The 67797-nt window shown below is 41.3% G+C and overlaps 1 protein-coding gene and 1 pseudogene across 2 annotated transcripts; both read left to right on the top strand.

Annotated features, from left to right (window-relative positions):
* Positions 21423–25754, top strand: Gm14400 (predicted gene 14400; annotated as a pseudogene).
* Positions 43889–59811, top strand: Gm14410 (predicted gene 14410). Of its 2 annotated transcripts, NM_001374129.1 has the most exons (5): positions 43890–44046; positions 47505–47559; positions 54558–54684; positions 54890–54950; positions 56108–59811. In NM_001374129.1, the coding sequence occupies exons 2-5, from the start codon at positions 47557–47559 to the stop codon at positions 57027–57029; spliced, it is 1113 nt and encodes a 370-aa protein (NP_001361058.1). In that variant the 5' UTR covers positions 43890–44046; positions 47505–47556; the 3' UTR covers positions 57030–59811. The 2 variants fall into 2 exon arrangements, with proteins under 2 accessions (XP_030108183.1, NP_001361058.1); XM_030252323.1 differs by lacking the exon at positions 47505–47559 and having other exon boundaries at positions 43889–44046.
* Positions 59812–67797: the final 7986 nt, after the last annotated feature.

The raw sequence follows: 67797 nt of genomic DNA, 5'->3' as shown, positions 1-67797 counted from the left end.
CGTTGCTTCCTGGTTCTTGACAGTGTAACTGTATCTGCCATTTAAAGAAACTAAGCCTATTTGAGATGGTTTATATTATGGAAGAGACTATGTAGAGGAGTGTGGCCTCAAATTCATGAATATGAATTTGTCTCCACACTACTGCAATTGATAGCACATACTGGCATGCTTGGCAATATTCATTTTGAAAATGATTGTAAGGCACTGACTCTAAACATCTGGAATGACTTTAAGAGTTATTGTATTGTCCCAATTCTTCAGTGCTGTCTTTAAATGTCTCTCTCTCTCTCTCTCCCTCTCCCTCTCCCTCTCCCTCTCTCTCTAAGAAATTAAGCTATTATTTTATTTGTATGGTTGTTTTGCCTCTGTATTTTTGTTTTTGTCATTGTCTGATGATCACATAGGCCAGGAAAGCCAGGAAGTGGGTGCACCATGTCTTTCATGAGTTTCCTGCTCTGTTCTGAAGCTTGACAAATAACCATCATGTGGAACATACTTGCAGTGACCTAAACCCAGCCAGAAGACAGACCAAAATCTTGTTTCTTAAAATCTCTCTTTAATTGCTAATATTCTGACATCTGTCCACTTGTGGGGCACATCAGTAACTCCAATGTAAGCTGATTCAAGAGCTATATAAGCTATCCAGCTTGATTCTAGGAGGAAGAAGGAGATGTGCCTTTGGAGTGCTGTGGTTGGAGTTCAGATGAGCTCCAAATTTGCAAAACAGTGAACACAGAGACACTGCCCACAAAGGGAAGTAACAGACAATTAAGCAGCATGGATCTGGAATCTTAGTTACTCCCAGGGGCTTGGCAGGAGGACCCAAGTAAGTTACTGGAATGGAGGCATTAGTGCTACTGTACCATGAATCTCTAGATCTGGAAAAGGATTGGCCCAGGTTAGAACTGAGTTCCTTCAGTACACCATCACCCTAAGGGTAGTTAACATGTCACTCAATATGCTCCAGCCAATCAGAATCTCGACCTGGAGCTACCAGTTAGAAGAGGAGGCGGCCCTTCCAGGTTGCAAGCCAGCAACTTCCTTCTCCATGTAATTCAGCAGACCTTTGCATTTCTATGTGATGTGTTTTGTGTGCCTCTACTGAGTGATGTGAGAAGACCTAGCAAGCTTAGAACTCCAAACATGGTCAGTGCAAGATCATCTCCCACAGAGAGGAGGAGCAAGCAGCTTAGCAGAAAACGCATGTGTAGTCGACTTACCATCAGCTGGATGGTAAGTAGCAGGCAGCTAGATGAGGCCACCTGTGGACCTAGTCTCCTCTTGGACCCGGCTTTGGCCTCTGAATAAATTTATTATTGGGCTGCATCTGCACAAAACATTTGCAGGAAGGCGGGCGTGGTGACACACGCCTTTAATCCCAGAACTCGGGAGTCAGAGGCAGGCAGATTTCTGACTTCCAGACCAGCCTGGTCTACAAGGTGAGTTCCAGGACAGCCAGGGCAGAGAAACCCTGTATCGAGAGAAAAAAACCAAAAACCAAAAAACCCAAAAAAACAGAAGAAGTAGAAAAAAAATTTGCAGGAGGGGCTACTCTGGAGAAATGGAGAAATGTACTTGCCAGGATGACAAACTTGACAGCCCTTGTTTCTATATTATCTTCTATGAATTCTGCCCTTAGCAGTTAACATGTAGGTGCAGGCTGTAGAAGACATATTATGTGTTGGGTAGCACTCCAATATTAAGCTCTGATGTACAAGAGTAGAGTTGATGATGTTACGGATTTACCAATGCTTAGGAAATATTAAGTGACACTAAGTAGGATGTAGCTGAGGTAGGGCTGCCTGTAAAACACCTGACAGGTATGTAGTATGCTAAGCAGCCCTCTTGAAGGTTAGTATAGCCATATGCATGTTTATTTACCACGGTTATCAGAAATTTGTCTCCAAATCTTAACAAAAGGGACAAATCTGCTATACAGTCAGGCATTAGACCTATGGTGATATCAAAGAACAGGCCCCTAACAAGCTACACAAAATGGCATTACAGGGTCACAACCAACCTTAAGGCCTGGTGTGCCATAAAGATCTATTTTCCTTCCCAGAATTAAGATGTCATCCCAGAAAATAATAGCTCCATATACAACTAAAATATTAATTAGGAAAAATTTCTTTTTTTAAAAAATTTTTTGATTTATTTATTTATATGTAAGTACACTGTAGCTGTCTTCAGACACACCAGAAGAGGGCGTCAGATCTCGTTACAGTTGGTTGTGAGCCACCCATGTGGTTGCTGGGATTTGAACTCCAGACCTTTGGAAGAGCAGTCGGTTACTCTTACCCACTGAGCCATCTCACCAGCCCCAGGAAAAATTTCTTAATGACAGCATGGATTCAGCTGTGAATATTGCTCAAAGACCAGCCAGCCAAAGACAGATTTTGGATTCTACATATGCTCTCATCCATAATTTTCTTTTCCTTCATGGAAAAAGCATAGTTTTTCCTCCAAGGCAGGACGACAGCAGGTGACAGCTCTTTGAAAGGAAAAATACTATTGTGTTGAGGGCTGGTCCACTCAAGTAAAGCTTGATCCTAATGTGTGGAGAATTGCATACCTGAATCCTAAATTCCAGACCTTTAAGAGCCTGGAGCCTTAAGCCTTAGGAGCTTGACTTAAGGCCCTTGTGTATTGAATACAAAACAGTGCTCTTTCTCTTAAGCCAGGATTAGCTTTAGGAGAGGTGGCAATGGTCTGTGGCTAGGGCTTCTGGGAGGAGAAGGTTCAGATCCTGCGATTCCAACTTTCTCCACAATATGGCGATATGGTTCTCAGTCCCAAGTCCACTGGGGGTTTGGTTGGTCATGATTTTTTAGATACTTGGCAGTTCTTATGTGCAGTGTTGTTTTGTTAGACTTCTGAGTTTGTCCCAGGGTATGCAAGTTTCTAAAGACTTCATAGAGGTCTCCATTTCTTTCCACTTATCCCCTGTGAGAAGGATACAAGATGCTACTCTTGTTTTGTTTTTGTTTTTTGAGACAGGGTTTCTCTGTGTAGCCATGGCTGTCCTGGAACTCACTTTGTAGACCAGGCTGGCCTTGAACTCAGAAATTCACCTGCCTCTGCCTCCCCCCGAGTGCTGGGATTAAAGGCGTGAGCCACCACACCTGGCACAAGATGCTACTCTTAAAAAGTTTACTTGGCATAAGACATAGCTTGTGTAAGCTCTCACCACTACAGCTATTGTAAATTCTACCTTCTACTTTTGCTATTTTTCTCATCTTCTGGGACCTCCAACTCAGGAATCCACCACTGAGAAATGGCTTGCTATTTCAGGGCTCTGAGGCACTTAATAAGTGATTCTGGGGGTCTTTGCTGTGTAAATCTTTTAGCAGTCTTAAGTAGGACTTGTAATCTCTAGTCCATATTTAAATTGTTCAAAATAACCTGGGGACTGAACTGGAAAGAAACTTATGGATGAGAGCATGTGTGGAATCCAAAACCTGTCTTTGGCTGGCTGGTCTTTGAGCATTAGCCACAGCTGAATCCATGCTGCCATTAAGAAAATTTTCCTAATTAATATTTTAGTTGTATATAGAGCGATTTCTTTCTGGGATGACATGTTAGTTCTGAGAGAGCTGTCTCTTCTTCCCCTTATAGAGATGTTCTAAGACAAGCTATGTTGACTCAGGTAGCCTTGATCCTGGTCTGCTGCTCTCCAGGACAATGACCTTGCTTTCCTCTTGATATAAATTCCTAAATTCTTGAGTTAAAGAATGTAGCAAAATGGTGTTTTATAATTGCTCATTTCAGTCATATAATGAACTGTTAATTTCTTCCACCTTTAGATAAGAACAGGAGCAATGGTTTACTGTTATCTCTGTCAGATGAAACAGGGCAGGAGATAGTTAGATCATAGATAAAACCATAAGAGAATCTGCTCCAGGTGTCACCATTCTAGCGAAGGATAAGAGTTAGGCAGGGTTAATAATTTTGTAATTTAACAACACGTATTAAATAATGCATGTGATTAAATAAAACTAGATTGGTGTGTACTTAATTTGTAAGGGTTAGCTTGAGCCAGTGATAATGAATTTCTGTTTTAGGATCATATATAGATATCATGTGTCAGAAATGTAAAACACATGCCATTAGCTCTAGCTGTGTGTGTCACATTATAGATCTCAGTAGTTAACAAAGCATATAGTGGCAAGGTCAAACACTGTTTTATTAATATCATTCCTTCAATCAAGAAAGGCCTGATATTTTTCAAATCAGTACAGTGATATTTTTTACCAATATAGGTGTGGGTTTGTTGTTATTATGTTTGTTTTGACAAACCACTGAGGACAGTGTGCTGATTAACAAGAGTGCTCCACAGTGTCAGACATGTGTCCTAATTGCTCTGAGCCTTTTCTCATAACCATTGGGTGGAAAGTACTTGCAGTTTACCAGCCTGAAGCCACAAAACAAAATCTTGTGTCCTAAAAATCTCTCTTCAGTTGCTAATATTCTGGCACTGACCACCTCTGGGCAGTTTGGTAACTCCAGTGTCAGCTGATTGATGGGGAATGCAAGCTATCCAGCTTGATTCCAGAAGGGAGAAGGGGAAATGCCTCGTGAGTGCTGAAAGTGGAGCTCAGGCAAGCTCCAAACTTTCAAAGCAGTGAACCCAGGGGCACTGTCCAGAAAGTGGGAGAGGCAGGCAGGTAAGCAGCAGGGATCAGGAATCTTAGCCCCTCCCAAGGGCTTGTTGTGAAAACAGACAAGTAGGCTATTGGAAGAGTCACAGTGGTGCTACTGAACTGCAAATCTGCAGATCTGGAAAAGGATTGGCCCAGGCTGAGACCTCTCTGCTGTGTCCCTTCAGCACACTCTAACCCTAAGGGTGCTGCTCATGTCACTCAAGACTCACTAGCAAATCAAAACATCCACATGGGGATGCCAGTTAGAAGAGGTAGTGAATTTTCAGGGTACCCAGCCTGCAAGTTCCTCTGTAACTCAGCTGATCTCAGTGTTTCTGTGGATGCTGCGAGGTAGCTCAAGCAACCTCAGAACTTCAGACATGGTAAGGGCAACTTCATCTCCCTCAAAGAGGGGGTGGGTAAGCATCTTAGCAAAGGATGCTTGTGTAATAGGTCTTCCCAGAGGCAGGATGGTAAGCATCAGCCAGACAGATGGGGCCACCTGTGAGGTATTTTGTGGACCAACTGTCTCCTTTTGGACTAGGCTTTGGCCTCTGAGTAACTTATTATAAGAAAGCATCTGGACAAACCTTTGTGGCTGGAGCTTGTGTGTGGAAATATACTTGGCAGGATTAGAACAAGAGAAACAGTTTACTGTGTACACTGTCTGGTAATACAGTGCAGACAAGAACTAGGTCACAGAACAAAGGAAAGGGGAGTATGCTGCAGGGGTCATCATTATGGAGAAGGGCCTGATACAGGCAGTGAAAGTGATTTTGCAATTTCACAAATTGTAATACTACTAGATTAGCAATACTAGACTGGTGGGCTTTATTTGGGTAGGTTAGCTTGAGCCAGTGGGAATGAATTCCCATTTTGGATCTGTATTATGAGATATGTGCAATTCTTGGTGACATATTTAAGTGAGCTCAGAAATGTAAAACAAATGCCATTAGCTGTAGCTGTGTGTGTCAGATTATAGATCTCAGTAGTTAACAAAGCACATAGGAGCAAGTTCAAATACTATCTTATTAATGCCATTTTTTCTACGAGGAAGGGCATGATCTTTTTCAAATCAGTACAGTAATATATATTTTTCAGTTATTTTTATCTTTTTAAAAAGTTATTTTTTGGTACTACTTTTTAAATTTCATTTTCACTATCCATACGTGACCTCTTACATGTTTCTGTTCTCCAATATTGACCCCAAATTAAGAATTTCATTCCTATTTTTAAAGAGATTTCATATCTGTCTGCTTAGAGAAACATCTCCTGTAGCTTTTTCTTTATGCCATGTAGTTAAGAGTTGCTTTGAACTCTGAATCCTGCCTCTGCTGCCCAGGGCTTGGAAAACATTCCTACAACTGCTTTCAGGCTGGGTTCTGACTGATCAGTGAGCCAAAAGACACCAGGGAATGAGTGTTGTCTAACCTCCCTGGGTGACAGGGTTACAAATTAGGGGATTACAAATAAAGAGGGACAGGTATAAGGTTGAGTTCAGTGTCCAACTTTGAAGCTGGTCTACTTGCGGCACAGAAGAGGAGGAGGAATAAGGTAGGTGAGGCCTTTCTGCTTTGGCAGTGGTTGACATTCACCGTGAGGAGTCAAGGAATCAATTTTACATAATCAGTAAAATTCCATACTGGCCATCTTGTGGCATTTCCCAGATTAGGGCAGTGACAAATGAGATCACAGGCCCTGCCCATTACAACATATTGCTGGCTTACCTCACCATCTACCCCAGGAGTAGGACAGCCAATCTCCCAGCTGTCATTCTGTATGCAATCCAATCATTTGGGAACTGGCCTTTTCATCTATCATTAATCCTCCTGACCTGGCTCTTGCTTCTCCCCTCCTTCCTGTCTTCACAAGGTCCAAGGTCATGTCTACTCTATATTTTCCCAGGTACAAATGGGTCTGGCTATGTTCTCACTTTGTGTATAATATACTTTCTACTCCAACATACCTAGGAGCAGTGATGTCTTTTTTTTTAAAATATCTTCTTTTTCTACCTTTTTCTCACCCAATGGCTGCTTGTAGTTTTCAAATTCAAACCCACTTTCACTTTGAAATTTTTGTTAATATATGAATTTGATTGCAGGTTGGCTGCAGGACTTCCCCAGTAAGTAGTATAGATGACTGTAGTGCGTATTGCATGCATAATTGAATATACAAAGAAAGGACCCTGGGCCTTTAAAATGGAAATTACTTGGTTTGCTGGACTAGAACGTTCTTTTAAATGTAAATATTCCACAGGATGGACCATTGTCCCCTTTCAGACAAGGGAAGTCCTTGTCACCTCATTCCCTAAAGACCAGTTTAAAGTGTGCACTGTTCCACCAATCATATTGTGCCTAGTTGCTGATGCTCTTTTCTGCCCCTGGAAACCATATAAAAACTTGGTTAGTACAGAATGGCATGGTTTCTGCCCCTTGCACAGTATTGCCCGCGCTTTTGTTCCACCGGCAAGAAAGACGCAACAAACCGGAATCTTCTGCGGCAAAAGCTTTATTGCTTACATCTTCAGGAGCAAGAGAGAGAATGGTGAAACCCCGTCCCTTTTAAGGAGAATTATCCTCCGCCTAGGACGTGTCACTCCCTGATTGGCTGCAGCCCATTGTCCGAGTTGTCGTCACGGGGAAGGCAGAGCACATGGAGTGAAGAACTACCCTTGGCACATGCGCAGATTATTTGTTTACCACTTAGAACACAGGATGTCAGCGCCATCTTGTAACGGCGAATGTGAGGGCCGCTCCCCACATCTCCCCCTTTATTTGGGAGCAATAGGCCACCCATATTAATGAGAGTGGAGATAGAGGTCAAATCCCCAGTGTGCAGGTAAAGGAGCCGTACACAAAACCCCCTCCCAGGCTCATCACCCACAGGGGTCCTGGTCTGGTCCCGTGTTGTTTTTTCCTGGGGGAAGGACACTTGAACACTCAACCTTCTTGAAAGATGACATGTCTCCCTAGAATAGGCTCATACATGCCGCAGAGCCCTTCTACTGCAGTGCTTAGCCATGCAACTCTCTCGGGCTGCTGAAGTGCACTCACTCTATCTCGTGCAATGAGACTAGCCTCGTGGGGTGCAAGAGCTGAATGGCCAGCAACCTATTGCTTAAGCATAGATAACCATATATCAGGGGAAGCACCATGTTCTAGTGCTGCAAGCGCCTGGGCAATAACCACCTTGTCTCTCCTAGTTTGGGCCTTAAGCTTACAGACCAACCAGAGAAGCAACACTAATCCACAGCAAAGTGTATCTCCAAATAATCCCACTCCCACCCATTCTTTAAAGAAGAAAAATGCTGAGGAGATCCAATTGGGTAATCCTTTGGTCAGGGACAGGTCCAAGCGTGTGGAGTTGACCTGAATGATGGCAAGTCTCAATTCCTGAAGGGTCTGTTCAAATTCAGCCATCCAATTCTGTAACATATACTGAGAAAGTCTTTTTGACAAATTAGCTGCCCTAGTAAATTTCTCATACTGAATGGAAGTAACACACAATCTCGGAAACTTTTGTTCACATCCCAGCTGAGCTATTTGCCATAATACATCTAGTTTTTCCTGGACAAGATCTATGCGTTGATTAACCAGCATGAGACCTCCCTGTATCTTGACATTAGCTGAGGCCTGTTTATCCATGGCTGTGGTTACCGAGGCTGACAATGTGTTAATGGTGTCAGTCGTCTGGACCTGTCCAGACAGAGCCAAGGCTGTCTGAACAAGGCCAAACCCAGTTCCTTGTTAGTGGTAAAAAGTCGGGAGAATACTTGAGCATTATACATCACCGGCATTGGGAGTGGAAATGTTGACATTATCCCCCAACGCTGCTCTCTCTTCATTATTGTCGCCCTGGACATCACCAAGACGAGGGACATCAGTATTCCCTTGGTCAGTCTGGATTTTTCGGGTGAGTCTTTCTGGTATTCAAAATGGGTTGTCTTCATTCTGTGGAAAAACACAAACAGCTCCCCTGGATCTTATCAAAATAGGATCCGGGCCATACCATTTATTATCTAGGACATTTTTCCATTTAACCATCTCATTGGGCCTATCTGGCTCTGAACAATGACGTTCAGCCGCAGTATGGCCATGAGCATCAAGATTTAAAAAATTGAGTGTAAAGAGTGCCATAGACAGACACTCTTGGTACTCGGGGTAGAGCCTCGACTCCCCCTTTCTGTTTTTTTTTTTTTTTAAAGATTTATTTATTATTATATGTAAGTACACTGTAGCTGTCTTCAGACACACCAGAAGAGGGAGTCAGATCTTGTTACGGATGGTTGTGAGCCACCATGTGGTTGCTGGGATTTGAACTCTGGACCTTCGGAAGAGCAGTCGGGTGCTCTTACCCACTGAGCCATCTCACCAGCCCCCCTTTCTGTTTTAGTAGATAGGATTTGAGGGTGCAATGCGCACGCTCAACAATACCCTGTCCTTGAGGGTTGTATGGAAGTCCAGTCAGGTGGGTCACATCCATCTGACGGCAGAACTGCTGGAATTTTTGAGATGTATAAGTTGGTCCATTATCAGTCTTAAGGAGTTTGGGTTTCCCCCAAGCACTCCATGCCTCAAGGCAATGTTGAATCACATGTGAGGCTTTTTCTCCAGTTAAAGGAGAAGCAAACATGATGCCAGAGCAGGTGTCAATAGAGACATGTAAATATTGATTTCTCCCAAAGGAGGAAATATGCGTGACATCCATTTGTCAGACCTGTAATGGTCGAATACCACGTGGGTTAATTCCCACATGAGGAACTGGCAAGAACTCACAGCAGCTTTGACATTGAGTAACAATGTCATGGGCTTCTTTTCTGGTCTAGGAGAAACGATGGCGTAATGTTTCAGCCGTCACATGAAAATTGTTATGAAAATTTCTTGCAGCCTCTACTGGGGATGATAGGGCAGCAGCCACCACTTTAGTGGCCTTATCTGCCAAGTCATTTTCCAGAGTCATGGGGCCAGGTCGGCCTGAATGGGCTCTAACATGAGTAATATAAACAGGAAATCTTTTAGATAACAAAACTAATTGTATCTGCTGAAAAATATTGGCAACTTTACTGGAAGGCTTAATCACTCCAGCCACTTCTAAAAGATTTACTGCATTAACCACATAACAGGAATCTGACACAATATTAAGGGGTTTTAAAAAGGTTTTTAAAACTTCTAAAACCACTAAACATTCTACCACTTGAGGTGAATTTTCATTATATTGTTTGGATACCACTTTACCATTAGCTACATAGGCACCTATGCCAGTTTTTGATCCATCAGTATATACCACAATCTCATTTTCAAGTGGGTTTCTTACTGTTATTTGTGGAAACACAACAGATTGATTTTGGGCAAACTGTAAAATTGGATGTTTTGGATAATGGTTATCTATTTGTCCTGAAAAGGAGGTAACTAAAACTGCCCAATCATTAGATGTGGCTGCCAAGGTTTGAACCTGTGCAGCGGTATAAGGTACAATTAAAAGATAGGGACTTCGTCCAAAATGGGTGATTGCTGCTTTTAGGCCTTTAAGGGTAAGCTGTGCAATTGCATCAGGATACCAATCTATTATTTTAGCTGGGGATACATTTGGATGGATCCACAACAATGGCCCATTTTGCCACAAAACTGCGGTTGGCAATTGTGCTGTCTTAAAGACACACAAACTAAAAGGCTGCGAATCCTCAATACGTTGTAATTGTGCATTCTGTAAGGCATTTTCCACCTTTTGTAAGGCCTGGTTAGCAGCTAGAGTAAGAGCCCTAGGGGAGGAGATATGAGGATCTCCTTCTAAAATATCAAACAAAGGCCTTAACTCAGCGGAAGGAATCTTCAAAAAAGGTCTGAGCCAATTAATATCTCCCAACAGCTTCTGAAAATCATTTAAGGTATGGAGGTGATCTCTTCTTATCTCTACCTTTTGGGGCACAATCTTATCTGGGGACACCACAGAGCCCAAGAATTGCCCTGTATCAGAAATTTGGACCTTTTCTGTGGCTATCTGTAAACCCCACTGACTTAAAGTTTTAAGTAGATAAGGATATGCCTTTTGCAGCATGGTAAGTTTTTTATGGCACAGGAGGATGTCATCCATGTAATGGAGCAAAATTAAAGAGGGGAATTGTTCCCTCACTGGCAAAAGAGCTTCTTGCACATAAAGTTGGCACATTGTAGGACTATTGGACATTCCCTGTGGTAAGACCTTCCACTGATACCTCTTTTCGGGTTCCATGTGATTAATAGAGGGGATGGTAAAGGCAAATCTGGGCCTATCCCTTGGACACAAAGGTATAGACAAGAAACAATCTTTAATATCTATAATAATTAAATTCCAGCCACGTGGTAAGGCAGACAGTACAGGGAGACCCCTCTGTACCGGGCCAAATAAGTTCATTTGCTCATTGATGGCTCTGAGGTCATGGAGCAGTCTCCACTTTCCTGACTTTTTCTTAATTACAAAAATTGGAGTATTCCAAGGTGAGGTAGATGGTTCAATATGGCCTAGTTTCAATTGTTCCTCTACCAGTTGAATCACAGCTTCCAGTTTTTCAGAGGATAGGGGCCACTGAGGAACCCATACTGGATCCCCTGTTTTCCATGGTATGGGTCGTGCTGCCCCAATGGCCCCTAGAGAAAACCCAGACCTTGTCTGTCTTGGTTTCCATTAGGTGAGATGGGCTCTATCCTTCCTTGCTCTTGATGTCCTAACCCTTTTCCTTCTTTATAACCCATCTTTGCCATGATATTTTTTGTTTTAGCTGAATACCCTCTCGATGGGGCATTCTCATTGGACAAAATAAGGCCCAAATGCTGCATAATATCCCTTCCCCAGAGGTTAACCGGGAGTGGGAGCACATAAGGTATGAATTTCCCTTGCTGCCCTTCAGAGGATTCCCATGTCAAGGCAACGGAGCTTATAGTGGGACATGATTGATATCCTAGGCCCTGTAATGAATGAGATGACTCTGTGGTGGGCCATGCTTTGGGCCACCAATGTGTAGAGATTATACTTTTATCTGCTCCGGTATCAAGGATGCCTTCAAACTCTTTTCTGTTGATCTTAAGGCGGAGCTTAGGTCTATCATTCAAAGATACAACCAAATAGGCAGAATCATTTCCGGAGGAGCCCATTTTCTTTATCTCAGGTCCTGCAGATTTCTCCCTGGTATTATCAGGGAGGAGCAGCAGCTGAACTATCCTATCTCCTTTGCTAATAGAAAAAAAGCCCTTAGGGCTTGAGCACAGGACCTGTATTTCAGGGGAATGTTGACAATCCATAACTCCAGGGTGGACTTCTAAGCCTTGCAAGGTGAGTGAACCCCGGCCGAGAATAAGGCCCATGGTTCCAGGGGGCAAGGATTTTATAGGCTCCACCGGCACCGGCTGAATACTCATTTGAGGCATTAGTAGGAAGTCGGAGGCGGCACGCAGGTCCACCCTTGTGGGTCTTCCTGGGTCGCCTCTCTGACTGCTTCCTGGGTCCTGACAAACCGGTTCCCATATCTTTGAGGGCCCTGGGACCGAGGGCCCGATGGCCCGTTTTTTGACACATCAGCTGATTGGTTATCAGGCGGGGGAAGGAGTCTGCCCTTTATATCCCTCACAGAGCGACACTGGTCGGCTCTATGATAACCCTTGCCACACTTAGAGCAAAGAGTGAGGGTCCCCCCCCCCTTTTTATCTGCAGCTCTGCAATCTTTCTTAAGATGCCCAGGCTTCACGCAGTTAAAACATGTCCTCTGATCATTTCTGCCCATGGAGTGTTTTTGGGATTGGAGGATGGCGGCCGCTAAGCCTGCATTGGTGAGAGGTCCCCCGAGCTTCCGACAAACGCTGAGCCAGTCTTGTAAGCCTTTGTTCTTTCTTGGGGCTATGGCCGCTCGGCACTCCTGTGTGGCTTGCTCATAAATGAGCTGTTCTATCAGAGGTGCGGCTTGCTCTGAATCTCCAAAAATACGCTCTGCTGCCTCTGTCATTCTGGCCACAAAATCTGAGAAGGACTCCTGAGGTCCCTGGACGATCTTTGTTAGTTGTCCAGTGGCTTCGCCTGTTCGGGAGAGCGCCTTCCAGGCCTTAACAGCCATGGAGGAAATTTGGGCATAAGCTCCCCAGTGATAGTTTGTTTGATCAGCGGTATAAGCTCCCTGACCCGTTAACAAGTCAAAAGTCCAATCTCTCTGCTCTGGAGTCAAAGCACCAGTGTTTGCTCGGGCCTGCGCTTGTGCAGCCTCTTGCCATAGAGCTCTCCATTCCATATATTTGCCCATACTAGGGAGAGCGGCTTTTGCAATCATTTGCCAGTCGGCAGGAGTTAGTGCCATGCTGGCAAGCCTGTCTAACTGCACCAAGGTAAAATTAGCATTGGTTCCATATTTACAGACTGACTCGGCAAGCTCTTTAATCTGCATATACTCTACCAGAGCGTGGACACGCCCACTCTCGGCTCCTTCAAAGACCGGAAATGCCTGTTGCATTTTCCTTTGTTCCTCTCTAGGAATGAACGAGTCTGCGCATTGCCTCTCTGTCCATTGCCTCTCTGCGCAGGACTGACGCGTTACGCAGGGTGAGGGCTCCGCATAGGGCAGAGGTGTACTATGACCTTGAAGCGGACTGCCTGGAGGCCGAGCAGCACGCTGGCCTTCACCAGCCACTTTTGGCTTTTTCCTTGACTGATTAGCTAGCATTTTATCTGGCTGGTACTTTTCTCTCTCATAACAAGCTGCTTCCTCCTCCAAGTCTGTTTCTTCAGAGGAGCTAAATTTTTCATCTGATTCAGAGCTACTCGGGTATAGGCTCCTTCTCCTAGAAACCTCTTCTGATTGATCTTTTTTCTTTTTTTTTTTCTCCTCTTTCCTTCTAATCTCTCTCCCCCCCCCAGTTATTTTTACCTGACCTTAACTTTTCCTCAGGTTCAAGACCCGTGGAAAGGCCTGTATACTTAATTGGTGCACCATGTTTCCTCTTTGCTCTTACTCTCTCTCCCCGCTTTACTTCTGATAGACTGTCTTGAATTTTGTCCAGAATTCCTACCCTACCTTAACCACTTGATAACATGTGAAAAGGAACAAAAAGGACCCCATTCGGTGGATGGTGGACAAGGGCAGCTCTAGGCACCAGGTTCCCAGCCTCCAGCATCCCACGCTGGATACCACGGAAGAGCTTAAGACAGAATGGGGCCCCCGGGGTGGAACTGGGCTTCGGGACCAAAAGGAGGAGAAGTCGGGGAGAGGGGTCACTGAATGCTTCCCACGCGAGCGAGAGTCCTTGGTCAGGTCCGGGGCTGGAGCACAGGATGGCCTTCTGGCGGGAGGTTTTTTTTTTTTTTTAATTTTTGTTATTGTGTGAATTTGATTGCAGTTTGGCTGCAGGGCTTCCCAAGTATGAAGCAGAGATGGCTGCATTGGACATTGCCTGTATAATTTAATAATGTTCTTTAATTGCAAAGAAAGGCTCTGTGACTTTAAAAAGGAAAATAAGTGATCTGGGAGTCTGGAATAGTCTATCGAATTTAAATTTCCCAGACTAGGGCTCTGTCTGCAACTGTGGCGGAATTGCTGAGCCAGGAAATCTTCAGCTGTCTGAATCATTTGCTCTGTGATCTTACATTCAAGGAACTGCTGTTGTCCCAGTCCCAGCTGTGTTTTCCAGGCTAATGAGGGACTCTGTCCATGCCTCTCTATCAGGAACCCTAGTGGAAGGTAGCTTGCGGTTCTTTATGGGAGTCTCTTCAGAGCCATCTCTTGCAAACTGTGAAGAAGGCCAAAAGCCATGTCATGGTGATTGTAAGTGTCTCCTTTGCCAGGCCAGGACGAGCAAGTTTGCAGAGCTATCAGAGTCAGATCTGCTGGTACCAAGGACTGTGGTTTTGTTGGTCCATGTGGTGATAATAGCAGAGGCCCTTGTTTCTTGACCCTTCCTGAGTGTGGATTAATGGGGGTGTGGGAAGCTCAGTAGCCCTAGTAGCATATGGGCCTGGGTTCCAAAGGTTTTTCACGGAAATCTCTGGCCAGCCTTGGTGAGAGGGTTCCAGCAAGTAGAAAAAATGCAGGCAAGGAGAAGTTGCAAACCTGCTTCTGCTGTGCCAGTCAACTCCACCTCCATCTCTGCTGTGCTATGCCATAATTCTGTCCCACCCTGCACTGAGTAGGGTCCCCACATGCACTGGGGGCTTGGTCAGTAATGTTTTTTTTCAGATACTTGGCAGTTTCCTTGTGCAGGGTAGTTTTATTAGACTTCTCCTGAGTTTGTCCCAGTGTATGCTAGTTTCTCCAGACTTCATAGAGGTCTCCATTTCTTTCCACTTATCCCTGTAAGTAGGATACAAGATGCTACTCTTAAAAAGTTTACTTGGCATAAGACATAGCTTGTGTATGCTCTCCCCACTGCAGCTGTTGTAAATTCTACCTTCTACTTTTGCTATTTTTCTCATCTCCTGGGAACTCCAACTCAGAAACTCATCACTGGAAAATGGCTTGCTATTTCAGGGCTCTGAGGCACTTAATAAATGATTCTGGGTATCTTTGCTGTGCAAATCTCCTAGCTGTCTCAAGTAGGATTTGTAATCTCTAGTCCATATTTAAATTGTTCAAAATAACCTGGGGACTGAACTGGAAAGAAACTTATGGATGAGAGCATATGTGGAATCCAAAAAACCTGTTTTTGGCTAGCAGGTCTTTGAGCATTAGCCGCAGCTGAATTCATGATGCCATTAAGAATTTTTACTAATTAATATTTTTGTTGTGTATGCAGTGATTACTTTCTGGGATGACATGTTAATTCTGGGAGAGCTGTCTCTTCTTCCCCTTATAGAGATGTTTCTAAGACAAGCTATGTCGACTCAGGTAGCCTTGATCCTGGTCTGCTGCTCCCCAGGGCAATGACCTTGCTTTCCTCTTGATATAAATTCCTAAATTCTTGAGTTAAAGAATGTAGCAAAGTAGTGTTTTATAGTTGCTCATTTGAGTCATATAATGAACTGTTCATTTCTTCCACCTTCAGTAGAGAACAGGAGCAATGGTTTACTGTGATCTCTGTCAGGTGAAGTAGGGCAGGAGACGGCTAGATCATAGATGAAAGCTTAAGGGAATCTGCTCCAGGTGTCACCATTCTAGGGAAGGATGAGAGTCAGGCAGGATGAATACTTTTGTAATTTCACTAAATATATTAAATAATGCTTGTGATTTAATAAAACTAGATTGTTGGGTGCTTAATTTGTGCAGGTTAGCTTGAGCCAGTGATAATGAATTTCTCTTTTAGGATCTGTACTATATAGATATAATATATCAGAAATGGAAAACACATGCCATTAGCTATAGCTGTGTGTGTCACATTATAGATCTCAGTAGTTAACAAAGCACATGGGGCAAGGTCAAACACTATCTTATTAATATCATTCCTTCTACTAAGATAGGCCTGATCTTTTTCAAATCAGTACAGTGATATATATTTTACCAATAGAGGTGTGGGTTTGTTGTTGTTATGTTTGTTTTACCAACCCACTGAGGACAATGTGCTGATTAACAAGAGTGCTCCACAGTGTCTGACATGTGTTCTGCATTGCTCTGAGCCTTGTCTCATAGCCATTGGATGGAAAGTACTTGCAGTTTACCTGAACCCAGCCTGAAGCCACAAAACAAAATCTTATATCCTAAAATCTCTCTTTAGTTACTAATATTCGGGCACTGACCACCTGTGGACAGTTTGGTAACTCCAATTTCAGCTGATTGATGGGGAATGTAAGTTATCCACCTTGATTCGAGGAGGAAGAAGGGGAATTGCCTCCTGAGCGCTGGAATTGGAGCTCAGGCAAGCTCCAAACTTTCAAAGCAGTGTACCCAGGGGCACTGCCCAGAAAGGGGAGAGGCAGGCACTTAGGCAGCAAGGATCAGGAATCTTAGCCTCTCCCAAGGGCTAGCGAGAGAATAGACTATTGGATGAGACACACTGGTGCTACTGAACTGCAAATCTGCAGATCTGGAAAAGGATTGGCCCAGACTGGAACCACTTGGCTGCATCTCTACAGTACACTCTAACCCTAAGCCTGGTGTTCACTTCACTCAAGACTCAATAGCGAATTAGAGCCTCCACATGGAGCTGCCAGTCAGAAGAGGAGGTGACTCTTCCAGGTACTAAGCCTGCATGTTCCTCTGTGTAACTCAGCTGATCTCAGTGTTTCTGTGGAATCGGTACTTATTATTTTTGCTGGTTGCTGTGAGGTTAGCTCAGGCAAACTTAGAACTTCAGACGTGGTAAGTGCAATGTCATCTCCCACAAAGAGGAGGAGCAAGCATCTTAGCAAAGGATGCTTGTGTAATATCTCTTCCCAGAGGCTGGATTGTCAGCATCAGCCAGACAGATGGGGACATCTATGAGGTCCTTTGTGGACCTACTCTCTCCTTTTGGTCCCAGCTGTGGCCTCTGAGTAACTTTATTATAAGACTGCATCTGGACAAACCTTTGTGGCAGGGGCTTGTGTGTGGAAATACACTTGGCAGGATGAGAACCAGAGGAACAGCTTACTGTGTACACTGTCAGGTAAAACAGTGCAGACAAGAGCTAGGTCACAGACCAAAGTGAAAGGGAGTGTGCTGCAGGGGTCACTGTTATGGAGAAGGTCCTGGTTAGGGCAGTGTGAATGATTTTGTAACTTCACAGACTGTATCCATGTATGGATGTAATTTAGTAAACCTAGATTGAAGGGTGTTTTATTTGATCAGGTTAGCTTGAGCCAGTGGGTAATGAATTCCCATTTTAGGATCTGTATTATGTAGATTTGTGCAATCCTTGTTGACATATTTAATTGAGCTCAGAAATGTAAAACACATGCCATTCTCTGTAGCTGTGTGTGTTAGATTATAGATCTTACTAGTTAACAAAGCACTTAGGGACAAGGTCAAACACTATCTCATAAATGCCTTTCCTTCTACCAAGATAGGCCTGATCTTTTTCAAATCAGTATAGTGACATATTTTTCAATTATATATATCTTTTTAAAAAGCCAATATTTGGTATTATTTTTTAAAATTTTATATTCTTTATGTATAGTTGCTCTGACCTCTTACTTCTTCCTATTCTCCAATATTTCCCAGAAATCAATAATTTAATTCCTATTTTTAAAGAGATTACATATCTTTCTGTTTACAGCAACATCGGTAGCTCAGGCTTTCCTTATGCCATGTAGTTAAGCCTTGCTTTGAGAACCTGAGCCTAAAACCTTCCTTACTCTTTCTGAGGGTAGAAGACTGATGGCTTCGTTGATTAACACCTGTAGCCTAACAGCAGAGGATTAAGCAGTGTGGCCTTTGCTCTATCTCAGAAGGAACTGCTGGTCTTTAACTTTTAGCCTGCAGGTCAGAAGTCACAGGAAGAAAATGGGACACTCAAAGAAGTGGTTATGGAGTTTTTACTAAGTTGTCAAAAGTTACCTATGAAAGCTATCTAAGAGGAAAAGCGAAAAGATCCTAAGTGGGGAAGGGCAAAAACACTTCTTTCTCTTTTCCATATCTCCTTGTCCTCTGTACTTATAAATCTTTCAGAATACCTGATCACATGTTACAGAGTACACTACAAGTTCACACAAAAAATCAAATCATAAATTGAGAGAGAAGTTTACAACAGAGAATGGTTATTAGTAAAACTAGATTGGTGGGTGTTAATTTTGGGCAGGTTAGCTTGAGCCAGTGAGTGATGAATTCCCATTTTATGATCTGTATTATGAGACATGTGCTAACCTTGGTGACATATTTAAGTGATCTCAGAAATATAAATACATGCCATTAACTGTAGCTGTGTGTGTCACATTATAGATCTTAGTAGTTAACAAAGATCATAGGGGCAAGGTCAAACACTATCTTATTATTGCCATTCCTTCTACCAGGAAGGGCATGATCTTTTTCAAATCAGTACAGTAATATATTTTTTCATTTATTTTTTTTCTTTTTAAAAAGTTCATTTTTGGTATTAGATTTTAAATTTCATTTTCACTATCCATGGGTGATCTCTTAAGTGTTTCTGTTCTCCAATATTGCCCCAAAATTAAGAATTTCATTCCTGTTTTTAAAGAGATTTCATATCTGTCTGTTTAGAGAAACATCTCCTGTAGCTCCTACTTTCTTTATGCCATGTAGTTAAGACTTGCTTTGAACTACTAAATCCAGCCTCTGCTGCCCAGGGCTTGTAAAACATTCCTACAACTGCTTTCAGGCTGGGTTCTGACTGATCAGTGAGACAAAAGACACCAGGGAATGAGTGCTGTCTAACCTCCCTGGTTTACAGGGTTACAAATTAGGGGATTACAAATAAAGAGGGACAGGTATAAGGTTGAGTTCACTGACCAACTTTGAAGCTGGTCTACTTGCAGCACCGAAGAGGAGGAGGAATAAGGTAGGTGAGGCCTTTATGCTTTGGTTGACATTCACCATGAGGAGTCAAGTAATCAATTTTGCACAATCAGTAAAATTCCATACTGGCCATCTTGTGGCATTTCCCAGATTAGAGCAATGACAAATGAGATCACAGGCCCTGCCTGTTACAGCATATTGCTGGCATACCTCACCATCTACCCCAGGAATAGGACAGCCAATCTCCCAGCTGCCATTCTGTATGCAATCCAATCATTTGGGAACTGGCCTTTCCATCTATCATTAATCCTCCTGACCTGGCTCTTGCTTCTGCCCTCCTTCCTCTCTTCACAAGGTCCAAGGTCATGTCTATATTTTCCCAGGTACAAATGGGTCTGGCTATGTTCTCACTTTGTGTATAATATACTTTCTACTCCAACATACCTAGGAGCAGTGATGTCTTTTTTTTTTAAAAATCTTCTTTTTCTACCTTTTTCTGGCCCAATGGCTGCTTTTAGTTTTAAAATTCAAACCCACTTTCACTTTGAAATTTTTGTTAATATATGAATTTGACTGCAGGTTGGCTGCAGGACTTCCCCAGTAAGTAGTATAGATGACTGTAGTGTGTATTGCATGCATAATTGAATATACAAAGAAAGGACCCTGGGCCTTTAAAATGGAAATTACTTGGTTTGTGGGACTAGAACGTTCTTTTAAATGTAAATATGCCGGACTGGGGCTCTGTCTGCTTGTAGGGTGTAACTGCAGAGTTTGGGAGGTTTTAGCTATCTAAATCTTTTGCTCTGTGATCCCATAGTGAAGGAGCTGCTGCTGCCCTGAAGCCCAGCTGACTTTTCCATGCTAATGAGGGACTATGGGCAGGACTAACAATCAGGAACACTAGGGGAAGGTAGCTTGCAGATTCTCTACAGGATTCTCCTCAGATGCATGTGTTATAAGCTGCCTGGAAGACCACAAACCATCCCCTGGTTATTATAGTAATCTCCATTGACAGTACAGGAGAAGCAAGTCTGCAGAGCTATTTGAGTCCGATCTGCTGGTTCTAAATGGACTGTGGGTCAGAGTGTGGTTCTGTTGGTCCATGTGGTGATCATAACAGAGGCCCTTGTCCTTTGACTCTTCCTGACTGTGGATTTACAGGGGTGGGGGTGGCTCGGTAGCCCTGAGAGTGGCAAGGTATGGAACTTAAATGTCACTCTGCAGTGTGCATATACAGGCATTGCCTTTGGTGTGCCATAGGACAACATTGGAAAAGTAATGGTTTGATTTCTAGAATTCATGACCCTTCTGTATTCAGTTTTGTGTGACTAGTTTTATAAATAGTTTAGAAGGTAGTAGTAAAGAGCTGATCACGATCGTCCTTCAGAAATATTTGCTTAGATTCCTTTTACCTTTCTGTTACCTATTGTCAAAATGGCATGATTCACAGAACTTCAATTCTTGGTTACAAAAGGAGCTTCTGACATGAAGAAGTTTCTCAGGTATTGATGGTGCTGGGTGGGTGGATAGGACAGATTGGAGCATAATGCATATGGCAGGAAGCAGACATTAAGTTATCATTCAGCATTGTTTTGTATATGGGCTCCCAGGGCCTGGTTTAGCCTGAAAGTACAAAGGGTCATGAACAGCTATAGAACAGTAGCTCAACTTTCTGATCATCTACAATGACAGAGAGAACTCTGGAGCATGGGGCCTCTCTGTTTGGAAGACAGATCAGTAGTAACTGTAGGGTCAGATTTATAACAGTTTAGGGGTGACTTTGAGTTATTTTTATTGGAGTCAGGAAATATGATTTTATTTTATTTCTATACACATACTAGCACAGGTAATGTTAGTCAAGTTCACATTGTTCCTGGTGTAGTTGCCTTAGTTATTGAAGAAAAGTTGAAAATTGGTCACATGGAAATGGGCAGAGGAAGCTTTCCCTGATATTGTGCGGCAGTTCTGTGGGCTACTATGAGAATTATGTCTAGGAAAACTGATAGTGGGCTTGTTCTTTAGACAGACTGCTTGGCCTTTGGGAGAATTGGCTATGGTTGAGAAGGGGGTGTCTGTCCATACTTGGGGGCTAAGAAGGGAAGGGGACATGTGGCAAGAAGGGAAGGGGAGATGGAAATGGTCTTTTGTGACATGGATAGGTGAGAGGAAACTGCAGTTTTAAGGGAACTCTTGCATATTTGATCTCAATAACAAAAATGTGGAAGGTCTACCAGCATTCTACATGGTTCCATACAGAACATCTTAAAACTAAGGCATCAGGTTCCCAGAGATCATTTATTTACTTAAGTTTTTGTTGTCCAACTGTAAAAGACTGGATAAAAAGTACTATGTGTGTGGGCAGGGCAGTCAGCGAATATTCATTTTGAAATAAACCTTATACTCTTGTCTGTATATTTTGTTTTGTGCACTCTTATCAAATCCTACAGGATTTAGTCACCTATGATGACATGCATGTGAACTTCACTCAGGAAGAGTAGGTTTTGCTGGATGCTTCTCAGAAGAGTCTCTACAAAAGTGTGATTGTAGAGACTTATAGGAATCTCACAGCTATAGGTAATATTGGATTTTTTAATTTACTTTATAACATGTATTCTTTGTTTCTTTGTTATTGTTTTTTGTTTTTGTAATTTTAATTGAGAATGAGGAATAATATGGTGAATAAATCACTCATGGTTTTAAAGTTCAATGGAGTTAGTAACTTAAATGTTGCCTAATTGCCAATAATGTAACATACTTTCTCTGGTACTGGGTTTAGGTTACATTTGGGAAGAACATACAATTGAAGACCATTTCCAAACTTCTAGAAGTCATGGAAGGTAATTTTCCTCTGCAAGCTGAGGAGAAAATGCCTATGAAGAAAGTTTAACGTGTGCTACAAGTAGTAAAGAAAACCAATAGGGTACAATAAGCACTGCTTTCAGTTATGGAAGTTTATTGAATTTCATAAAATCATATATGTCTATGGCAGATATGTAATTATTGTTTGCAAGACTTTCCATTAGTTCAAAGACAGAGAAATAATGGCTTAACAGATATGTTACTGTTTAAATCAAGCCTAGTAGAGCCATGCTGTACAAGTGCGAGTGTCTTCAGTCTCATATCGCTTAGCTATTGCAAAAGGAACACACAGTGATTAGGTGACAAGTATATGTCTAAAACCTAGTAATAAGCAAATAATCCATAGTATATCTGAGCTCAATGATATACTTGTAATATCATTGCTAAATTTAGTGAGATGGACAGTTCATAAGATTCAAAAATGGTTTGGTGGAAAAACCTTAATCGCTATACTACATCTCTATGAGGAAAAACGTCACGTGTGTGAATGTAATATGGAACCTTTACACTTGTTATTCTCTTTTAATATGGTTGCCATACGTAACTATGGATACAGACATTGTGAGCATAGGGGTATTGAAAGATGCCACATACCTTTCACTTTTTCAGAACAACAAGGGGATATGCAGTATAACATACTTTGAGTGACATTCTAAATGTGCTGTAAGTTTATAAGTACTTAGTTTCCCAACATTATTGGGGACATTTACCAACTCAAACTGCTGAAAATCATAATGAGAATTAGGGTAGTAGAAATTATATTCTGTTTGCATTTGTTCATGTTCCAAATGTGGTGTTACTCTCATGATAACAATATTTGTGAATGCAATCAGTGTGCAAAGACTTTGAGTTCTTCCTTTTTTTTTTCAAATATGTGAATAACCTTTTATACAAAAAGTATGCTATAAATGTGAGCCAGATAATCAATACTGTTCCCATTTCATGTTTCCTCAAAGATGTAAAACAATCCATAATGAGGAGAACACCTTTGAATGCAAACAAAGGCATATTACATTAACATTAGATTGCTCTTTCGAATGAAGCCAATTTTTAAAAGAATTCATACAGATAAAAAGACTCATCAGTATAATCAATGCGAGAACAATTTCACGTGTGCCAATTGTATTTGCAGGCATGAAAGAAGTTGTTCAGCAGAGCAACACTCTGAGTTTATTCAATGTGGTAAAGCCTTTGCATGTCAGAGTCATAGTCAAAGGCATGAAAGAATACACAATGGAGAGAAACACTATGACTGTAACCAATGTGGTAAAGACTTTGGAACAAGGAGTATCCTCTAAAGACTTAAACGAACACATACAGGAGAGAAACCCTATGAATGTAAACAATGTGATAAAGCCTTTGCACATAGCAGTACTCTCCAAATCCATAAGCGAACACATAGAGGAGAGAAACCCTATGAATGTAACCAATGTGATAAAGCTTTTGTAAAAAGGGGAGAGAGAACTCCAAATCCATAAGCGAACACATAGAGGAGAGAAACCCTATGAATGTAACCAATGTGGTAAAGCCTTTGCACATAGCAGTACTCTCCAAATCCATAAGCAAACACATAGAGGAGAGAAACCCTATGAATGTAAACAATGTGATAAAGCTTTTGTAAAAAGGGGAGAGAGAACTCCAAATACATAAGCGAACACATACAGGAGAGAAACCCTTTGAATTTAACCAATGTGGTAAAGCCCTTGTACAATGCATTGCTCTCCGAATACATGAACAAACACATACAGGAGAGAAACCCTATGAATGTAAACAATGTGGTAAAGCCTTTGCACATAGCAGTACTCTCCAAATACATAAGCGAACACATACAGGAGAGAAACCCTATGAATGTAACCAATGTGGTAAAGCTTTTAAAAGAAGTGGTGACCTTCTAATACATAAGCGAATACATACATGAAAGAAACCCTGTGAATGTAAGCAATGTGGTAAAGCTTTTATAAGAAGTGTTGACCTTCAAATTCATAAGCGAACACATACAGGAGATAAACCCTATGAATGTAAACAATGTGGTAAAGCTTTGCAGAAAGCAGTACTCTCCAGATATATAAGCGAACACGTACAGGAGAGAGATTCTATGAATGTAACTAGTGTGGTTAAGCCTTTGCAGGAAGCAGTGGTCTCCAATGTCATAAAAGAACACATACAGGAGAAACACCCCATGAATGGAACCAAGGTAGTAAACCCTTTGCAGGAAGCAGTGGTTTTGAATATCATCGAATACATACAGCTGAAAAACCCTATGTATTTAACCAATGTGGTAAAGCCTTTGCAGGAAGGAGTGACCTCCAAAGGCAAAAGATCATACAGAAGAGAAAGTCTATGAAGGCATCTAATGTTATAAAGCCTTTGAAGCAAGCATTGATCTCCACGTATGTAAATGAACACATACCAGAGAGGAACCTTTTAAATGTAACCAACATGGTAAAGCTTTTTCAAAAACCAATAGTCTTTACATACATAAAAGAATATATACTTGAGAGAAATGCTTTGACTTTAACCAATGTGGTTAAACTTTTTCAAAAAGTAGTCATCAACAAAATCATAAAAGAATACATATAGGAGAGAGATTTTTGAATGTTAGCAATGTGCTTTTACACCTTTTTTCACAAAGCAGTGGCCTCAAAATATATAAGGAAACACGTACTGGAGAGAAACCCTATGAATATCGGCAATGTCCTGAAACCCTTCTACATCACAATCATCTTCAAATCCATAAAGAACATGTAGTGGAGAAAAATCCTCTGAATATCACTAATTAGGTAAAGCAGTTATAAAGAGTCATCTCCTAACACAAAAGTATACACACTGGATAGAAACCCTATGAATATAAGCAATGTGGTAAATGTTTTATAAGACACAGTAGTCTCTAAGTAAATAAAAGAAGACACACTTGAGAGAAACCCTATGAAAGTTATTAAAGGTACAAACCTTGTACATTACAATCTTCAAATACATAAAAGAAGACATAGAAGTGAGAAACCCTATGTCTGCAAGCCATGTGGTATTGCCTTCACTTGTCAATCATATTCAAAGACACAAAAGAAATCATAATGTAGACAAAATCCTGTGAGAGTAGTTAATATGGTGAAGCTTTTTGAATATTTCTAGAGTCTTCACAATGAAACAATCCATACTGCCAAGAAATTTAGGAATATAATATGGTGAAACCTTTTCAGATTCTCAAATCTTCATCATTATGAAAGAGAGACCCTATGAATGCATTAAATATGAATAAGCCTTTAAACATTTCTAATTCATCATCATGAAAATAATCATACAAAGAATTCAAGAGGATACAGGGGTGTTTCTTACTGTATTGCTTGAGTTACAGTCCTGACATACTTTGGTGATCAACAGCAATTTGGAAAGTGTAAGCTGAAGAAACCCTTTCCTCCCCTCTGCTTCTTGCTCATCATGTTTGTGAAGGAATAGAAACCCTGACTAAGACAAATTGGTATGAGGAGTGGGTATTCCTGTGACAACCTGACCATGTTTTGGGAGGACTGTGGAAGGACTTTGGAACTTTGGGCCAAAAGACACATTCAGTTTTAAGAACTCTGTGGGATGTTGTGTAGGAGCTTGGAAGATAATGTTGAGAACAGTGCAGAAGATGGAGGCCTGGCTTGTGAAATTTCAGAGGGAAAACTAAAGACTCTTTTCAGGGCCATTGCTATTTTGGATTGTGAAGATTCTGTAGTTCTGACTAGCTAGGGCTGAAGAATCAGCTGTGATTAACAAGATACCAGAACTACTAGAGTGAAAACTTGGCATTACTGGGACTATTGATGCTGGTTAGCTGGAGCTAAGAAATTAGCAGTAATTAAGAAGAGACCAGCATCATTGGGGTGACATCTTCTGGGAAGTGTTTTCTGAGAGCACAGAGGCTGTGTTCCAGAGATAGCCAAGGTTTACCTTGTGCTATGGCTGGACTTGGTAACGTTTAAGAGTTACCCAGGTGGTACTGGTTTTGCTGGCATAAAGGTATCAGACAGAGCAGCTGAGGCTCAGCACTATGAGAGGCCATGGAAGGCCATTGGTGAAGGTGCAGCCTCAGATGCAATTGATGACCCAGGACTGTGGTGTCATGCAGTGTTTGGAGAAGCCAGGACCATGAATGACCAAAAACAGCAGCAGCAGTAAAGTACAGGCATCTGGAGCCTAGAGGACAAGCTGTGTGCTACAAAGGACAGGGCTGGAGAAGTGACCCAAGCCCTTGGAGGAGCCCAGAAGATCGTGAGTTGGATCCCAGACGTTGGACAGTTGGAGTTTAATTTTTGCTTTTGATTGTGACTGTGCCCTCATATTTTTCTCTCTTGAAGGAAGAAATTATTTTAGTAGATTCCACAGTTAAGAGACTTTTAATTGTAAAAGACTTTGGATTTAAAAGGATATTGAATATTTTAAAAGGATTGAACTTTTAATATGTAAAGACTATGGGACATTTAAAGTTGTTTAGATCTTGGGGATGAACAAGAAACTAAGGTTTGAGGCTTACTAGTGATATGTTTGTGTGTCAAGTTGACATGGGGTCAATTGTACTGACAAGTTTGTGTCAACTTGACACAAACTGGAGTTATCACAAAGAAAGCAGCTTCAGTTGGGGAAATGTCTCCATGAGATCCAGCTGTAAGGCATTTTCTCTCTTTCTTCCCCCCTCCCCCCCTTTGGTTTTTTGAGACAGGGTTTTTCTGTGTAGCCCTGGCTATCCTGGAACTCACTTTGTAGTCCAGGCTTACCTCAAACTCAGAAATCCACCTGCCTCTGCTTCCTGAGTGCTGGGATTAAAGGTGTGTGCCCCCACACCTGGCTCTTTCCTTTTATTGGGGGGGGGTGCATTTTCTCAATTAGTGATCAAGGGGGAAAGGCCGCTTGTGGGTGGGACCATCTCTGGGCTGGTATTCTTGGGTTCTATAAGAGAGCAGGCTGAGCTAGCCAGGGGAAGCAAGCCAGTAAAGAAACATCCCTCCATGGCCTCTACTTAAGCTCCTGCTTCTTGACCTGCTTGAGTTCCTGTCCTGACTTCCATGGTGATGAACAGCAGTATGAAAGTATAAGCTGAATAAAATCTTTCCTCCCCAACTTGCTTCCTGGTCTTGATGTTTGTGCAGGAATAGAAACTCTGAATAAGATAAGGGGTAGAAGGTCTGGATTGTAAAAAAAAAAAAAAAAAAAAAAGTAAACAATAAAAGAAAGAAACATTTATAAAAAAAAAAAGGGAGGGAAAGGCAGAAACATTCCTTCAAAATTATAGCTTTGTAAGACCCCCTTTCGGGGACCCCCACTCTAGTCTAGGGAGAGAGAGTGCACCCAAAGAAACACAAGAATCCTTCTTGCTGTAAACACACGAGGTGTTTAATGACAGAGCTCCCTGTCAAAATGAATCTCACACAGGAGACACTGGATTGGACCCTGCCGCTTGAAAGCTAGGGGTTTTTATGGGTAAAGGGCTTAGGGGTGGGGAACTCAGCATAGTGACACACTATCGGCTTATTCAAACATCAGCAAAAGAATACGTGCAGGTCAGGCTTCTGTGAGTTGTTGACTCAGTTCAGATAGCCCTGTTATGTCCTCATATTGCTCTTTATCTTTTTGGTCAAGCTGTTCCCAAGAATGCCCGGGTTTGTTTTTCTTTGTACTCATCCCCAGGCAGCCTCTAGGCTTACAAACAACCAGCAATTTCTGAGTACTTTATATGACTTACAGGTCTTGAAATTTCATCTTTCTTTCAGCTTCATTTTCACACCAATCAGGATTTAGGGACAGGGGCTTATGTAGTTTACTGTACCAACTGTTATAGAATATAGGTATTATAGTTTAAACAATCATTTACGTTTGTTCTTTGGTGGTAAAGAACAGGTGTTATGTTTTGAGAAGCACACTATGAAAAGCGAAAAGCATTGTTACAGTCATTATGTTTTCAAGAACAAAATATGAGTAAAGTTAGGTTGGATCTCCACAATACCTGATGCCTGGAAACTTGAACTTAGTTTCACCATATGAGTAAATGCAGGGTAATAACAAAAAGGCAGTACTTAAGGCCTGGTGTTTGGATTTGCCTTGTTTTTCTGCTTATTCCCAATTGTGTATTGGTTCTCATGCTACTCGTGTTAAATTGTTCCCAAATTTCACGATAATCTTGCATTTGAGACACAGATTCCCTGCTCCAAGCTGATTATAACTGGGAAACAAAAGTGCCAGCAGCCAATGGCTAGGGAGAAGACACAGGCAGAATTTTTGGATTCATGACAAGGGGAACAAAGAGGATCTCCATGCCAGTAAAGGAATTGGATGCTGGCTTGAGAGCTGGGAAAGACAGAATACCAGCCACATAAGAGCTGTGGAAGAGTAGTTCCAGTGTTCCCTCTTCTGATTGGTTCTGGGGAAGCAGAGATGGGCTATAGATTTTAGTAATTCAGGAGTGCCATAGAGGAGCCAATTAGCAATGTGGATGATTAGGAGTGTCCCATCCAATGAGCTGATTTGGCTTATTAAATAAAGCTGTTTGTCTTTCATTTCAGACTCCAAAGCATTTGCAAGCTGAGCTAGGAACTTACACAGGTGGCATCCTATAGTAGAGCAGAGTAACAACTGAGTCTACAGAAGGCATCACACCTATAGGCTGAAACACAGTTTTCAAAACTTACTGGAGATTCTCGAATGAAAAACCAATGCTAAGATGTGAAATTAAGGGATGGGGAAAATTGGATTCTTAGTGGAGTTGCTGGTTTTGCTGAGCCATCTAGTTCCTCACCAAGTTGTGCAAGTTCACAATTAAAACAAAAGTTGAGCTGAATTGGTTTGCATAATTCTTGGGTTCGTGGAATGTGCTGGGACTCACCAAAATCCTCCAAGCTGATCCGGACATCTTTGTTGGTCTGGATTTACCATGGGCCCTTCTCAAAGATTTCTGTCTGTCTCAAATAGTTTGATCTTGGAGGTGCAGTACAGACAGACAGGCTGCTCAGAAAGAAGAGACAGAGGTCGATAGTAAAGGCTGCCCAGAGCTACAATGAGAAAAAAGAATAGAGAGAAATCGATGAGATTTGTTTAATTGCTTTTAGGGATAAATGAGACAGCAGTAATTGTTTAAGAGTGTTTGAGGCGGTCTCTGTGGAAGGCCCTAAGGTCCCCAGAGGACTCCCCACACGGCTGGCACACTAGCAAACCCAGTTCCTTGAGATCACTGGTGAGTGGAACGCAACATCAGTTCCAAAAAATCCAGAGGGTCTTGTGCTAGCAAAAACAGGGTCAAAGGACATAGGCAGGGCCTAGCACACCCAGAATTTTGGGATCACTGAAACCAGTTTATGCAGAAGAGTACATGGGCAGCAGAAGCAACCAAGTTTCTTGGACAGGGTCCCTTCAGGCCTTCATCCTCAGCCTGAAGACAGAGCTGGCACCCAGACTCCTGGACACCTTCACTGCCAGAGGAGAATCGGCCTCTGGGGAGGGCTCTGACCTCAGGAATCAGGAGGTGGATCTGAGCTCCAGACTTCTGTGCACCTTCTCTGTAAGAGGAGAGCTTGTCTGCAGAGAGTGTTCTGACCACTGAGACACAGGAGAGAGTTAGTCTCCCAGGAATGCTGACAGGGGTTGAAGAATCACAGGAGGAACAAGCTCCAACCAGAGACAGGTAGAACATCTAACACCAGAGACTACCAGATGGCGAAAGGCAAATGAAAGAATCTTACTAACAGAAAGCAGGACCGCTGGGCATCATCAGAACCCAGTACGCCCACCACAGTGAGTCTTGAATACGCCAACATACCTGAAAAGCAAGATTTGAATCTAAAATCTTATCTCATGATGCTGGTATAGGATGTTCAGAAGTGCATTAATAACTCACTTAAAGAAATTCAGGAGAACACCGGTTAACAGGTAGAAGCGCTTAAATAGGAAGCACAAAAAAATCCCTCAAGGAATTATAGGAAATCACTGCTACACAGGTAGAAGACCTTAAAGGGGAAAGACAAAAATCCCATAAAGAATTACAAGAAAAGACAACCAAAGAGGTGATAGAATTGAACAAATCCATCTAAGACCTAAAAATGGAAGTAGAAATAATAAAGAAAACCCAAAGGTAGACAACTTTGTAGATAGAAACCCAAGGAAAGAAATAAGGAACCTTAGATGCAAGCATCACAACAATACAAGAGATGGACGGGAGAGACCCAGGTGCAGAAGATTCCATAGAGAACATGGATACAACTATCAAAGAAAATGCAAAATAATCCTAACCCAAAACATGCAGGAAATCCGAGATGCAAAGAGAAGACCAAACCTACAGATAATAGATATAGATGAGAATGGAGAATTTCAACTCAAATCACCAGTAAATATCTTCAACAAAATTATAGAAGAAAATTTCCCCAACCAAAAAGAGATGCCCATGAACATACAAGGGACCTATAGAACTCCAAATAGACAGGACCAGAAAAGTATCTCCTGACACATAATAATCAGAACAACAAACACACTAAATAAAGATACAATGTTGAAAGCAGTAAGGGAAAAAGGTCAAGTAACATATAGAGGCAGGGCTATTAGAATTATACCAGATGGTCCCTTTCAGTCAGTGCCAGCACAGGGTCACCTTGGGCTCAGAGTTGGCAGACACCCCTAAGGTCCCTAGAGGACTCTCCACATGATCTTAGGACCATTGGTGTGTGGAACACAACTTCTGTTGCAATCCATCGCGCACGGGACCTGAGACAGCATTAGGGACCCAGAAAACCCACCTGATCAGAGTTACAAGTCCCTTCCAGTTGGCGCCAGTGCCTGGTCACTTTGTGTGCAGAGTTGGCAGACACCCCCACGATTCCTATAGGACTGTCCACACTAACTTAGGACTACTGACCAGACAGCTCCACGCTACTCAAAGGAAACACTACCTCCAGGCACTGTAACATGCCCAGGATCTTTGACAACAGGATCCTAGGATAAAAGGAGCTTGGTCACACCAGTATTTCAAGGTCTCAGAGGAAGCTTGACTGCCAAAAACTCTGACACACCCAGAATCTCAGATTCACAGGAGCCCACAAGCAAAGGATCACAAAGAAAGCTGGACTCTTAGGAGTCCTGAATCAACCGGGATTATAGGAACGACAGGCTCCAATCAGATATATTGAGTGCAGCAAATACTTGAGATAATCAGATGGCAGGACACAAGCTTAAGAACAGAAGTAACAGAAACCAAGGTTACTTGGCATTATCAGAACCAAACTCTCCCACCATAGCAAGTCATGGATACACCATCACACCAGAAAAGCAAGACATGGATCTAAAGTCACTTCTTATGATGATGATGGAGGACTTATTTAGAAAATACAGGAAAACACAGGTAAACAGCTAGAAGCCCTTAAGGAGGAAACACAAAAATGCCTTTGAGAGTTACAGGAAAACAATACTAAACAGGAGATGGAATTGAACAAAACCATCCAGGATCTAAAAAGGTAATAGAAACAAAAAGAAAACCCAAAGGGAGACAACTCTGGAGATACAAACCCTAGGAAAGAAAGCAGGAACCGTAGATGCGAGCATCAGCAATAGAATACAGGATATGGAAGAGAGAATCTCAGGTGCAGAATATTCCATAGGGAACATGGACACAACAATAAAAGAAAATGTAAAATCCAAGAGGTCCTAACTCAAAACATCCAGGAAATCCAGGATACAATGAGAAGACCAAACCTATGGATAACAGGAGTAGATGAGAATGAAGATTTTCAACTTAAAGGCCTGCAAATATCTTCAACAAAATTATATAAGAAAACTTTCCATACCTAAAAAAGAGATGTCCATGAACATACAGAAGTCTACAGAACTCCAAATAGACTGGACCAGAAAAGAAATTCCTCCCGACACATAATAGTCAAAATAACAAATGCACTAAATAAAGATAAAATATTAAAAGCAGCAAGGGAAAAAGATCAAGTAACATATAAAGGCAGGCCCATTAGAATTACTGCAGACTTTTCACAAGAGACTATGAAAGCTAGAAGATACTGGACATATGTTATACAGACACTAAGAGAAGACAACTGCCAGCCCAGGTTGCTATAAGCAGCCAAACTCTCAATTACCATAGATGGAGAAACCAAAGTATTCCATAACAAAACCAGATTCACAAAATATCTTTCCACGAATCCAGCCCTTCAAAGGATAATAACAGAAGAAAACCAATACAAAGACGGAATCTATGCCCTAGAAAAAGCAAGAAAGTAACCCTTCAACAAACCTAAAAGAAGACAGCCACAAGAACAGAATGCCAACTCTAACAACAAAAATAATAGGAAGCAAACAATAACTTTTCCTTAATATCTCTTAATATCAATGGACTCAATTCCCCAATAAAAAGACATAGACTAACAAACTGGCTACACAAACAGGACCCAACATTTTGCTGCTTACAGGAAACCCACCTCAGGAAAAAGACACTACCCCAGAGTGAAAGGCTGGAAAACAATTTTCCAAGAAAACTGTCCAAAGAAACAAGCTGGAGTAGCCATTCTAATATTGAATAAAATCGACTTAAAAACCCAAAGTTATCAAAAAAGACAAGGAGGGGTACTTTATACTCATCAAAGGTAAAATCTTCCAAGAGGAACTCTCAATTCTGAATATCTATCCTCCAAATGCAAGGGAAGCCACATTCATTAAAGAAACTTTAGTAAAACTCAAAGCACATATTACACCTCACACAATAATAGTGGGGGACTTCAACACCCCACTTTCATTAATGGGTAGATCATGGAAACAGAAACTAAACAGGGACACAGTGAAACTAACAGAAATTATGAAACAAATGGATTTAACAGATATCTACAGAACATTTTATCCTAAAACAAAAGGATAACACTTCTTCTCGGCACCTCCTGGTTCCTTCTCCAAAATCGACCATGGAATTGGCCACAAAACAGGCCTCAACGGATACAAAAATATTGAAATTGTCCCATGCATCCTATCAGATCACCATGGACTAAGGCTGATCTTCAATAACAACATAAATAATAGAAAGCCAACATTAACCTGGAAACTGAACAACACTCTCCCCCATGATACCTTGGTCAAGGAAGAAATAAATTAAGAAATTAAAGTCATTATAGAGTTTAATGAAAATGAAACCACAACATACCCAAACTTATGAGACACAATGAAAGCAGTCCTAAGAGGAAAACTCAAAGGTCTGAGTACCTCCAAAAAGAAACCAGAGAGAGCACACACTAGCAGCTTGAAGCACAATTAAAAGCTCCAGAACAAAAGGAAGCAAAATCACACATGAGGAGAAGATGGCAGGAAATAATCAAACTCACAGTTGAAATAAACCAAGTGGAAATGAAGAGAACTATACAAAGAATCAACCAATCAAGGACGTGGTTCTTTGAGGAAATCAACAAGATAGATGAACCCTTAGTCAAACTCACTAGAGGGAACAAGGACAGTATCTTAATTAACAAAATCAGAAATGAAAAGGGAGACATAACAACAGATCCTGAGGAAATAAAAAAGACCATCAGATCGTATTACAAAAGACTATACTCAACAAAACTGGAAAACCTGGATGGAATGGACAAATTCTAGACAGATACAAGGAACCAAAGTTTAATCAGGATCAAAATAATAACCTAAACAGTCCTATATCACCTAAAGAAAAGGAAGCAGTCATTAATAGTCTCCCAACCAAAAAAAGCCCAGGACCAGATGGGTTTAGTGCAGAGTTCTATCAGACCTTCAAAGAAGACCTAATTCCAGTTCTTCTCAAACTATTCCACAAAATAGAAACAGAAGGTACCCTACCCAATTCATTCTATGAAGTCACAATTACTCTGATACCTAAACCACAAAAAGACCCAACAAAGATAGAGAACTTCAGACCAATAATTTCCATTATGAATATCAATGCAAAAATACTCAATAAAATTCTCGCCAACTGAATCCAAAAACACATCAAAAGGATCATCCATCATGATCAAGAGGGCTTCATCCCAGGGAAGCAGGGATGGTTTAATATACGGAAATCCATCAACATAATCCACTATATAAACAAACTCAAAGACAAAAACCACATGATCATCTCGTTAGATGCTGAAAAAGCATTTGACAAAATCCAACACCCATTTATGATAAAAGACTTGGAAAGATCAGGAATTCAAGGCCCATATCTAAACATAATAAAAGTAATCTACAGCTAACCAGAAGCCAACATCCAAGTAAATGGAGAGAAGCTGGAAGCAATCCTACTAAAATCAGGGACTAGACAAGGCTGCCCACTTTCTCCCTATCTATACAATATAGTACTGAAAGTCCTAGCCAGAACAATTAGACAACAAAAGGAGGTCAAGCGGATACAAATTTGAAAGGAAGAAGTCAAAATATCAGTATTTGCAGATGATATGATAGTATCTATTAGTGACCCTAAAAATTCCAGCAGAGAACTCCTAAACCTGATAAACAGCTTCAGTGAACTAGCTGCATATAAAATTAACTCAAACAAATCAATGGCCTTTCTCTACAGAAAGGATAAACAGGCTGAGAAAGAAATTAGGGAAACAGTACCCTTCACAATAGTCACAAATAATATAAAATACCTTGGTGTGACACTAACCAAGGAAGTGAAAGATCTGTATGATAAGAACCTCAAGATGGAAATATCTCTGATGCACATGGATTGGCAGGATCAATATAGTGAAAATGGCTATCTTGCCCAAAGCAATCTTTAGATTCAATGCAATCCCTATCAAAATTCCAACTCAATTCTTCATCGAATTAGAAAGGGCAATTTGCAAATTCATCTGTATTAACAAAAAAAACCAAGGATAGGAAAAATTCTTCTCAATGATAAAAGAATCTCTAGTGGAATCACCATGCCTGACCTAAAGCTGTGTACTACAGAGCAATTGTGATGGAAACTGCATGGTATTGGTATAGCAACAGTCAAGTAGACCAATGGAATAGAATTGAAGACCCAGAAATGAACCCACACACCTATAGTAACTTGATCTTTGACAAGGGAGCTAAAACCATCCAGTGGAAAAAAGACAGCATTTTCATCAAATGGTGTTGGCACAACTGGCAGTTATCATGTAGAAGAATGAGAATTGATTCATTCTCATCTCCTTGTACTAAGGTCAAATCTAAGTGGATAAAGGAACTCCACATAAAACCAGAGACACTGAAACTTATCTAGGAGAAAGTGGGGAAAAGCCTTGAAGATATGGAGAAAATTTTCCTGAATAGAACAGCCATGGCTTGTGCTGTAAGATTGAGAATTGACAAATGGGACCTCATAAAATTGTAAAGCTACTGTAAGGCAAAAGACACCGTCAATAAGACAAAAAGGCCACCAACAGATTGGGAAAGGATCTTTACCAAGCCTAAATCAGATAGGGGACTAATATCCAATATATATAAAGAACTCAAGAATGTGGACTTCTGAAAATCAAATAACCCCATTAAAAATGGGGCTCAGAGCTAAACAAAGAATTCTCAACTGAGGAATACCAAATGGTTGAGAAGCACCTGAAAAAATATTCAGTATCCTTAATCATCAGGGAAATTCAAATCAAAACAACCCTGACATTCCACCTTACACCAGTCAGAATGGCTAAGATCAAAAAATTCAGGTGACAGCAGATGCTGGTGAGGTTGTAGAGAAAGAGGGACACTCCTCCATTGTTGGTGGGATTGCAAGCTTGTACAACCACTCTGGAAATCAGTCTGGTAGCTCCTCAGAAAATTGGACATAGTACTACCGGAGGATCCATCAATATGTCTCCTGGGCATATAACCGGATGTTCCAACTGGTAATAAGAACACATGATCCACTATGTACATAGCAGCCTTATTTATAATAGCCAGAAGCTGGAAAGATCCCAGATGCCCCTCAACAGAGGAATGGATACAGAAAATGTGGTACATTTACACAATGGAGTACTATTCAGCTATTAAAAACAATGAATTTATGAAATTCCTAGGCAAATGGATAGATCTGGAGAATATCATCTATAGTGAGGTGACCCAATCACAAATGAACTCATATGATATGCATTCAGTGATAAGTGAATAGTAGCCCAGAAACTTAGAATACCTAAGATACAATTTGAAAAGCACATGAAACTCAAGAAGGAAGACCAAAGTGTGGACACTTCGCCCTTTCTTAGAATTGGGAACAAAACACCCATGGAAGGAGTTACAGAGACAAAGTTTGGAGCTGAGACAAAAGGATGGACCATCTAGAGACTGCCCCACACTGAGGTCCATCTCATAATCAGCCTCCAAACGCAGATACTATTGCATATGCCAGTAAGAATTTGCTGAAAGGACTCTGATATAGCTGTCTCTTGAGAGTCTATACCAGTGCCAGGCAAACACAGAAGTGGATGCTCACAGTCAACTATTGGATGGAACACAGGGCCCCCAGTGAGGAGCTAGAGAAAGTACCCAAGGAGCTGAAGGGGTCTGCAACTCTATAGGTGGAACAACAATATGAACTAACCAGTACACCTGAGCTCGTGTCTCTAGCTGCATATGTAGCAGAAGATTGCCTATTTGGCCATTATTGGGAAGAGTGGCCCCTTGGTCTTGCAAACTTTATACGCCCCAATACAGGGGAAACACCAGGGCCTTGATGTGGGAGTGGGTGAGTAGCGGAGTGGGCTGTGGGGCGGGTATAGGAGACTTCCAGGATAGCATTTGAAATGTAAATGAAGTAAATACCTAATAAAAAATTGGAAAAAAAAGATCTTTCACTAGGGATTGACTCTTGTATGTATTGGAGAGCTTGGCTATTTTACCTTCAATTTTTTGTGTCAATAGAAAGTGCTGTTCTCTGTCTCTTATGGAGGCACCATCCTAATTTTTTGTTCTCTTTGTTGCCATATGATTCTATGTTTGTTGTCACAATGATTCTATGTCTAGTTTTTTCTCTGTGTTGAAACAATTGTGCCTAAATGAGTTCTAATATTACATGGATATGTTTAGCTTTTCTGTTTTTAGGGACTGTCTCTCAATTTTATATGTTATGTTGTTACACAGAAGACTTTGTTTTCTTCACTATGAGTATTTTCTGTATATCCATTTGAAAATGTCTCACAACAAGTAGTGCTTAATTTAGGTATGAACATTATTATATTTAATACTTTTGTTATTACCCAGTTTCCCAGTGACTTCATACTGTCAGGAAGCTGGTGTTTCTATGATAAGCATGCATCAGATTGAAATGCTAATTATTGTGTACTATGGTCAATGCTCAAGAAAAATACAGAAAATTAATAGACAGGAATTTGAGGTACACGAGCCAAGATAATGACCTAATGAATCTGTTTTTTTTTTTTTAAATATAGATTTTAAATGTTAAAATGGCATTTGTGGGCTGGAGAGATGGCCCAGTGCTTAAGAGCACTAGCTGATCTTACAGACATACTGAATTCAATTCCCAGCAACCACATTGTGCCTCCCAACCATCAGTAATGGGATCCAATGCTCTCTTTTCCGGTGTCTGAAGACCACTATTGTGTACTCATTTACATAAAATAATTAAATAAAAATTTTTTAAAATGGCAAAAAAAGAACTGAAGGATCCTTGCAGTCCACTAACCCACTTTCAATAGAATGAAAGAGAATACTATACACAAAAGATTCAATCCAGTGACCAGCTTTGAGGACAGCAGCATGAAGAATATAGTGATGTTTGTAGGAAAGAAGCTATGTAGGGGCTGGAAGATGGCTCAGCAGTTAAGAACACTGACTGTTCTCTTGAAGGTCTTGAGTTCAAATCCCAACAACCACATAGTGGCTTACAACCTTCTATAATGACATGTGATATCCTCTACTGGTGTGTCTGAAGACAGCTACAGTGTACTTACATATAAGTAAAAAATAAATCTTTTTAAATTTTTTTAAAAGGAAACTATGTATGCAGGAGGTGACACAGCTAGAGGAGTAGGAATACCTAAGACCTTAGAGTCAGGGCAATTTCATCATAATCTCAAATTGCTGAACAAGAAGCTATAAGTTTTGGTGTTTTCCCTGCTGAATTTTGGTCTTGTTTGGTCTGTTTATTCTTTCCTATCCTCTGATTTTTTTCTGGTAAGGTGTGTTTCTATTATAACACTGTATGTTGGAAACATAATGGCTGTCTTAAGGATATAGTACAGTGTGGTCAGATAAAAATAGATTTTACTTCTGAAAAAACTTGTAGTAGTTAAATGAGAGTGGTTCCCATAGACTCATATGTTTGAAAACTTATGTTTAGTTTGTGGAGTTCTTTGGGAGAGAGAATACATGTGTCCATTTTGCAAGAGGTCTGTCACATGGGTACATTTTCAGGTTTTAACATCTTCTGACCATGCCCATATTGCTAGCTACCTCTTGCCTGTGGATCAAAATATGAATTCTCATCTCTGCCTGATGCCATGTGTTTATGCTGCTATGATTGACTCTAACACTTTGGAACTGTAAACCTGATTTTATGTTTTAAGTTATAATTTGTTTGTCCATGGTGTGCTTTATGATAACAATAGAAAAGTCAATATACACATGTGTTGTGTGGAAGGTCAGAACCCAGAAAATCCCCCCTTCCAACTATAGGAACCAGGATGGAATACTGTTCAAACTTTATGTCTAGAGCAGTTATAATCTGTCCTGTGTCTTTGAAGTTAGGCATGATCCCAAGATTGACAATTATAGACTTCCCTGAAGAAGCAACCCCTTTATGAACATTCTCCTTTACTTCTAACCCAACCAATACCAAATCATGAATCAGGTCCATCTTGTATTGAAGACTCTCATTTATGTAATGGTGGCCCAAAACACAGGATGAAATAAATACTACTCTTTATTACAGATCCAATAAGTGTTGTAAATTGTAGTTTATTTAGAGAGTAAAGGTCAGCTGCATTCTAAATGAGAACCTATCTCAAAATAAAAAGGATGCTAAACAATATATATATATATATTGGTTTTTCGAGACAGGGTTTCTCTGTATAGCTCTGGCTGTCCTGGAACTCACTTTGTAGTCCAGACTGGCCTCGAACTCAGAAATCCACCTGCCTCTGCCTAAACTATATTTTTAAGGGCCAGTTAAAGACTATTCTTTTTCCTGTTCCAAATTAATCCTAAAAAATATATAATAATTTCTATATTGCTTAGTACGGTATTTTCTCTAATCATGTTCTAAGTTAAAGGACAACTTTTCATTTTGACTTGTTTTTCCCCAATAATCTTGAGATTTACATGGTGTAAATTGTTTCCAGTGTTCGTGGTATGGTTTTAGAGCTGCCAGGTTTTTCACTAAATTACTGACTACAAAGCAATTCTAGTTTTGTAATCACCTACTATGAACCTTGGCCTTGAGTTGAAATAGAAAATTTCCTGTGTTTTTACTCAGGGCTGCTATTCTCTCCTAATTCAGAGGAGACTGCAGGATTGGCCTGGAAATAAAATAACTTTTTACTTCACATCATTTAGGTCATTGCTCCTTTGTTCTTGACAGTGCAACCATAACTATTTTTTAAAAATATGGACGTGACTATGTAGAACAGTGTGTCCACAAATTCATGGATGTGAATTTGCCTCCAAACTGCTGGAATTGATAGCACATGATATTATGTTTGGCTATATTCATTTTTGAAAATGATTGTATGGCATTGGATCCAAACATCTTAAATGACTTTAAGGGTTATAGTACTGTCCCAATTCCCCAATGCTCTTATTATCATGTTATTAATTTTGTTTTTCTTTTTTGTGAGTGTGTGAGTGAGTGTGTGTGTGTGTGTGTGTGTGTGTGTGTGTGTGTGTTGATATGTAACAATGGCTATCCAAAATCTCAGGGATCTCCTCTGAGTTCTGAGTGCCTGGACTGAAGAAATGCATTGCATGCTACTGAAAAGGTGAGCTCAGCAACTTTGGGAAATTCCACCAGACCCCTCCCCTCCTGAAAGACAATGGTCATAGAACATGTAGGCACCCCTGTGCTCCAGAAGGGAGAAGCTAATTTAATTAAATTCTGCAGACCATAGGGGGGACCTACTGCTGACCACATGCAGATAAGGGAAACCCAGAGCACATAGACACACTCCTCAAGGTGAAGAGACAGGTCGCATACCCCCACCACCTCTCTTTCCTCCTCTGAACTCCCCCTGCCCCCGCAGCCAGGAAAAGCCCTTGCTACCTCATCCCATAAAGACCAAACTCTTTAAAGGGTACACTCTTCCACTAGTCACATTGTGTCTACTTGCTGCTGCTCTGAAAACTGTATAAAAAAAAAATTAATGAATGGGCTGCACGAGGTCACCACCTCTCCTTCAGGTGTAGTATAATCCCAAAACATTCAAACAATAAATTCCTCTTGCTTTTTGCATTTATTTTCTGCTCTGCATTGTTCACTCAGGGGTTTCCCTGTAAGCTGATGCTTGCCAGAGTCTTACTTTATCCACAGCTTCGCAATAAGGTCTCTTGAAAAGGTCACCTCAGGAACTTTGGGAAGGTCATGAAACACTTGCCCCTCCATAAGGGAGAGAGTAATTAACATTTCTCAGACCACAGGGCAGGACAACCTGTAGGTGGGGACACATTCCACAGGATGGACCATTGCCCCCTTTCAGACAAGGGAAGTTCCTGGTCACCTCATTCCCTAAAGACCAGTTTAAATTGTGCACTGTTCCACCAATCATATTTTGCCTAGTTGCTGATGCTCTATTCTGCCCCTGAAACCATATAAAAACTTGGTTACTACAGAATGGCACGGTTTCTGCCCCTCTCACAGGACTAGTGGATGTGGGCCTCTGAAAGTGCTAATGACTACCATGAGCTTAAGGCTTGTTTACAGAATAATGTACATATTTTACAATCCTCCTTTAAGGAATGTTCTCCCTGTTAACATTAATGAGTGCATGATGATCAGAGACAGCACAAGTCCAAAAGCAAAGGTGTGGCTAATGTCTCAGCCAAATGGTAAGTGCTGGGAATTTCAAGACAGCCCTTAAGACTGTGAAACAGACCCCTAAAACATCGATTAAAAATATATTATTTCTCAATAAATAATAATGTATATAAATTATGAGGGACGTCAAGAATCTAAAGGAATGAAAGCCAACTTCTCAGAAAGATACTAAGGAAGGAGATAAAGAGATTTGGAAAGTGGTGATCACAGAAGATCTCACCCAGCTAATGTTTTTGTTGTTGTTGATGATGATGATGCTTAGAAAGGCTGACAGATTTCAGGATCAGCCTGGGAAAGCGCAAATTTAGTCTCATGTGTGGTAGAAATGGTAATTTAAGGCCTGTGTCCCACCCAGCCAGTTTGAGCTTAGCCTTTATGCTTCACAGAGGCAGGCAAATATCTGCTTTTGTAAGGTTAAAAGAAAATGTGTGCTTCCTGTCTCATAAGAATTAAGTTCCTGTGGGCACAGGATCTATTTCTTAAGACAATCAAAAGGAAACCTGGAGTAAATGGCTGGTTTGAGAGATATAATAATAGATCTGGTTATGGTATGCAGGAGATGAACTATGGAGTGAATTTTTTAGAATAGCAGGAGATAGCTGCTTGGTGAACAGTCTCCAGCAGAACATAGACAGAGAGCTGTCTGGAGACCTGCAGAGCAAGCAGATCAGAAAGAAAACAGAATACAGCGAAAGGAGAATGGGAAGCTGTCTCCTGCAGAGCATAGACTGACAGCTTGGACACAGGACTTGACTACCAGTCCTTTGTTTTCATGCTCCCAGACACCCCTTCTCTCTCTACCAGTCTCCAAGCCCAGGCTTGGTCCTTGGCAACAGAGGTATACTTTGATATCATTAATCTTACATCTAGATGTCAGGACTTAGAGCAAATGTATCACTTATGTAACCATCCAAGTCAATGCCAGGTACCAGCTCATACACAAGTATTTTCATAGAAGTGTAGCTACAGATGAGTGAACTCCCATTTGAGTCCATTTGAAATGGGTTTGAGCAGTGCTCTTAACAACAACTGAATGATCCCTGTAGCCCACTAACCTACTTTCAATAAAATAAGAGAGAGTGCTATACATTATAGATTTGAGATACAAACACCAGCTTTGAGGAAAGCTGAAAGAAGATAGTGACTTTGAGGAAACAAAGCTGTGTGTGCTTCAGGTGACAGAGCTAGAAGAGTGGGAATTCCTAAGACCTTGTGGCTAAGGCAATTTCATCATAATCTCAAGTTGCTGAACAAGAAACTGTAAGTTTTGATGGATTCCCTGTTGAATTTTGGTCTTGTTTGTTCTGTTCATTGTTTATAATGCTCTGATTCTTTCTGGTAAGGCTTCTTTTGTGACATTGTGTGTTTAAAGCATAATAGGCTCTCTTTAGGATATGGTACAGTGATGTTAGGTAAACAGGTGTTTTCACGTTTCAGGAGACAGATGGTAGTTAAATTAATATGGCTCCCATAGACTCATAGGTTAAATTAATATGGCTCCCATAGACTTCCTAGTTTGTGGAACTGTTTGGGAAGGAACACAGGTCTGCCTTTTTGGAAGAGGTGTGACACTTGGGTGCATTTTCAGGCTTTATCCTCTTCTGAACACGCCCATATTGCAAGCTCCCACTTTCGTGGAGTTCAAAATGAGTTCTCACCTTTCCCTTGATTTACAGCTAAGACCTTGTAATACAAGAGGAACTTTCCAGATGCATTTATGTCCAACATTTTTATAATTTATGGATGATTCTGGATGACTATGAGGTAAGAATGCCCTTCAATATCTCAGCTTTTACATTTGATCATCTTCAGAAAAGAATTTAACTTAACATTCATAGGAGTAGGCAAATCTATGTGTAAATGTGTCTAGATTCCCTGAGTAAAATCTCAATGCTCCCACACTTGAAGAAAGGCGTTGCTTTGGAAATGGCTCCTGTGCTCTCCTTACCCATCACCGGAAAAATCTTTTGAAGATGTTCTGTCTTGTCTGCTGTGCTAGGTATTCTTGTCAGTCAAATTGAACACATCTGGAATTAGCTGAAAAAGAAAGAGTTGGGTACTGTGAGGGATTTTTCTTAATTGTAGTTTTCAATCTGGGAAAAGTATTTTTAATCTGGGTCTTTTGGGGTGATAAGATCCACCTTGGATCTAGGCAACAGTTTATGGTGACAGCCTACATATATAAAGGACATTGAAGATGGTAGCTCTATCTCTTTGCCTTAATGCCCTACTCTTTCTAACAACTATTTGTTGTTGTTGTTATTGTCTGTGTTTGTTTTTTTTTTTGGTTTGGTTTTTTTTTGGCAGTAGTGCATAATTTTGAAAATTTAGGTATATAATGAAGACTAGTTGAGACGTCAAGCCACATGAACTGAACCACTATTGGAAATTTTAAATGTGTAGACAGCCATTTTTGGACTGGTTGAATGGCATCCTGTGAGTCATTCTAATACATGCATTAACTATATAATAGAGATTCATTCTATCAGCTCTGTTCATCAGGAGAATCTTTGATAGCACAGCTGTGGGTTTGTGGTTGTTGTTTCCTGCTTTGCTCTGAGGCTTGTCTCAGAAACACCAGGTGAACAGTCCTTGCATTGTAGCTGAACCCAGCCTGAAGGCACCAAACAAATATTGCTTTCTAAAATCTTTCTTAATTGTTAATATTCTGGGCACATTTCCACATTTGGGACAGATTTAACTCCATTGTAATCTGATTTATTGACTGTGAGAGCCATCCAACTTGAATCCAGGAGGAAGAAGTGGAAATATCTTCTGAGTGCTGTGATTGGAGCTTAAGCAAGCTCCAAATTTGCAAAGCAGGGAAGCATAGAGTTACTGCCCACAAGGGGGTAGAAGCAGGCAGTTGAATAGCAGGGATGTGAAGCCTTACGTTCTCCCAGGGGCTTGATGGGAGGACAGACCGGTAAGCAATTGGATGAGAGGCACTTGTGCTAATGAACTTCAAATCTGCAGATCTGGAAAAGGTTTGGCCAAAGCTGGAACCTCTGTGCCCTGTCTCTTTAACATACTCTAACCCTAAGGGTGGTGCTCATGTCACTCAAGACTCAATAGCCAATCAGAGCCTCCCCATGGACCTGCCAGTCAGAAGAGGAGGCGGCTCTTCCAGGTCAAGCTTGCAAGCTCCTTTCTGTAACTCAGCGGTCATGGGAGTTTCTGTGTGATGTGTTCTGCGTGACTCTACTGGGTGTTGTGAGAGAAGGTTAGTCAAGCTCAGAACTCCAAACGTGGTAAGTGCCAGGTCATCTCCTGCGGTGCCGTCGGTGTGGGGAAAAGAGGGGAGTGGGAGAGAACTCGCTTCTGGCCAGAGTTCCATTGCCCTGGGCAGGCAGGAGCGGGAGGATTGCAGGACGCTTTCCACATGGCCCCGGGTGGCTGCTTGGCCCTGGGAAGGCACGGACCCAACTCGGTGGGTGGTGGACAAGGGCAGCTCTAAGCACCGGGTTCCCAGTCTCCAGCATCACACGCTGGATACCCCGGAAGAGCTTAGGACAGAATGGGGTCCCCGGGGTGGCACTGGCTTCGGGGCCAAAGGGAGGAGAAGTTGGGGGATAGGGGCCACTGAATGGTTCCCACGCGAGCGAGCGTCCTTGGTCAAGTCCGGGGCTGGAGCACAGGATGGCCTTCTGGCCGGAGGTTTTCTTTTTAATTTTTGTTACTGTGTGAATTTGATTGCAGTTTGGCTGCAGGGCTTCCCAAGTATGAAGCAGAGATGGCTGCACTGGACATTGCCTGTATAATTTAATAATGCTCTTTAATTGCAAAGAAAGGCTCTGTGCCTTTAAAAAGGAAAATAAGTGGAGTCTGGAAAATTCTAGTGAATGCAAATTTCCCAGACTAGAGCTCTGTCTGCAACTGTGGCGGAATTGCTGAGCCAGGAAAGCTTCAGCTGTCTGAATCATTTGCTCTGTGATCTTACAGTGGAGGAGCTGCTGTTGTCTGAGTCCCAGCTGTGTTTTCCAGGCTAATGAGGGACTCTGTCCATGCCTCTCTATCAGGAACCCTAGTGGAAGGTAGCTTGGGGTTCTTTATGGGAGTCTCTTCAGAGCCATCTGTTGCAAACTGTGAAGAAGGCCAAAAGCCATGTCATGGTGATTGTAATTGTCTCCTTTGCCAGGCCAGGAGGAGCAAGTTTCCTGAGTTATCTGAGTCAGTTCTGCTATTTCCAAGGACTGTGGTTCTGTTGGTCCATGTGGTGATCATAGCAGAGGCCCTTGTCCTTTGCCCCTTCCTGAGTGTGGATTAATGGGGATGAGGGAAGCTCAGTAGCCCTAGTAGCTTGTGGACGTGGGTACCAAAGGTTTTCCACGGAGATCTCTTGCCAGCCTTGGTGCGAGGGTTCCAGCAAATACAAAGGAATGCAGGCAGGGAGGGGAAGTTGCAAACCCGCTTCTGCAGTGCCAGTCAATTCCACCTCTGTCTCTGCTGTGCCATGCAGTAATTCTGTGCCACCCTGCACTGAGTAGGGTCCCCAAGTCCACTGGGGGCTTGGTCAGTAATGTTTTTTTTAGATACTTGGCAGTTCCCTTGTGCAGGGTTGTTTTATTAGACTTCTCCTGAATTTGTCCCAGTGTATTCTAGCTTCTGCAAACTTCATAGAGGTCTCCATTTCTTTCCACTTATCCCTGTAATTAGGATACAAGATGCTACTCTTCTTTTTTTTTTTTTTTTTTTTTGATTTTAGTTTTGAGACAGGGTTTCTCTGTATAGCCCTGGCTGTCCTGGAACTCACTCTGTAGACCAGGCTGGCCTCGATCTCAGAAATCCGCCTGCCTCTGCCTTCCAAGTGCTGGGGTTAAAGGCGTGCGCCACCACGACCGGCTGATGCTACTCTTAAAAAGTTTACTTGGCATAAGACATAGCTTGTGTAAGCTCTCCCCACTGCAGCTGTTGTAAATTCTACCTTCTAATTTTGCTATTTTTCTCATCTCCTGCGACCTCCAACTCAGGAACCCATCTCTGAGAAATGGCTTGCTATTTCATGGCTCTGAGACACTTAATAAGTGATTCTGGGGGTCTTTGCTGTGTAAATCTCCTAGCAGTCTTAAGTAGGACTTGTAATCTCCAGTCCATATTAAAATTGTTCAAAATAACCTGGGGACTGAACAGGAAAGAAACTTATGGGTGAGAGCATGTGTGGAATCCAAAACCTGTTTTTGCCTGCCTGGTCTTTGAGCATTAGCCGCAGCTGAATCCATGCCGTCATTAAGACATTTTCCTAATTAATATTTTAGTTGTATATGGAGAGATTTTTTCTGGGGTGACATGTTAGTTCTGGGAGAGCTGTCTCTTCTTCCCCATATAGAGATGTTTCTAAGACAAGGTATTTTGACTCAGGTAGCCTTGATCCTGGTCTGCTGCTACCCAGGACAATGGCCTTGCTTTCCTCTTGATATAAATTCCTAAATTCTTGAGTTAAAGAATGTAGCAAAAAAGTGTTTTATAATTGCTCATTTGAGTCATATAATGAACCCTCCATTTCTTCCACCTTTAGATAAGAACGGGAGCAATGGTTTACTGTTATCTCTGTCAGGTGAAACAGGGCGGAAAATAGCTTGATCATAGATAAAACCATAAGAGAATCTGCTCCAGGTGTCACTATTCTAGAGAAGGATAAGAGTCAGGCAGGGTGAATAATTTTGTAATTTAACAGCATGTATTAAATAATGCATGATATTAAATAAAATTAGATTGGTGGGTGCTTAGTTTGTGCAGGTTAGCTTGAGCCAGTGATAATGAATTTCTGTTTTAGGATCTGTACTATATAGATAGAATGTATCAGAAATGTAAAACACATGCCATTAGCTGGAGCTGTGTGTGTCAGATTATAGATCTCAGTAGTTAACAAAGCACATAGGAACAAGGTCAAACACTATCTTATTAATGCCATTCCTTCTACCAAGAAAGGCCTGATCTTTTTCAAATCAGTACAGTGATATATTTTTCCCAATATAGGTGTGGGTTTGTTGTTGTTATGTTTGTTTTACCAACCCACTGAGGACAATGAGCTGATTAACAAGAGTGCTCCACAGTGTCTGACATGTGTCCTGCTTTGCTCTGAGCCTTGTCTCATAGCCATTAGGTGGAAAGTACTTGCAATTTACCTGAACCCAGCCTGAAGCCACAAAACAAAGTTTGTGTCCAAAAATCCCTCTTCAGTTGCTAATATTCTGGCACTGACCACCTGTGGACAGTTTGGTAACTCCAGTGTCAACTGATTAATGGGATATGCAAGCTATCCAGCTTGATTCCAGGAGGAAGAAGGGAAATTGCCTCCTGAGTCCTGTCATTGGAGCTCAGGCAAGCTCCAAAGCAGTGAACCCAGGGTCACTGACCAGAAAGGTGGAGAGGCAGGCAGGTAAGCAGCAGGGATCAGGAATCTTAGCCCCTCCCAAGGGCTTGGCGGGAGAACAGACAGGTAGGCTATTGGAGGAGACACATTGGTGCTACTGAACTGGAAATCTGCAGATATGGAAAAGGATTGGCCCAGGCTGGAAACACTATATTGTGTCCCTTCAGCAAACTCTAACCCTAAGGGTGTTGCTCATGTCACTCAAGATTCAATAGCCAATCAGAACCTCCACATGGAGCTGCCAGTTAGAAGAGGCAGTGACTTCCGGGTACCAAGCCTGCAAGTTTCTCTGTGTAACTCAGCTAATCTCAGTGTTTCTGTGTGATCTGTTCTTAGTGTCTTCGCTGGATGCTGTGAATTTAGCTTAAGCAAGCTCAGAACTTCACACATGGTAAGTGCAGTGTCATGTCCCACAAAGAGGAGGAGCTAGCATCTTAGCAAAGGATGCCTGTGTACTAGGTCTTCCCAGAGCCAGGATGGTAAGCATCAGCCAGACAGATGGGGCCACCTGTGAGGTCTTTTGTGGACCTAGTCTCTCCTTTTGGACCAGGCTGTGGCCTCTGAGTAACTTTATTATAAGACTGCACTGGAAAAAACCTTTGTGGCAGGGGCTTGTGTGTGGAAATACACTTGGCAGGATGAGAACCAGAGGAACAGCTTACTGTGTACACTGTCAGGTAAAACAGTGCTGACAAGAGCTAGGTCACAGACCAAAGGAAAGGGGAGTATGCTGCAGGGGCCACTGTTATCGAGAATGATTTTGTAATTTCACAGATTGTATTAATTATGCATGGACGTATATAAAACTAGATTCGTGGGTGTTTAATTTGGGCAGGTTAGCTTGAACCAGTGGGTAATGAATTCCCTTTTTAGGATCTGTATTATGAGATATGTGCAATCCTTGGGTGACATATTTAAGTGAGCCCACAAATATTAAACACATGACATTATCTGTAGCTGTGTGTGTCACTTTGTAGACATCAGTAGTTAACAAAGCACTTAGGGTCAAGGTCAAACACTATCTTATTAATGCCATTCCTTCTACCAAGAAGGGCCTGGTCTTTTTCAAATCAGAACAGTGATATATTTTACTAATATAGGTGTGGGTTTGTTGTTGTTATGTTTGTTTTACCAACCCGGTGAGGACAATTGTTCTGATTAATGCACTGAGTGCTCCTCAGTGACATGTGTCCTGCTTTGCTCTGAGCCTTGTCTCATAGCCATTAGGTAGAAAGTACTTGCAATTTACCTGAACCCAGCCTGAAGCCACAAAACAAAATCTTATATCCTAAAATCCCTCTTCAGTTGCTAATATTCTGGCACTGACCACCTGTGGACAGTTTGGTAACTCCAGTGTCAGCTGATTGATGGGGTATGCAAGCTACCCAGCTTGATTCCAGGAGGAAGAAGGGGAAATGCCTCCTGAGCGCTGGATTTGGAGCTCAGGCAAGCTCCAACCTTTCAAAGCAGTGAACCCAGGGTCACTGACCAGAAAGGTGGAGAGGCAGGCAGGTAAGCAGCAGGGATCAAGAATCTTAGCCCCTCAGAAGGGCTTGGCAGGGGATCAGACAGGTAGGCCATTGGAGGAGACACACTAGTGCTACTGAACTGGAAATCTGCAGATATGGAAAAGGATTGGCCCAGGCTGGAACCATTGTGCTGTGTCCCTACAGACACTCTGACCCTAAGCATGGTCCTCATGTCACTCAAGACTCAATGGCCAATCAAAACCTCCACATGGAGTTGCCAAGCAGAAGAGGAGGTGACTCTTCCAGTTACTAAGCCTGCAAGTTTCTCTGTGTAACTCAGCTGCTCTCAGATTTTCTGTGGAATCGGTTCTTATTATTTTTACTGAATGCTGTGAGGTTAGCTCAGGCAAGCTTAGAACTTCAGACATGGTAAGTGCAACTTCATCTCCAACGAAGTGGGGTGAGCAAACATCTTAGCAAAGGATGCCTGTATAATAGGTCTTCCCAGAGGCAGGATGGTAAGCCTCAGCCAGACAGATGGGGCCACCTGTGAGGTCCCTTGTGGACTTAGTCTCTCCTTTTGGACCAGGCTGTGGCCTCTGAGTAACTTTATTATAAGCCTGCATCTGTACAAAACCTTTGTGGCAGGGGCTTGTGTGTGGAAATACACTTGGCAGGATGAGAACCAGAGAAACAGCTTACTGTGTACACTGTCAGATAAAACAGTGCTGACAAGAGCTAGGTCACAGACCAGAGGGGAGTATGCTGCAGGGGTCACTGTTATGGAGAAGGACCTGATTAGGGCAGTGAGAATAATTTGATAACTTCACAGATTATATTAATTTATGGATATAGTTTAGTAAAATCTGATTGGTGGGTGTTTAATTTGGGCAGGTTAGCTAGAACCAGTTAGTAATGAATTCCCATTTCAGGATCTGTATTAGATAAACATGTGCAATCCTTGGGTGACATATTTAAGTGAGCTCAAAAATGTAAAACACATGCCATTACTTGTAACTGTGTGTGTCACATTATAGGTCTCAGTAGTTAACAAAGCACATAGGGGCAAGGTCAAATGCTATCTTATTAATGACATTCCTTCTACCAGGAAGAGCCTGATCTTTTTCAAATCAGTACAGGAATATATTTTTTCAATTATATTGATCTTTTTAAATATTAAATTTTGGTATTACTTTTCTGAATTTCATTTTCATTATGCATAGGTGATTTGACGTCTTACGTGTTTCTATTCTCCAATGTTTCCCCCAAATTAAGAATTTCATTCCTATTTTTAAAGAGATTTCATATCTGTCTGTTTAGAGAAACATCTCCTGTAGCTCCTACTTTCTTTATGCCATGCAGTTAAGACTTGCTTTGAACTTCTAATCCAGCCTCTGCTGCCCAGGGCTTGGAAAACAGTCCTACAACTGCTTTCAGGCTGGGTTCTGACTGATCAGTGAGACAAAAGACACCATGGAATGAGTGTTGTCTAACCTCCCTGGGTTACAGGGTTACAAATTAGGGGATTACAAATAAAGAGGGACAGGTATAAGGTTGAGTTCACTGACCAACTTTGAAGCTGGTCTACTTGCAGCACAGAAATGGAGGAGGAATAAGGTAGGTGTCTTAGTCAGGGTTTCTATTCCTGCACAAACATGCTGACCAAGAAGCAAGTTGGGGAGGAAAGGGTTCATTCGGCTTACACTTCCACCCTGCTGTTCATCACCAAAGGAAGTCAGGACTGGAACTCAAGCAGGTCAGAAAGCAGGAGCTGATGCAGAGGCCATGGAGGGATGTTCTTTACTGGCTTGCTTCCCCTGGCTTGCTCAGCCTGCTCTCTTATAGAACCCAAGACTACCAGCCCAGGGATGGTCCCACCCACAAGGGGCCTTTCCCCCTTGATCACTAATTGAGAAAATGCCTTACAGTTGGACCTCATGGAGGCATTTCCTCAACTGAAGCTCCTTTCTCTGTGATAACTCCAGCTGTGTCAAGTTGACACAAAACTAGCCAGTACAATTGACCCCTTGACAACTTGACACACAAACACATCACTAGTAAGCCTCAACCCTTACATTCTTATTCATCCCCAAGATCTAAATAACTTTAAATGTCCCACAGTCTTTACATATTCTTAAAATTTCAATCTCTTTAAAATATCCATCTCTTTTAAAATCCAAAGTCTATTTACAATTAAAAGTCTCTTAACTGTGGGCTCCACTAAAACAGTTTCTTCCTTCAAGAGGAAAAATATCAGGGCACAGTCACAATCAAAAGCAAAAGTCAATCTCCAACCGTCCAATGTCTGGGATCCAACTCACGATCTTCTGGGGTCCTCCAAGGGCTTGGGTCACTTCTCCAGCCAGGCCCTTTGTAGCACAGGCGTCATCCTCTAGGCTCCAGATGCCTGTACTCAACTGCTGCTGCTGCTCTTGGTGGTCATCTCATGGTACTGGCATCTCCAAAACACTGCATGACCCCTTCAATCCTGGGCCTTCAATTGCAACTGAGGCTGCACCTTCACCAATGGCCTTCCATGGCCTCTCACAGTGCCGAGCCTCAGCTGCTTTGCGTGACCCCTTCATGCCTTCAAAACCAGTACCACCTGGGTGACCCTTACATATTACTAAGTCCTGCTGCAGCAGGAGTACAACCTTGGCCATCTCTGGAACACAGCCTCTTTGTGCTTTCAGAAAACACTTCCCAGAAGATGTCACCTCAATGATGCTGGTCTCTTCTTAATCACCGCTAATTTCTTAGCTCCAGCTAACCAGCATCAATAGTCCCAGTAATGCAAAGTTTTTGCTTTAGTAGTTCTGGTATCTTGTTAATGACAGCTGATTCTTCAGCCCCAGCTAACCAGAACTACAGAATCTTCACATTCAAAACAGCAAGGGCCCTGAAAAGAGTCTTTAATTTCCCTCTGAAATTTCACAAACCAGACCTCCATCTTCTGCAGTGTTCTCAACACTATCTTCTAAGCTCCTACACAACATCCGACAGAGCTCTTAACAACGGATGGATCTTCAAGCCCAGAGTTCCAAAGTCCTTCCACAGTCCTCCCCAAAACATGGTCAGGTTGTCACAGGAATACCCCACTCTGCTGGTACCAATTTGTCTTAGTCAGGGTTTCTATTCCTGCACAAACATGATGACCAAGAAGCAAGTTGGGGAGGAAAGGGTTTATTCGGCTTACACTTCCACCCTGCTGTTCATCACCAAAGGAAGTCAGGACTGGAACTCAAGCAGGTCAGAAAGCAGGAGCTGATGCAGAGGCCATGGAGGGATGTTCTTTACTGGCTTGCTTCCCCTGGCTTGCTCAGCCTGCTCTCTTATAGAACCCAAGACTACCAGCCCAGGGATGGTCTCACCCACAAGGGGCCTTTCCCCCTTGATCACTAATTGAGAAAATGCCTTACAGTTGGACCTCATGGAGGCATTTCCTCAACTGAAGCTCCTTTCTCTGTGATAACTCCAGCTGTGTCAAGTTGACACAAAACTAGCCAGTACAGTAGGTGAGGCCTTTCTGCTTTGGCAGTAGTTGACATTCACCGTGAGGAGTCAAGTAATCAATTTTACACAATCAGTAAAATTCCATACTGGTCATCTTCAGGCATTTTTCAGATTAGGGCAATGTCAAATGAGATCACAGGCCCTCGTTGTGACACCATATTGCTGGCATACCTCACCATCTACCCCAGCAGTAGGACTGCCAATCTCCCAGCTGCCATTCCTTATGCAATTCAATCATTTAGGAACTGGACTTTTCATCTATCATTAATCATCCTGATCTGACTCTTGCTTCTGCCCTCCTTCCTCTCTCCACAAGGTCCCAGGTCATGTCTACTCTGTATTATCCCAGGTATAACTGGGTCTGGCTATGTTCACTCTTTTGTGTATAATATACTTTCTCCTCCACCATACCTAGGAGCAGTGATGTCTTTACATTTTATTTCTTCATTTTCTTCCTTTTTTTTTTTGCCCATTAAAAGTTTCTATCTTTAATATTCATAGCCACTTTTACTTTTAATATTGTTAATGTATGAATTTGATCCCAGTTTGTCTGCAGGCCCTCCCCACTATGAAGAAGAGTTGGCTGCATGCATAATTGAATATACAAAGGAAGGACCCTAGGCCTTTTAAATGGAAAATACTTGGTCTGCAGGACTAGAATATTCTTTCAATGTAAATTTTCCAGACTAGGGCTATGTCTGCTTGTAGGGTGTAACAATTGAGCTTGGAAGGTTTCAGCTGTCTGAGTCTTTTGCTCAGTGATCCCACAGTAGAGGAGCTGCTGTTGCCCTGAGGCCCTGCTGGCTTTTCCAAGTTAATGAGGGACTTTGGGCAGGACTAACAATCAGGAACACTAGGGGAAGGTAGCTTACAGGTTCTTTACAAGATTCTCCTCAGATGCATGTGTTACAAGCTGCCTGGAAGACTACAAGCCATCCCCTGGTTATTATAGTAATCTCCACTGAGAATACAGGAGGAGCAAGTCTGCAGAGCTATTTGAGTCTGATCTGCTGGTTCTAAATGGACTGTGGGTCAGAGTGTGGTTCTGTTGGTCCATGTGGTGATCATAACAGAGCTCCTCGTCCTTTGACTCTTCCTAAGGGTGGATTTACAGGGCTCCCAGAGGCTCGGTAGCCCTGGGAGTGGCAAGGTATGGAACTTAAATGTCACTATGCAGTGTGTATATACAGGAATTGCCTTTGGTGTGTAGTAGGACAACATTGGAAAAGCAATGGTTTGATTTCTAGAATTTCTGACCCTTCTGTATTCAGTTTTGTGTGACTAGTTTTATAAATACTTTAGAAGTTAGTAGTAAAGAGCTGATCACGATCATCCTTCAGAAATATTTGATTAGATTCCTTTTATCTTTCTGTTAACTATTGTCAAAATGCAATGATTCACAGAACTTCAATTCTTGGTTACAAAAAAAGCTTCTGACATGCAGAAGTTTCTCAGGTGTTGATGGTGCTGGGTGGGTGGATAGGACAGATTGGAACATAATGCATATGGCAGGAAGCAGACATTAAATTATCATTCAGCATTGTTTTGTATACTTCGGTGGGGCTGGTTTAACATGAAATTACTAAGGGTCATGAACAGCTATTGAGCCATAGTCCAACTTTCTCATCATCAACAATTTCAATGAGAACTCTAGAGCATGGGGCCTCTCTGTTTGAAGACAGATCAGTAGTATCTGGAGGGTCAGATTTATAACAGTTTCAGGGTCACTTATTTATGTTATTTTTATCGGAGTCAGGAAATATGATTTTATTTCTATACACATACTAGCACAGGTAACATTGGTCAAGTTCACATTGTTCCTGGTGTAGTTGTATTAGTTATTGAAGAAAAGTTGAAAATTGGCCACATGGAAATGGGCAGAGGAAGCTTTCCCTGATATTGTGTTGCAGTTCTGTGGGCTACTATGAGAATTATGTCTAGGATAACAGATAATGGTCTTGGTCTTTAGACAGATTGCTTGTTCTTCGGGAGTACTGGCTATGGTTGAGAAGGGTGTGTCTGCCCATACTTGGGGGCTAAGACACAGACATGTGGCAAGAAAGGAAGGGGAGATGGAAAAGGTCTTTTGTATCTGCAGGTAGCATGGACAGGTGAGAGGAAACTGCAGTCCTAAGGGCACTCTTGCATATTGGGTCTCAGGGAACAAAAAATGGGTGAAGGTCTAGCAGCATTCTACATGGTTCCATGTATTAACATCTTAATACTAAGGCATCAGGTTCCCAGAGATCATTTATTTACTTAAGTTTTTGTTGTCCAACTGTGAAAGACTGGATAAAAAGTACTATGTGGGTGGGCAGGGCAGTCAGCGAATACTCATTTTGAAGTACACCTTTACACTGTTGTCTGTATCATATTTTTTTATATACACACGTATCGAATCTTTTAGGATTTAGTCACCTATGATGACGTGCATGTGAACTTCACTCAGGATGAGTGGGCTTTGCTGGATCCTTCTCAGAAGAGTCTCTACAAGGGTGTGATGCTAGAGACCTATAAGAATCTCACAGCTATAGGTAATATTATGATTTTTTTATTTACTTTATAACATGTATGCACAACTGTTTCTTTGTTATTTTATTTGTTTTTATAATTTCAATTGAGAATGAGGAAGAATATGATGAATAAATCACTCATGGTTTTAAAGTTCAATGGAGTTAATAACTTAAATACTGTTTAATTGCCAATAATGTAACATACTTTCTCTGGTACTGGGTTTAGGTTACATTTGGGAAGAACATACGATTGAAGACCATTTTCAAACTTCTAGAAGTCATGGAAGGTAATTTTACTCTGCAAGCTGAGGAGAAAATGCCTATGAAGAAAGTTTAACTTGTGGTACAAGTAGTAAAGAAAACCAATAGGGTACAATAAGCACTGCTTTCAGTGATGGATGTTTACTGACTTTCATAAAAATCATATATGTTTATGGCAGATATGTAACTGTTGTTTGCAAGACATTCCATTAGGTCAAAGACAGAGAAATAATGGCTTAACACATATGTTACTGTTTAAATCAAGCCTAGTACAGCCATGCTATACAAGTGTGAGTGTCTTCAGTCTCATATCGCTTAGCTATTGCAAAAGGAACACACAGTGATTAGGTGACAAGTATATGTCTAAAACCTAGTAATGAGCAAATAATCCATAGTGTATCTGAGCTCAATGATATACTTGTAATAACATTGCTAAATTTAGTGAGATGAACAGTTCATAAGATTCAAAAATGGTTTTGTGGAAAAACCTTAATCTCTGTACCACATCTCTGTGACAAAAAAAAGTCAGCTGTGAATGTAATGTGGAATTTTCACTTGTTATTCTTCTTTTGATGTGGATGTCATAGGTTACGATTGATACAAGCCTTGTGATCACTGGGGCATTGAAAGAAGCCACATACCTTTCACTTTTCCAGAACAATTAGAGGATATGCAGTATAACATATTTTGAACAACATACTAAATGTGCTATATAAGTTTATAAAAAATTTGTTTCCGAACATTGCTGGGGACATTTACCAACTCTAACTGCTGAAAATAGTAATGAGAATTAAGGCAGTAGAAATTTTTTTTTCTTTTGCATTTGTTCATATTCCAAATGTAGTATTACTCTCATGATAACAAAATTTGTGAATGCAATCATTGTGCAAACACTGTGAGTTCTTCCTGTTTTTTTTCAAATATGTGAGTAACCTTTTATAGAAAAAGTATGTTATAAATGTGAGCCAGATAATCAATACTGTTCCCATTTCATATATCCTCGAAGATGTAAAACAATTCATAATTTAGTAGAACTCCTTTGAATATAAACAAAGTAATATTATGTTAACATTAGATTGCTCTGTTCAATGAAACCAAAATTTAAAACAATTCATACAGATAAAAAGACTCATCAGTATAATCAGTGTAAGAAAGATTTCACGTGTGCAAATTTTATTTGCAGGCATGAAAGAAGTTGTTCTGCAGAGCAACCCTCTGAGTTTATTCAATGTGGTAAAGCCTTTGCATATGAGAGTGGTAGACAAAGGCATCAAATTAAACATAATGGAGAGAAACACCATGACTGTAACCAATGTGGTAAGGACTTTAGAACATGGAATGTCCTGCAAATACATAAGCGAACACATACAGGAGAGAAACCCTATGACTGTAAACAATGTGGTAAAGTCTTTGCAAGAAGCTGTCATCTCCGAATACATAAGCGAACACATACAGGAGAGAAACAGTATAAATGTAACCAATGTGGTAAAGCTTTTAAAAGAAGGAGTGGCCTCCAAATACATAAGCGAACACATACAGGAGAGAAACCCTATGAATGTAACCAATGTGGAAAAGCCTTTGCAAGTAGTGGTGAACTCCAAAAACATAAACGAACACATACAGGAGAGAAACCCTATGAATGTAAACAATGTGGTAAAGCCTTTTCACAAAGCAGTCATCTCCGAATACATAAGCGAACACATACAGGAGAGAAACCCTATGAATGTAACCAATGTGGAAAAGCCTTTGCAATAAGTGGTGACCTCCAAAAACATAAACGAACACATACAGGAGAGAAACCCTATGAATGTAAACAATGTGGTAAAGCCTTTGCACATAGCAGTCATCTCCACAAACATGAGCGAACACATACAGGAGACAAACCCTATGAATGTAAACAATGTGGTAAAGCCTTTGCAGTAATCTATACTCTCCAAATGCATAAGCGAACACATACAGGAGAGAAACCCTATGAATGTAAACAATGTGGTAAAGCCTTTGCAGTAATCTATGCTCTCCAAATGCATAAGCGAACACATACAGGAGAGAAACCCTATAAATGTAAACAATGTGGTAAAGCCTTTACACAAAGCATTCATCTCTGAATACATAAGCGAACACATACAGGAGAGAAACCCTATGAATGTAACCAATGTGGTAAAGCTTTTATAACAAGGAGAGTCCTCCAAATACATAAGCGAACACATACCGGAGAGAAACCATATGAATGTAAACAATGTGGTAAAGCCTTCGCAAGCAGTAGTGACCTCCAAAAACATAAACGAACACATTCAGGAGAGAAACCCTATGAATGTAAACAATGTGGTAAAGCCTTCGCAAGCAGTAGTGACCTCCAAAAACATAAACGAACACATTCAGGAGCGAAACCCTATGAATGTAAACAATGTGGTAAAGCTTTTGCACAAAGCAGTCATCTCCGAATACATAAGCAAACACATACAGGAGAGAGACCCTATGAATGTAACTAGTATGGTAAAGCCTTTGCAGGAAGCAGTGGTCTCCAATGCCATAAAAGATAAATACAGGAGAGACACCATATGAATGTAACCAAGGTGGTAAACCCTTTGAAGGAAGCAGTGGTCTTGAATATCATAATCGAACACACACAGCTGAAAAACCCAGGAATGTAACCAATGTGGTAAAGTCTTTGCAGGAAGGAGTGACCTTTAAAGAGAAAAGACCATACAGGAGAGAAACTCTATGTAGGTATCTGATGTTATAAAGCCTTTGCAGCAAGCATTGATCTCCAAGTACATAAATGAACATATACCAGAGAGGAACCTTTTAAACGTAACCAATGTGTTTAACCTTTTTCGAAAACCAATAGTCTTTACACACATAAAAGCACATATAGTTGAGAGAAATGCTTTGATTTTAACCAATGTGGTTAAACTTTTTCAAAAAGCAGTCATCAACAAAATCATGAAAGAGCAAGTATAGGAGAGAGATTTTTGAATGTTAGCAATGGTGCTTTTATAGCTTTTTCACAAAGCAGTGGCCTCCAAATATATAAAGGAACACATACAGGAGAGAAACCCTATGAATATTGGCAATGTTTTAAAGGACTTCTACAGCACAATCATCTTCAAATCTGTAAGGAACATGAGGTTTTGAGAAATCCTCTGAATAACACCAATTAGGGAAAGCAATTGTACAAAAGAGTCATCTCCCAACACAAAAGTATACACACTAGATAGAAACCCTATGAATATAGGCAATGTGGTAAACATTTTATAAGTCACAGTAGTCTCTAAGTAAATAAAAAGAGACACAGTTGAGAAAAACACTATGAAATGAACAAGTGAACAGAGCCTTGTGCATTAAAATCTTCAAATACATAAAAGAAGACATAGAGGTGAGAAATCCGATGTCTATAAGCCATGTGGTATTGCTTTCACTTGTCAGTCATATTCAAAGACACAAAAGAAAACAAAATGTAACAAAAGGCTGAGTGTGTTTAATATGGTGAAACTTTTTGAATATTTTAGAGTCTTCACAATGAAACAATTCATACTGCAAATAAATTTAGGAATATAATATGGTGAAACCTTTTCAGATTTCCCAAATCTTCATCATTATGAATGGGAAACCCATAAATGCATTCAATATGGGGAAGCCTTTAAACATTTCTAATTCTTTATAATCCTGAAAATAATCATACAAAGTTCAAGGGGATACAAGAAATGTTTCTTATTGTCTTGCTTGAGTTACAGTCCTGACATCCTTTGGTATGAATATCAATGTGGAAATTGTGAGTGGATTCCCTTTCCTCCCCAACTGCTTCTTGGTCATAATGTTTATGCAGGAATAGAAACCCTGACTAAGACAAATTGGTATCAGGAGTGGGGAATTCCTGTGACAACCTGACCATGTTTTGGGAGGACTGTGGAAGGACTTTGGAACTTTGGGTTAGAAGATCCATTCTGTGTTAAGAACGCTGTGGGATGTTGTGTAGGAGCTTGGAAGATAATGTTGAGAACCGTGCAGAAGATGGAAGCCTGGCTTGTGAAATTTCAGAGGGAAAATTAAAGCCTCTTTTCAGGGCCATTGTTACTTTGTGAAGATTCTGTGGTTCTGGTTAACTGGGGCTGAAGAATCAGCTGTGATTAACAAGATAATAGAATTTCTAGAGTGAAAACTTTGCATTACTGGGACTGTTGATGCTGGTTAGCTGGAGCTAAGAAATTAGCAGTGATTAAGAAGAAACCAGCATCATTGAAGTGGCATCATCTGTGAAGTGTTTTCTGAGAGCACAGAGGAAGTGTTCTAGAGATAATCAAGGTGGTACCTTGTGCTGTGGCTGGACTTGGTAGTGTGTAAGTCTTAACCTCGTGGTACTGGTTTTGAAGGCATGAAGGGATAATGCAGAGCAGCTAAGGCCCAGCACTTTGAGAGGCCATGGAAGGCAACTGGTGAAGGTGCAGACTCAGGTGAAATTGATGGCCCAGTACTGAAGAGATCATGCAGTGTGTTGGAGTTGACAGGTCCATGATTGACCACGAAGAACAGCAGCAGCAGTAAAGTACATGCATCTGGAGCATAGAGGACAAGTTGTGTGCTACAAAGGACAGGGTTGGAAAAGTGACCCAAGCCCTTGGTTCTTTTGGAGTTGTCCAAAAGATTGTGAGTTGGATCCCAGACATTGGACAGTTGGAGTTTAATTTTTACTTTTGATTGTGACTGTGCCCTCATGTTTTTCCCTCTTGAAGGAAACAAGTATTTTAGTGGATTCCATTGTAAAAGGCTTTGGATTTTGAAGGATATTGGATATTTTAAAAGCATTGAACTTTTAATATGTAAAGTCTGTGGGGCTTTCAAAGTTGTGTATATCTTGGGCATGAATAAGAAACTAAGAGTTGAGCATTACTAGTGATGTGTTTGCGTGTCAAATTGACAAGGTGTCAATTATACTGGCTAATTTTGTGTCAACTTGACACAAGCTGAAGTTATCACAGAGAAAGGAGCTTCAGTTGGGAAATGCCTCCATGAGATCCAGATGTAAGACATTTTCTCAATTAGTGATCAAGGGGAAAGGCCCCTTGTGGGTGGGACCATCTCTCTGCACTGGTAGTCTTGGGTTCTCTAAGACAGCAGTCTGAGCAAGCCAGGTGAAGCAAGCTAGTAAAGAAACATCCTTCTGTGGCCTCTGCATCAGTTCCTGCTTCTTGACCTGCTTGAGTTCCAGTCCCGACTTCCTTGGTGATGAACAGTAAGCAGTATGAAAGTGTAAGCCAAATAAACCCTTTCCTCCCCAACTTGCTTCTTGGTCATGATGTTTGTGCAGGAATAGAAACCATGAATAAGACAAGGGGTGTAAGGTATGGATTGTAAAAAAAAGATTAGACAATAAAGAAATGAAGAAATAAAATTAATTTTTTTTTAAAAAAGGAGGATCAGACAGAAACATTCCTTCCAAATTATACCTTTATTTTCACACCAATCAGGATTTAGGGATAGGGGCTTATGTAGTTTACAGTGTCATCTGTTATATATTATGGGTGTTATAGCTTAACTAATCATATGGATTTGTTCTTTGGTGGTAAAGTACAGGTCTTATGTTTTGAGGGGCACAATGAAAAGCAGAAAGCATTGTTAGAGACAGTCATTATGTTTTAAAAAGAAAATATGAGTAAAGTGAGGTTGGATCTCCACAATACCTAATCCTTGGAAACAAACTTAGTTTCACCATATGATTAAATTCAGGATAATAACAAAAAGGCAATACTTAGGGCCTGGTGTTTGGATTTGATTTGTTTTTCTGCTAATTCCCAATTGTGTATTGATTCTTATGCTACTCCTGTTAAATTCTTCCCAAATTTCATGATAATCCTGTACTGGGACACTGAGATTCCCTGCCCCAAGCTGATTATAAATGGGTAACAAAAGTGCCAGCAGCCAATGGCTAGGCAGGCAACAAAGGCAGAACTTTTGGATTCATGGCAAGGGAAACAAAGAGGATCTCCATGCCAGTAAAGGATTTGGATGCCAGCTTCAGAGCTGGGAAAGACTCAATACCAGCCACATAAAAGCTAGGAAAGAGTGACCCCAGTGTTCCCTCCTCTGATTGGTTCTGGAGAAGCAAAGATGGCCTCTAGATTTAGGAAATTAGGTGTATCACAGGGGAACCAATAGCAATGTGGATGTTTGGTAGTGTCCCAGCCAATGAGCTGATTTGGCATATTACATAATGCTGTTTGTCTTTCATTTCAGACTCCAAAGTACTTGTATGCTGAGCTAAGAACTTAAACAAGTGGCATCCTATAGTAGAGCAGAGTAACCAACTGAGTCTACAGAAGGCATCACACCTATAGGATGGAATGCAATATTAAAAACTAATTGGGGATTCTCAAATGAAAAACAAATGCTAAGATGTGAAATTAAGGGATGAGGAAAATTGGTTTCTTAGTGGATTCGCTTTTTTTGCTGAGCCATTTGAGTCCTCACTAGCTGTGCAGGTTCACAACTAAAACAAAAGTTGAGCTAAAATGGTATGCATAATTCTTGGATTTGTGGAATGAGCTGGGACTCAGAAAAATGTCCCAAGCTGATCCAGACATCCTTGTTGGTCTGGATTTTCCATGAGCCCTCTTTCACCATGAGCCTATCTAAAAGATTTCTGTCTGCCTCAGATAGTTTTAGCTTGGAGGTGCAGTACAAAGATTCAGGCTGCTCAGAAAGCACCAACAGAGGTAGATGGTAGAGGCTGCCCAGAGCTATAATCAGAAAAAAAGAATAGAGAGAAATCGATGAGATTTGTTTTAACTTCTTTTAAGGAAAAATGAGCAGGTGTTGATTGTGTAAGAGTGTTTGAGGCAATCTCTGTGAAGGGCCCTAATGTCTGCAGAGGATTCTCCACATGGCTGGCACCCTAGCACACCCAGGTCCTTGAGATCACTGGTAAGTGGAATGCAATATAAGTCCCAAAAAATACAGAGGGTCTTGTAATAGTAGGAACAGGGACAAAGGACCAGCAGCGTGACCAGCGACTGAGGTTAACTTCTGGTTGGAGCCACCCTCCCCCACCCCCATGCAATCTTTGACCAGATCTCAGCAGAGGGCCCAAAGGTCCCCAGAGGACTCTTCATGCTGAAGGCCCCCTAGCACACCCTGGTCCTTGAGATCACTGGTGAGTGGAATGCAACATCACTTCCAAAAAATCCAGAGGGTCTTGTGCTAGCAGCAACAGGGTCAAAGAACAAAGGCAGGCCCTAGCACATCCAGAATCTTGGGATCACTGAGAACTGTTTATGCAGGAGAGTAAGTGGGCAGCAGAAGTAACTAAGCTTCTTGAACAAGGTCCCTACAGGCCTTCATCCTCAGCCAGAAGACAGACCTAACACCCAGAACCCTGGACACTTTCCCTGCAAGAGGGGAGTCGGCCTCCAGGGAGGGCTCTGACCCCAGGAATCAGGAGGTGGATCTGAACTCCAGACTTCTGTGCACCTTCTCTGTTGGCACTTTCTCTTTATGTTACCTAGGTCACATTATATTTAGTGGATAGGATTATAGACAATTAAGACTGTAGTAAGATTAAGGGAGAGTTTCCCTTAGAATTTAAGACATATTTCAAACAACCAGAATGGAGATTTTTAAATTATGTTTATTCTTTAATTATACTCCAGTCATTATCACCCCCCCATTCCAACCACTTACAGTTTCTCATCCCATATCCCGACCCCTCTGTACATCTCCATGAGGGTGTCCTCACACCCACAACCATTCAACAACATCCTGCCAGGCCTCCCCAATCCCTGGGACTTCAAGTCTCTCAAGGATTAGGTGTGTCTTCCCTCCCTGAGTCCGGGCCAGGCAGTCCTCCTCTGTATATATGTTAGGGACCTTGGACCAACAAGTGTATGCTGCCTGGTTGCTGGCTCAGAGTCTGAGAGATCTCCAAGGTCAAGGTTTCTTGAGACTGTTGGTCTTCTTGTTGGGTTGTAAGACTCCTGGGAGCCTTAGCTTACTGGGGACCTGTGAGTGAACCATGTGGGGCTGGAATCAATGGAAAAAGCAAGAGGAATTTATTGTTCCACTAAACTGGGGTCATCCTAGACCCTAAGGAGAGGTGGTGACCCGCGTGCCTATTCGGCCAGCTTTTATATGGTTGTCAGGGGCAAAATAGAGCATCAACCTGGCAGTGGTGGCATACACCTTACATTTAAAAGCTCCTAGTGGATTGCCCAGACCCCTTAATGAGGGCAATGCTGCAGCAGGTTTGCATATCAGGCAGAGTATAGGCATTACACAGGAATAGTTCAGCCACACACTCTCATTCTTTACATCATTAAAAAGCAATAGGTTGAGACAACAGTTTGGTATTTCTTGAGAATGTGCATGTCAAATTGTAAAGACTTTCATCAGTGTCCTCAATTTCTTCCTGTATCACACAAAGGTGTTAATCCTCTAGGAGTTAATCCTCTAGGACTGGCACCTACTCAGTTATGGCAAATAGACATTACTTATATATCTGAATTTTAAAAATGTTAAACAATGTACATATGTGCTACATGCAATCCAGTAGTGAGAAGGGCGACAGGCCCTGAAAACCTGTGTGCTATCCTGAGGCGAGAAGTTCTTGGAAACTTAGTCTCCTGGAATCTTGCCATCATGTATAAAGAATGCTCCAATGTCCTTGTTTTAGTTGGTAAACGGATCTTGGGCTTTCCCTTAATGTTGCTTTATTATAAGTCCTCCTAAGGGGGCTGGAGAGATGGCTCAGTGGTTAAGAGCATTGACTGCTGTTCTGAAGGTCCTGAGTTCAAAGCCCAGCAACCACATTGTGGCTCACAACCACCCATTATGACATCTGATGCCCTCTTCTGGTGTATCTGAAGACAGCTATAGTGTACTTAAACATAATAAATAAACAAATCTTTAAATCACATAATTATAAAAAAAATAAGTGCTCCTAAGTATTGATTTTTTTTTTTTTTTTTTTTTTTTTTTTTTTTTTTTTTTTTTACATATAGCTAAGTTAGATTCTAGGCAGTCGTTGATCCGACCCTGGGCATGGATAGCTAAGTCATTGCCCTATGTAGGAATTTACCAATATCTAGGAAGAGGGAAGTTAGTGACCTAAGGAGGAACCAGAGTAGATACTTAGAACTATAGATAGCTGAGTTACACCCATATACAAGTGTTTACAATGGCCTAGGGGGAACAGGAACCCAGACCCCTTAATGAGGGCAATGCCACAGCAGGTTTGCATATCAGGCAGAGTATAGGCATTACACAGGAATAGTTCCGCCACACACTCTCATTCTTTTTGTTTGGTTTTTTTTTTTTTTTCATTTTTAAAATTCTATTTATTTATTTATTTGTTTGTTTATTGTATGTAAGTACACTGTAGCTGTCTTCAGACACTCCAGAAGAGAGCATCAGATCTCAGTACAGATGGTTGTGAGCCACCATGTGGATGCTGGGATTTGAACTCAGGACCTCCGGAAGACCAGTCAGTGCTCTTTTTTTAAAATATTTTTTATTGGGTATTTTCCTCATTTACATTTCCAATGCTATCCCAAAAGTCCCCCATTCCCTCCGCCCACTCCCCTACCGACCCACTCCCACTTTTTGGCCATGGCGTTCCCCTGTACTGGGACATATAAAATTTGCATGACCAATGGACCTCTTTCCAGTGATGGCCGACTAGGCCATCTTTTGATACATATGCATCTAGAGACAAGAGCTCCGGGGTACTGGTTCATTCATATTGTTGTCCCACCTATAGGGTTGCAGTTCCCTTTAGCTCCTTGGGTGCTTTCTCTAGCTGCTCCATTGGGGGCCCTGTGATCCATCCAATAGCTGACTGTGAGCATCCACTTTTGTGTGTGCTAGGCCCCGGCATAGTCAGATGCACTAAAAGAAACACTCTCATTCTTTACATCATTAAAATACTAATAGGTTGAGACAACAATTTGGTATTTCTAGAAAATGTGCATGTCAATTTATAAAAACTTGTCTTCAGTGTCCTCAATTTCTTCCTGTACTACATAATGGTGTTAATCCTTGAGAACACATACCTAATCAAGTATGGCAAATGGATGTTACTTATATATCTGAATTTAAGAAATGTTAAACAATGTACATATGGGTATTGATATCTTCTCATGCTTTCTATTTGCAACTGCTTTAACAGGATAAGCAACTAAATAAGGAACTAGTCATTGCCTACATTGTTTTTCTATTCTTGATGTTCAAAATGACAGGAAGACATAAAGTTACTGGCCATTACAGTCAGGCATTTGTGATGTTTTGTTAACAATTTAATACTTGTCATATTACTGGGATTCCTTATTATTCTCAAAGACTAGGTATTGTGGAGCACACCCATGGAACTTTAAAACAATTCTCAATTTAGCACAATCTTCAATCATATGGTAGGAAAGTCTCAAGGAGGCATCATCTGAATCAGGTTAGCCTTTCACAATAGCTGTGGGATACTGTCATAGTTATATTAATTAAGATGAAGAGACTTAGCACGGTTAAGTTGCTCCATTTCCTAAGCAGGGACCCTGGTTGTAAAAGAATGGAGAAAGTGAACTGTGCACTAGCAAAAATGCTCTGAGACTCCTGCTCTTGACTGTCGATAGGTGTGCACTCTTGTTGCAGGCTCTTGACATTGCAACATTTTACCACCATGAACCATACTACGGAACTATGAGCTAAAATGACCCTTTCTTTCCCATTTGCTTTTCCTAGGGTATTTTATTGTAAGAATAGCATTGAGACGTACCAATAAATTTAAACATTTTGTTTCTCTTTTGAGGATTTTTAAAAATGAAACATAAAGTATATATGGCATGAAAGGCATTGTCCAAAGAATGCCAAGTGCACACATCTCACTAGTCTATCTCTTGATGGACAGCCTCCCTCAGTCTCACTCTCTGTCAGGCATCATTCATTTCTCCAGCCAGGAAACAGTAGATTCCTACTATGCTATCCCTGGCTTGACCTACAGCTGTATATTACCTCCAATCTGAAACTAACTCAGAAGGAGGTTATGGGACTTACAGTGTTCCCAATGGGGTTGTATAAGCAAGAACCAGTTCATGAGGGAGAGATGACTCCCTGGTAGCACTGCCTGCAAGCAGTATAGCAAACTTCAGGGATTCAGCTCCTTCAAGGCATCACCCATGTTGGGTTGCTTTGTTAGTGACTCAGCTAGCTGACTATATCAACCATAATCCGAAAAGCTCAATAATAATTTCTCTCCCATTCACTGGGCTTGAAATCACTTCAGAGACAAAGTTTTGGTTGTTTTGGGGAGTTTGAGAGAAGAAAAAAAAAAAAAAAAAAAAAAGGATCAAAGCGACCCAGAATGAAATGACTCCAAATGTTGGCCCAGCTAAGGTGGAAAATCATGGGCCAAGATAAACCTTTCCTTCCCATAATCCTAAAATATTTTTGTTGGGTGTTTATTCGCAGCAACAAGAAAACCCACTGATGCTCCAAAACAATACTTGGGTGGAGCCATCTCCTATCTCTCAACATGCTCTATCTGGAAGGAAAGGAAGTTCCTTCACATCTCCCCAGGATACATTTAACAACAAACACCCCATTAAGAACTTGCTGTAATCATTGTCCAGGGTCAGTGCCTTGGGTAGTTGACACATGAGAAGCTCCTGTGACATCTTGTGAACTGTCACTGCCATGGAGCCAGGAACCCACCTCAGTGTTGGGACATCATTGCTGGTGCTAATGTACAGACTTCAAGAATGTGCCTGTCTAAGATGAAAAGTGGATGGAGGAAGGACAAGGGCAAAAGTGACAGAGTTTGTTCAAAGAAAAACAAAGCAGGGGCTTCTCAAAAAGCTAGCTTGCCATTCCCCCATCACCCTCAACTCTCCCATTCCCTGAGAATCCCACAAGTCAGGAAGGTTTCGGTGGCCCTCTTGTGGCGACCTCAAATATTGCTCAATGTTTTTTGGTTGCATCATGCAAGTGGTACCAGCTAGAAACAAGGTGTGAAATAAAACTATTTTAAAGGTTTCTGTGTTTTCAAATAATTCATTTACCTTAATAATAAGAAAATCTACCAAGCCGGGCGTGGTGGTGCACGCCTTTAATCCCAGCACTCGGGGAGGCAGAGGCAGGTGGATTTCTGAGTTCGAGGCCAGCCTGGTCTACAGAGTGAGTTCCAGGACAGCCAGGGCTATACAGAGAAACCCTGTCTCGAAAAACCAAAAAAAAAAAAAAAAAATCTACCAGTGATTTTATTTGTTTGAAATACCCCTGTGTTCAGACATATTGCAGGTCATCACCATACTTAATTTCAAATTATGCTACAAAACTGAAGTAATAAAAGTCAGAATGGTACTGACACATAACCAGACACAGATTGAACAACTGGAATAGAAGATCCAGATATAACTGCATAAGGTCACATTATCTCTGACAAAGACACACACACACACACATACACACACACATCCATACATGAACCCCACTCACATGCTCACACACACAAATACAAGCACATGCTTATGCACCTGTCACATGCAGAAACATACACACATGCATCTCCCATTCTCGGTCACAAGCTCACACCCACATATGCACACATACTTCCACATAAACATGCTAACACACAAATGCACACCACATACCTGACCCTCACTTGCACACATGCTCCCTTCTACACACATACAAACACATACACACAAGAAACTCTTTCCCCCACATGCTCACACAAACACAAATGCAACCCCAAAACAACTTTACAGACAGACATTCAGACATGCACTGCCCCATATTCTCATACACACATTCACACATGTAACCCAAGCACATTTGCTCACACTCACATGCACAAACCCCCACGAACACTGGATGACACACATACATGCATACATG

This window comes from Mus musculus, chromosome 2 (genome assembly GCF_000001635.26).
Source record: "Mus musculus strain C57BL/6J chromosome 2, GRCm38.p6 C57BL/6J".
NCBI lineage: Eukaryota > Metazoa > Chordata > Mammalia > Rodentia > Muridae > Mus > Mus musculus.
This window is presented reverse-complemented; position numbering and strand designations above follow the sequence as displayed.

Coding starts and splice junctions, on each gene's coding strand:
- Gm14410 (NM_001374129.1), top strand. Junction 54,685..54,889: donor TAAGAATCTCACAGCTATAG/GTAATATTATGA, acceptor TACTGGGTTTAG/GTTACATTTGGGAAGAACAT. Junction 54,951..56,107: donor ACTTCTAGAAGTCATGGAAG/GTAATTTTACTC, acceptor TTTTATTTGCAG/GCATGAAAGAAGTTGTTCTG.